This window comes from Rutidosis leptorrhynchoides, chromosome 6 (assembly GCF_046630445.1).
Source record: "Rutidosis leptorrhynchoides isolate AG116_Rl617_1_P2 chromosome 6, CSIRO_AGI_Rlap_v1, whole genome shotgun sequence".
In the NCBI taxonomy this organism is placed as follows: domain Eukaryota; kingdom Viridiplantae; phylum Streptophyta; class Magnoliopsida; order Asterales; family Asteraceae; genus Rutidosis; species Rutidosis leptorrhynchoides.
In genome coordinates, this window is record NC_092338.1 from 234,194,732 (window position 1) to 234,266,820 (window position 72,089).

General features: G+C 33.4%; 1 protein-coding gene across 1 annotated transcript; it reads right to left on the reverse strand.

Moving 5' to 3' along the window:
* Positions 1-38,678: 38,678 nt before the first annotated feature.
* On the reverse strand, positions 38,679-39,203 carry LOC139854431 (uncharacterized). Its single transcript, XM_071843736.1, has one exon. It carries the CDS (start codon positions 39,201-39,203, stop codon positions 38,679-38,681), a length of 525 nt encoding a protein of 174 aa, XP_071699837.1.
* Positions 39,204-72,089: the final 32,886 nt, after the last annotated feature.

A 72,089-nucleotide genomic window follows, 5' to 3' on the forward strand; every position in this document is an offset into this window, starting at 1 on the left:
TGTCATCTTCTCTTATTGGCAGGAAGTGTGCTGATTTGGTGAGACGATCAACTATTACCCAAATAGTATCAAAACCACTTGCAGTCCTTGGCAATTTAGTAATGAAATCCATGGTAATGTTTTCCCATTTCCATTCCGGGATTTCAGGTTGTTGTAGTAGACCTGATGGTTTCTGATGTTCAGCTTTGACCTTAGAACACGTCAAACATTCTCCTACATATTTAGCAAAATCGGCTTTCATACCTGGCCACCAAAAATATTTCTTAAGATCCTTGTACATCTTCCCCGTTCCAGGATGTATTGAGTATCTGGTTTTTTGAGCTTCTCTAAGTACCATTTCTCTCATATCTCCAAATTTTGGTACCAAATTCTTTCAACCCTATACCGGGTTCCGTCTTTCCGAATATTAAGATGCTTCTCCGATCCTTTGGGTATTTCATCCTTTAAATTTCCCTCTTTTAAAACTCCTTGTTGCGCCTCCTTTATTTGAGTAGTAAGGTTAGTGTGAATCATTATATTCATAGATTTTACTCGAATGGGTTCTCTGTCCTTCCTGCTCAAGGCGTCGGCTGTAGTGACCCGAAATTTTCCATATTTATATATATTAATTGAGATTGATATTTACATGATTAAATGTTTCCAACATGTTAAGCAATCAAACTTGTTAAGACTTGATTAATTGAAATAGGTTTCATATAGACAATTGACCACCCAAGTTGACCGGTGATTCACGAACGTTAAAACTTGTAAAAACTATACGATGACATATATATGGTTATATATATAGTTAACATGTTTTTATTATAAGTATGTATCTCATTAGGTATTTTAACAATGAGTTATATATATAAAAATGAGACTATTAATTTAAGAAACTCGAAAACGATATATATAACGATTATCGTTATAACAACGTCTTACTAGGTACATATGAATCATATTAAGATATTGATACACTTGGTTAATTATGTTAAATGATAAGTAAATATATTATTAAGTGTATTAACAATGAAATACATATGTAAAAATAAGACTACTAACTTAATGATTTCAAAACGAGACATATATGTAACGATTATCGTTGTAACGACATTTAACTGTATATACATCATACTAAGATATATTATATATCATAATATCATGATAATATAATAATTTAACATCTCATTTGTTATAATAAACAATGGGTTAACAACATTCAACAAGATCGTTAACCTAAAGGTTTCAAAACAACATTTACATGTAATGACTAACGATGACTTAACGACTCAGTTAAAATGTATATACATGTAGTGTTTTAATATGTATTCATACACTTTTGAAAGACTTCAAGACACTTATCAAAATACTTCTACTTAACAAAAATGCTTACAATTACATCCTCGTTCAGTTTAATCAACAATTCTACTCGTATGCACCCGTATTCGTACTCGTACAATACACAGCTTTTAGATGTATGTACTATTGGTACATACACTCCAATTATCAGCTCTTAGCAGCCCATGTGAGTCACCTAACACATGTGGGAACCATCATTTGGCAACTAGCATGAAATATCTCATAAAATTACAAAAATATGAGTAAATCATTCATGACTTATTTACATGAAAACAAAATAACATATCCTTTATATCTAATCCATACACCAACGACCAAAAACACCTATAAACACTTTAATTCTTCAATTTTCTTCATATAATTGATCTCTCTCAAGTTCTATCTTCAAGTTCTAAGTGTTCTTCATAAATTCCAAAAGTTCTAGTTTCATAAAATCAAGAATACTTTCAAGTTTGCTAGCTCACTTCCAATCTTGTAAGGTGATCATCCAACCTCAAGAAATCTTTGTTTCTTACATTAGGTTATCATTCTAATACAAGGTAATAATCATATTCAAACTTTGGTTCAATTTCTATAACTATAACAATCTTATTTCAAGTGATGATCTTACTTGAACTTGTTTTCGTGTCATGATTCTGCTTCAAGAACTTCGAGCCATCCAAGGATCCATTGAAGCTAGATCCATTTTTCTCTTTTCCAGTAGGTTTATCCAAGGAACTTAAGGTAGTAATGATGTTCATAACATCATTCGATTCATACATATAAAGCTATCTTATTCGAAGGTTTAAACTTGTAATCACTAGAACATAGTTTAGTTAATTCTAAACTTGTTCGCAAACAAAAGTTAATCCTTCTAACTTGACTTTTAAAATAAACTAAACACATGTTCTATATCTATATGATATGCTAACTTAATGATTTAAAACCTGGAAACACGAAAAACACCGTAAAACCGGATTTACGCCGTCGTAGTAACACCGCGGGCTGTTTTGGGTTAGTTAATTAAAAACTATGATAAACTTTGATTTAAAAGTTGTTATTCTGATAAAATGATTTTTATTATGAACATGAAACTATATCCAAAAATTATGGTTAAACTCAAAGTGGAAGTATGTTTTCTAAAATGGTCATCTAGACGTCGTTCTTTCGACTGAAATGACTACCTTTACAAAAATGACTTGTAACTTATTTTTCTGACTATAAACCTATACTTTTTCTATTTAGATTCATAAAATAGGGTTCAATATGAAACCATAGCAATTTGATTCACTCAAAACAGATTTAAAATGAAGAAGTTATGGGTAAAACAAGATTGGATAATTTTTCTCATTTTAGCTACGTGAAAATTGGTAACAAATCTATTCCAACCATAACTTAATCAACTTGTATTGTATATTATGTAATCTTGAGATACCATAGACACGTATACAATGTTTCGACCTATCATGTCGACACATCTATATATATTTCGGAACAACCATCGACACTCTATATGTGAATGTTGGAGTTAGCTATACAGGGTTGAGGTTGATTCCAAAATATATATAGTTTGAGTTGTGATCAATACTGAGATACGTATACACTGGGTCGTGGATTGATTCAAGATAATATTTATCGATTTATTTCTGTACATCTAACTGTGGACAACTAGTTGTAGGTTACTAACGAGGACAGCTGACTTAATAAACTTAAAACATCAAAATATATTAAAAGTGTTGTAAATATATTTTGAACATACTTTGATATATATGTATAAATTGTTATAGGTTCGTGAATCAACCAGTGGCCAAATCTTACTTCCCGACGAAGTAAAAATCTGTGAAAGTGAGTTATAGTCCCACTTTTAAAATCTAATATTTTTGGGATGAGAATACATGCAGGTTTTATAAATGATTTACAAAATAGACACAAGTACGTGAAACTACATTCTATGGTTAAATTATCGAAATCGAATATGCCCTTTTTTATTAAGTCTGGTAATCTAAGAATTAGGGAACAGACACCCTAATTGACGCGAATCCTAAAGATAGATCTATCGGGCCCAACAAGCCCCATCCAAAGTACCGGATGCTTTAGTACTTCGAAATTTATATCATATCCGAAGGGTGTCCCGGAATGATGGGGATATTCTTATATATGCATCTTGTTAATGTCGGTTACCAGGTGTTCACCATATGAATGATTTTTATCTCTATGTATGGGATGTGTATTGAAATATGAAATCTTGTGGTCTATTATTATGATTTGATATATATAGGTTAAACCTATAACTCACCAACATTTTTGTTGACGTTTTAAGCATGTTTATTCTCAGGTGATTATTAAGAGCTTCCGCTGTCGCATACTTAAATAAGGACGAGAATTGGAGTCCATGCTTGTATGATATTGTGTAAAAACTGCATTCAAGAAACTTATTTTGTTGTAACATATTTGTATTGTAAACCATTATGTAATGGTCGTGTGTAAACAGGATATTTTAGATTATCATTATTTGATAATCTACGTAAAGTTTTTTAAACCTTTATTGATGAAATAAAGGTTATGGTTTGTTTTAAAATGAATGCAGTCTTTGGAAAACGTCTCATATAGAGGTCAAAACCTCGCAACGAAATCAATTAATATGGAACGTTTTTAATCAATAAGAACGGGACATTTCAGTTGGTATCCGAGCGTTGGTCTTAGAGAACTAGAATTTTGCATTAGTGTGTCTTATCGAGTTTGTTAGGATGCATTAGTGAGTCTGGACTTCGACCGTGTTTACTTGAAAAATGATTGCTTAACAAATTTTGTTGGAAACTATATATTTTTAACATGTGAATATTATGTGATATATTAATCTCTTAATGCGTTTGATATTATGTGATAGATGTCTACCTCTAGAACAAGTCCCATTGACTCACCTATAATAATGAAGAGTCAAATGTAAATTGGAATGATTCGTGGACTGATTCACAAGTTCCCGAAGAGGAACCGGAAGAAGAGTCGGAACCGGAAGAAGAGTCGGAACCGGAAGAAGAATCGGAACCGGATGAAGAAATAGAACCGGTGGGGGAAATAATAAAACGGTTAAGTAAAAGAAAATCCTCAACCTACCGACCAAGGTTAATTATGGTCAATGGTGTTTCCGCCAACGAAGCAAAATATTGGGAGGATTACCAATTCTCCGATGAATCGGATTCCGACGAGAATTCTGATGATGTTATAGAAATTACCCCAACTGAATTTAAAAAGGCAAAAGAAAATAATAAAGGAAAGGGCATAAAAATAGAGAAATCTAATTCCAACCCCGATGAACTTTATATGTATCGTCAACCCCCGAAGTCCTTAAGTTGTAACAATGACCCGGGAACCTCTAAACCACCAGGTTTTTCTAAACCAATGTGGATTATGACGGCTCGTATTAGGGGAACATCATATATCCCTAGAAACTTGGCAAAACGAACCAAAACCGAAGAAGAAGAAACAAGCGAGTCGGAATAAGATAGTTGTATTCGTGTGGTGTAATATATGTAATATAGTGTGCTTATGCTTTATGATATATGTAAAAATTGCTTGTATTAATAAGTATTTTTTTATGAATCTAACTCTTGTCTATTTTACAGTATAAAAACACAAAATGGATAGACAACCCAATATTTTAAGAGACCTACCCGGAGACATGATTGATGAAATCTTGTCTAGAGTCGGTCAGAATTCTTCGGCACAACTATTTAAGGCGAGATCAGTTTGTAAGACATTCGAAGAACGTTCCAAGAATGCCTTGGTTTATAAAAGGCTTTCGTTCAAAAGATGGGGGATATCACATTGGGAAATCCATAAGTTACGATGTGTTTACTTTGACGCATATATTGCGGGGATCCCAAATGCTATTTTACGCAACGGGTTAAGAAATTATTTTGACTCAGTATATCCGAATATAGGACTTCGTGATTTAGAAAAAGCGGCTAACATGCAACATAAAGAAGCATGTTATGCTTACGGGTTAGTAATGTTCGCTTCTCACCAAAGTGAGAACAAGAACATCGGGCTACAACTATTAAACAAAACGTTCCCACAAGTAACGAAGTCGGTAATTGGGATAAGAAATGAGGTTTTTAGGTTATTACGAGACTGTTGGTCATTACGTAACCCTCGTCCCTTTGACGACGTTACAACACGCTGTCTTATCAACGGCCATAACGGTTATGTTCCACAAGACCAAGGATGGGAAGTAGTCCTAGTAAAACCAGAATGCATGACTTGTTTCTGGACGTATGAATTACGTGTCTTTATTGCCTTTGCTGAACGACTTGTGTACTAGCTAGAATTATCTTCACAACTATCTTGTATCAAAGTTATTGTGTGTTATATTTCATGCTTTATGTAAAATAAGCGGTATTGTAAGTTTGTAAAATATTGTATAAAAGTTTGAACGTGAAATATTATTACAATCAGTTTTTCATATAGAATTGTAGTAGTTGAATTGTATATTACCTACTAAGTATAAACTTAACGGGTAGGTACTACCCGAATTTAAACTTATAAAACGCTAATATGAAGAAAAAGCTTTTATAAATGAGTTCATATTTTGCTACGAAATACTATTAACTACTCTTAATATTCTGTATGATTAACTTGTTCCATTTGACTATTTTGAAGGAAATGGCACCGACTACTCGACACACCGTGAATATGAATGAAGAGGAATTCCGTACTTTTCTAGCTTCAAACATAGCCGCAGTACAGGCTGCGCTACATACCAACAATAACCTTGGATCTAGCAGTACAGGAAATCGTGTAGGATGCACCTACAAAGAATTTACTGCCTGCAAACCTTTGGAATTTGATGGAACCGAAGGACCGATCGGATTGAAACAGTGGACCGAGAAGGTCGAATCGGTGTTTGCCATAAGTAAGTGTACTGAAGAGGAAAAAGTGAAGTACGCTACGCATACCTTCACAGGTTCTGCGTTAACATGGTGGAATACCTATCTAGAGCAAGTGGGACAAGATGATGCGTACGCACTACCGTGGTCAGCATTCAAGCACTTGATGAACGAGAAGTACCGTCCCAGAACCGAGGTCAATAAGCTCAAGACAGAACTTAGAGGGTTACGAACCCAAGGATTTGATATTACCACGTACGAAAGACGATTCAAAGAATTGTGCCTATTGTGTCCGGGAGCATTCGAAGATGAGGAAGAGAAGATCGACGCGTTTGTGAAAGGATTACCGGAAAGAATCCAAGAAGATATAAGTTCACACGAGCCCGCCTCCATACAACAGGCATGTAGAATGGCTCACAAACTAGTGAACCAGATTGAAGAAAGAATTAAAGAACAGACTGCTGAAGAGGCCAATGTGAAGCAAGTCAAAAGAAAGTGGGAGGAAAACGGTGATAAGAATCACCAATACAACAACAACAGCAATTACAACAATAATCGCAACAATTATCCCAACAATCGCAACATCAATCGCAGCTACAACAAACGGCCCAACAACAACAACAACAACAACAACAGCAACTACAACAATCATCCCAATAACAATAATAACCGCAACAACAACAACAACAACAATCAGAAGCAGCTATGCCAAAGGTGTGAAAAGTATCACTCGGGGTTTTGCACCAAATTTTGCAACAAGTGTAAAAGAAATGGTCATAGCGCGGCGAAGTGTGAGGTCTACGGACCAGGGGTTAATAGAACGAAAGGAACAAATGGTGTCGGAACGAGTAATGGCGGAGCAAGTAGTGTCGGAGCAAGTTATGCCAATGTAGTTTGTTATAAATGTGGAAAACCGAGCCACATTATTAGAAATTGCCCGAACCAGGAGAACACGAATGGACAAGGCCGCGGAAGAGTTTTCAATATTAATGCGGCAGAGGCACAGGAAGACCCGGAGCTTGTTACGGGTACGTTTTTTATTGACAATAAATCTGCTTACGTTTTATTTGATTCGGGTGCGGATAGAAGTTATATGAGTAGAGATTTTTGTGCTAAATTAAGTTGTCCATTGACGCCTTTGGATAGTAAATTTTTACTCGAATTAGCAAATGGTAAATTAATTTCAGCAGATAATATATGTCGGAATCGAGAAATTAAACTGGTTAGCGAAACATTTAAGATTGATTTGATACCAGTAGAGTTAGGGAGTTTTGATGTGATAATCGGTATGGACTGGTTGAAAGAAGTGAAAGCAGAGATCGTTTGTTACAAAAATGCAATTCGCATTATACGAGAAAAAGGAAAACCCTTAATGGTGTACGGAGAAAAGGGCAACACGAAGCTACATCTTATTAGTAATTTGAAGGCACAAAAACTAATAAGAAAAAGTTGCTATGCTGTTCTAGCACACGTCGAGAAAGTACAAACTGAAGAAAAGAGCATCAATGATGTTCCCATTGCAAAAGAATTTCCCGATGTATTTCCGAAAGAATTACCGGGATTACCCCCACATCGATCCGTTGAATTTCAAATAGATCTTGTACCAGGAGCTGCACCAATAGCTCGTGCTCCTTACAGACTCGCACCCAGCGAGATGAAAGAACTGCAAAGCCAATTACAAGAACTTTTAGAGCGTGGTTTCATTCGACCAAGAACATCACCGTGGGGAGCTCCTGTTTTGTTTGTCAAGAAGAAAGATGGTACATTCAGGTTGTGTATCGACTACCGAGAGTTGAACAAACTTACCATCAAGAACCGCTACCCACTACCGAGAATCGACGACTTATTTGATCAACTACAAGGCTCGTCTGTTTATTCAAAGATTGACTTACATTCCGGGTATCATCAAATGCGGGTGAAAGAAGATGATATTCCAAAGACTGCTTTCAGAACACGTTACGGTCATTACGAGTTTATGGTCATGCCATTTGGTTTAACTAATGCACCAGCTGTGTTCATGGACCTTATGAACCGAGTGTGTGGACCATACCTTGACAAGTTTGTCATTGTTTTCATTGATGACATACTTATTTACTTAAAGAATGACCAAGAACACGGTGAACATTTGAGAAAGGGGTTAGAAGTATTGAGGAAGGAAGAATTGTACGCTAAGTTTTCAAAGTGTGCATTTTGGTTGGAAGAAGTTCAATTTCTCGGTCACATAGTGAACAAAGAAGGTATTAAGGTGGATCCGGCAAAGATAGAAACTGTTGAAAAGTGGGAAACCCCGAAAACTCTGAAACACATACGCCAGTTTTTAGGACTAGCTGGTTACTACAGAAGGTTCATCCAAGACTTTTCCAGAATAGCAAAACCCTTGACTGCATTAACGCATAAAGGGAAGAAATTTGAATGGAATGATGAACAAGAGAAAGCGTTTCAGTTATTGAAGAAAAAGCTAACTACGGCACCTATATTGTCATTGCCTGAAGGGAATGATGATTTTGTGATTTATTGTGACGCATCAAAGCAAGGTCTCGGTTGTGTATTAATGCAACGAACGAAGGTGATTGCTTATGCGTCTAGACAATTGAAGATTCACGAACAAAATTATACGACGCATGATTTGGAATTAGGCGCAGTTGTTTTTGCATTAAAGACTTGGAGGCACTACTTATATGGTGTTAAAAGTATTATATATACCGACCACAAAAGTCTTCAACACATATTTAATCAGAAACAACTGAATATGAGGCAGCGTAGGTGGATTGAATTATTGAATGATTACGACTTTGAGATTCGTTACCACCCGAGGAAGGCAAATGTGGTAGCCGATGCCTTGAGCAGGAAGGACAGAGAACCCATTCGAGTAAAATCTATGAATATAATGATTCATAATAACCTTACTACTCAAATAAAGGAGGCGCAACAAGGAGTTTTAAAAGAGGGAAATTTAAAGGATGAAATACCCAAAGGATCGGAGAAGCATCTTAATATTCGGGAAGACGGAACCCGGTATAGGGCTGAAAGGATTTGGGTACCAAAACTTGGAGATATGAGAGAAATGGTACTTAGAGAAGCTCATAAAACCAGATACTCAATACATCCTGGAACGGGAAAGATGTACAAGGATCTCAAGAAACATTTTTGGTGGCCGGGTATGAAAGCCGATGTTGCTAAATACGTAGGAGAATGTTTGACGTGTTCTAAGGTCAAAGCTGAGCATCAGAAACCATCAGGTCTACTTCAACAACCCGAAATCCCGGAATGGAAATGGGAAAACATTACCATGGATTTCATCACTAAATTGCCAAGGACTGCAAGTGGTTTTGATACTATTTGGGTAATAGTTGATCGTCTCACCAAATCAGCACACTTCCTGCCAATAAGAGAAGATGACAAGATGGAGAAGTTAGCACGACTGTATTTGAAGGAAGTCATCTCCTGACATGGAATACCAATCTCTATTATCTCTGATAGGGATGGCAGATTTATTTCAAGATTCTGGCAGACATTACAGCAAGCATTAGGAACTCGTCTAGACATGAGTACTGCCTATCATCCACAAACTGATGGGCAGAGCGAAAGGACGATACAAACGCTTGAAGACATGCTACGAGCATGTGTTATTGATTTCGAAAACAGTTAGGATCGACATCTACCGTTAGTAGAATTTTCCTACAACAACAGCTACCATTCAAGCATTGAGATGGCGCCGTTTGAAGCACTTTATGGTAGAAAGTGCAGGTCTCCGATTTGTTGGAGTGAAGTGAGGGATAGACAGATTACGGGTCCGGAGATTATACAAGAAACTACTGAGAAGATCATCCAAATTCAACAACGGTTGAAAACCGCCCAAAGTCGACAAAAGAGCTACGCTGACATTAAAAGAAAAGATATAGAATTTGAAATTGGAGAGATGGTCATGCTTAAAGTTGCACCTTGGAAAGGCGTTGTTCGATTTGGTAAACGAGGGAAATTAAATCTAAGGTATATTGGACCATTCAAGATTATTGATCGTGTCGGACCAGTAGCTTACCGACTTGAGTTACCTCAACAACTCGCGGCTGTACATAACACTTTCCACGTCTCGAATTTGAAGAAATGTTTTGCTAAAGAAGATCTCACTATTCTGTTAGATGAAATCCAAATCAACGAAAAACTTCAATTCATCGAAGAACCCGTCGAAATAATGGATCGTGAGGTTAAAAGACTTAAGCAAAACACAATACCAATTGTTAAGGTTCGATGGAATGCTCGTAGAGGACCCGAGTACACCTGGGAGCGTGAAGATCAGATGAAGAAGAAATACCCGCATCTATTTCCAGAAGATTCGTCAACACCTTCAACAGCTTAAAATTTCGGGACGAAATTTATTTAACGGGTAGGTACTGTAGTGACCCGAACTTTTCCATGTTTATATATATTAATTGAGATTGATATTTACATGATTAAATGTTTCCAACATGTTAAGCAATCAAACTTGTTAAGACTTGATTAATTGAAATAGGTTTCATATAGACAATTGACCACCCAAGTTGACCGGTGATTCACGAACGTTAAAACTTGTAAAAACTATACGATGACATATATATGGTTATATATAGTTAACATGTTTTTATTATAAGTATGTATCTCATTATGTATTTTAACAATGAGTTATATACATAAAAATGAGACTATTAATTTAAGAAACTCGAAAACGATATATATAACGATTATCGTTATAACAACGTCTTACTAGGTACATATGAATCATATTAAGATATTGATACACTTGGTTAATTATGTTAAATGATAAGTAAATATATTATTAAGTGTATTAACAATGAAATACATATGTAAAAATAAGACTACTAACTTAATGATTTCGAAACGAGACATATATGTAACGATTATCGTTGTAACGACATTTAACTGTATATACATCATACTAAGATATATTATATATCATAATATCATGATAATATAATAATTTAACATCTCATTTGTTATAATAAACAATGGGTTAACAACATTCAACAAGATCGTTAACCTAAAGGTTTCAAAACAACATTTACATGTAATGACTAACGACGACTTAACGACTCAGTTAAAATGTATATACATGTAGTGTTTTAATATGTATTCATACACTTTTGAAAGACTTCAAGACACTTATCAAAATACTTCTACTTAACAAAAATGCTTACAATTACATCCTCGTTCAGTTTCATCAACAATTCTACTCGTATGCACCCGTATTCGTACTCGTACAATACACAGCTTTTAGATGTATGTACTATTGGTACATACACTCCAATGATCAGCTCTTAGTAGCCCATGTGAGTCACCTAACACATGTGGGAACCATCATTTGGAAACTAGCATGAAATATCTCATAAAATTACAAAAATATGAGTAATCATTCATGACTTATTTACATGAAAACAAAATAACATATCCTTTATATCTAATCCATACACCAACGACCAAAAACACCTACAAACACTTTCATTCTTCAATTTTATTCATCTAATTGATCTCTCTCAAGTTCTATCTTCAAGTTCTAAGTGTTCTTCATAAATTCCAAAAGTTCTAGTTTCATAAAATCAAGAATACTTTCAAGTTTGCTAGCTCACTTCCAATCTTGTAAGGTGATCATCCAACCTCAAGAAATATTTGTTTCTTACAGTAGGTTATCATTCTAATACAAGGTAATAATCATATTCAAACTTTGGTTCAATTTCTATAACTATAACAATCTTATTTCAAGTGATGATCTTACTTGAACTTGTTTTCGTGTCATGATTCTGCTTCAAGAACTTCGAGCCATCCAAGGATCCATTGAAGCTAGATCCATTTTTATTTTTTCCAGTAGGTTTATCCAAGGAACTTAAGGTAGTAATGATGTTCATAACATCATTCGATTCATACATATAAAGCTATCTTATTCGAAGGTTTAAACTTGTAATCACTAGAACATAGTTTAGTTAATTCTAAACTTGTTCGCAAACAAAAGTTAATCCTTCTAACTTGACTTTTAAAATAAAATAAACACATGTTCTATATCTATATGATATGCTAACTTAATGATTTAAAACCTGGAAACACGAAAAACACCGTAAAACCGGATTTACGCCGTCGTAGTAACACCGCGGGCTGTTTTGGGTTAGTTAATTAAAAACTATGATAAACTTTGATTTAAAAGTTGTTATTCTGAGAAAATGATTTTTATTATGAACATGAAACTATATCCAAAAATTATGGTTAAACTCAAAGTGGAAGTATGTTTTCTAAAATGGTCATCTAGACGTCGTTCTTTCGACTGAAATGACTACCTTTACAAAAACGACTTGTAACTTATTTTTCTGACTATAAACCTATACTTTTTCTGTTTAGATTCATAAAATAGGGTTCAATATGAAACCATAGCAATTTGATTCACTCAAAACGGATTTAAAATGAAGAAGTTATGGGTAAAACAAGATTGGATAATTTTTCTCATTTTAGCTACGTGAAAATTGGTAACAAATCTATTCCAACCATAACTTAATCAACTTGTATTGTATATTATGTAATCTTGAGATACCATAGACACGTATAAAATGTTTCGACCTATCATGTCGACACATCTATATATATTTCGGAACAACCATAGACACTCTATATGTGAATGTTGGAGTTAGCTATACAGGGTTGAGGTTGATTCCAAAATATATATAGTTTGAGTTGTGATCAATACTGAGATACGTATACACTGGGTCGTGGATTGATTCAAGATAATATTTATCGATTTATTTCTGTACATCTAACTGTGGACAACTAGTTGTAGGTTACTAACGAGGACAGCTGACTTAATAAACTTAAAACATCAAAATATATTAAAAGTGTTGTAAATATATTTTGAACATACTTTGATATATATGTATATATTGTTATAGGTTCGTGAATCAACCAGTGGCCAAGTCTTACTTCCCGATGAAGTAAAAATCTGTGAAAGTGAGTTATAGTCCCACTTTTAAAATCTAATATTTTTGGGATGAGAATACATGCAGGTTTTATAAATGATTTACAAAATAGACACAAGTACGTGAAACTACATTCTATGGTTGAATTATCGAAATCGAATATGCCCTTTTTTATTAAGTCTGGTAATCTAAGAATTAGGGAACAGACACCCTAATTGACGCGAATCCTAAAGATAGATCTATCGGGCCCAACAAGCCCCATCCAAAGTACCGGATGCTTTAGTACTTCGAAATTTATATCATATCCGAAGGGTGTCCCGGAATGATGGGGATATTCTTATATATGCATCTTGTTAATGTCGGTTACCAGGTGTTCACCATATGAATGATTTTTATCTCTATGTATGGGATGTGTATTGAAATATGAAATCTTGTGGTCTATTATTATGATTTGATATATATAGGTTAAACCTATAACTCACCAACATTTTTGTTGACGTTTTAAGCATGTTTATTCTCAGGTGATTATTAAGAGCTTCCGCTGTCGCATACTTAAATAAGGACGAGAATTGGAGTCCATGCTTGTATGATATTGTGTAAAAACTGCATTCAAGAAACTTATTTTGTTGTAACATATTTGTATTGTAAACCATTATGTAATGGTCGTGTGTAAACAGGATATTTTAGATTATCATTATTTGATAATCTACGTAAAGCTTTTTAAACCTTTATTGATGAAATAAAGGTTATGGTTTGTTTTAAAATGAATGCAGTCTTTGAAAAACGTCTCATATAGAGGTCAAAACCTCGCAACGAAATCAATTAATATGGAACGTTTTTAATCAATAAGAACGGGACATTTCATCGGCTACCACATTTGCCTTCCCTAGGTGGTAACGAATCTCAAAGTCGTAATCATTCAACAATTCAATCCACCTACGCTGCTTCATATTCAGTTTTTACTGATTAAATATGTGTTGAAGACTTTTGTGGTCGGTATATATAATACTTTTGACCCTATATAAGTAGTGCCTCCAAGTATTTAATGCAAAAACAACCGCGCCTAATTCTAAATCATGCGTCGTATAATTTTGTTCGTGAATCTTCAATTGTCTAGACGCATAAGCAATCACCTTCGTTCGTTGCATTAATACACAACCGAGACCTTGCTTTGATGCGTCACAATAAATCACAAAATCATCATTCCCTTCAGGCAATGACAATATAGGTGCCGTAGTTAGCTTTTTCTTCAATAAATGAAACGCTTTCTCTTGTTCATCCTTCCATTCAAATTTCTTCCCTTTATGCGTTAATGTAGTCAAGGGTTTTGCTATTTTGGAGAAATCTTGGATGAATCTTCTGTTGTAACCAGCCAATCCTAAAAATTGACGTATATGCTTCGGAGTTTTTGGGGTTTCCCACTTTTCAACAGTTTCTATCTTTGCCAGATCCACCTTGATACCTTCTTTGTTCACTATGTGACCGAGGAATTGAACTTCTTCCAACCAAAATGCACACTTTGAAAACTTAGCGTACAATTCTTCCTTCCTCAATACTTCTAACACCTTTCTCAAATGTTCACCGTGTTCTTGGTCATTCTTTGAGTAAATAAGTATGTCATCAATGAAAACAATGACAAACTTGTCAAGGTATGGTCCACACACGCGGTTCATAAGGTCCATGAACACAGCTGGTGTGTTAGTCAATTCAAACGTCATAACCATAAACTCGTAACGACCATAACGCGTCCTAAAAGCAGTTTTTGGAATATCATCCTCCTTTACTCGCATTTGATGATAACCAGAACGTAAATTGATCTTCGAATAAACCGACGAGCCTTGTAGTTGATCAAATAAGTCGTCAATTCTCGGCAGTGGATAACGGTTTTTGATGGTAAGTTTGTTCAACTCTCTGTAGTCAATACACAACCTAAATGTACCATCCTTCTTCTTGACAAACAAAATAGGAGCTCCCCATGGTGACGTGCTTGGTCGAATGAAACCACGTTCTAATAGTTCTTGCAGTTGGCTTTGCAGTTCTTTCATCTCGCTGGGTGCGAGTCTATAAGGAGCACGAGCTATTGGTGCAGCTCCTGGTACAAGATCTATTTGAAATTCAACAGATCGATGTGGAGGTAGTCCCGGTAATTCTTTCAGAAATACATCGGGAAATTCTTTTGCGACGGGAACATCATTGATGCTCTTTTCTTCAGTTTGTACTTTCTCGACGTGTGCTAGAATAGCATAGCAACCTTTTCTTATTAGTTTTTGTGCCTTCAAATTACTAATAAGATGTAGCTTCATGTTGCCCTTTTCTCCGTACACCATTAAGGGTTCTCCTTCTTCTCGTACAATGCGAATTGCATTTTTATAACATACGATCTCTGCTTTCACCTTCTTCTGCCAGTCCATGCCAACTATTACATCAAAACTCCCTAACTCTACTGGTATCAAATCAATCTTAAATATTTCGCTACCCAGTTAAATTTCTCGATTCCGGCATATGTTATCTGCTGAAATTAATTTACCGTTTGCTAATTCGAGTAAAAAATTACTATCCAAAGGCGTCAATGGACAACTTAATTTAGCACAAAAATCTCTACTCATATAGCTTCTATCCGCACCCGAATCAAATAAAACGTAAGCATATTTATTGTCAATAAGAAACGTACCCGTAACAAGCTCCGGGTCTTCCTGTGCCTCTGCCGCATTAATATTGAAAACTCTTCCGCGGCCTTGTCCATTCGTGTTCTCCTGGTTCGGGCAATTTCTAATAATGTGGCCCGGTTTTCCACATTTATAACAAACTACATTGGCATAACTTGCTCCGACACTACTTGCTCCGTCATTACTCGTTCCGACACCATTTATTCCTTTCGTTCTATTAACCCCTGGTCCGTAGACCTCACACTTCGCCGCGCTATGACCATTTCTTTTACACTTGTTGCAAAATTTGGTGTAGAACCCCGAGTGATACTTTTCACACCTTTGGCATAGCTGCTTCTGATTGTTGTTGTTGTTGCGGTTATTATTGTTGTTGGGATGATTGTTGTAGTTGTTGTTGTTGTTGTTGTTGTTGTTGTTGTTGTTGTTGTTGTTGTTGTTGTTGTTGTTGGGCCGTTTGTTGTAGTTGCGATTGATGTTGCGATTGTTGGGATAAGTGTTGCGATTATTGTTGTAATTGCTGTTGTTGTTGTATTGGTGATTCTTATCACCGTTTTCCTCCCACTTTCTTTTGACTTGCTTCACATTGGCCTCTTCAGCAGTCTGTTCTTTAGTTCTTTCTTCAATCTGGTTCACGAGTTTGTGAGCCATTCTACATGCCTGTTGTATGGAGGCGGGCTCGTGTGAACTTATATCTTCTTGGATTCTTTCTGGTAATCCTTAAATGCGTCGATCTTCTCTTCCTCATCTTCGAATGCTCCCGGACACAATAGGCACAATTCTGTGAATCGTCTTTCGTACGTGGTAATATCAAATCCTTGGGTTCGTAACCCTCTAAGTTCTGTCTTGAGCTTATTGACCTCAGTTCTGGGACGGTACTTCTCGTTCATCAAGTGCTTGAATGCTGACCACGGTAGTGCGTACACATCGTCTTGTCCCACTTGCTCTAGATAGGTATTCCACCATGTTAACGCAGAACCTGTGAAGGTATGCGTAGCGTACTTCACTTTGTCCTCTTCAGTACACTTACTTATGGCAAACACCGATTCGACCTTCTCGGTCCACCGTTTCAATCCGATCGGTCCTTCAGTTCCATCAAATTCCAAAGGTTTGAAGGCAGTGAATTCTTTGTAGGTGCATCCTACACGATTTCCTGTACTGCTAGATCCAAGGTTATTGTTGGTATGTAGCGCAGCCTGTACTGCGGCTATGTTTGAAGCTAGAAAAGTACGGAATTCCTCTTCATTCATATTCACGGTGTGTCGAGTAGTCGGTGCCATTTGCTTCAAAATAGTCAAATGGAACAAGTTAATCATACAGAATATTAAGAGTAGTTAATAGTATTTTGTAGCATAATATAAACTCATTTATAAAAGCTTTTTCTTCATATTAGCGTTTTATAAGTTTAAATTCGGGTAGTACCTACCCGTTAAGTTCATACTTAGTAGCTAATATACAATTCAACTACTACAATTCTATATGAAAAACTGATTATAATAATATTTCGCGTTCAAACTTTTACACAATATTTTACAAATTACAATACCGCTTATTTTACATATAGCATGAAATATAGCACACAATAAATTTGATACAAGATGGTTGTGAAGATAATTCTAGCTAGTACACAAGTCGTTCAGCAAAGGCAATAAAGACACGTAATTCATACGTCCAGAAACAAGTCATGCATTCTGGTTTTACTAGGATTACTTCCCATCCTTGGTCTTGTGGAACATAACCGTTATGTCCGTTGATAAGACAGAGTGTTGTAATGTCGTCAAAGGGACGAGGGTACGTAATGTCCAACAGTCCCGTAACAATCTAAAAACCTTTTTTCTTACCCCAATTACCAACTCCGTCACTTGTGGGAACGTTTTGTTTAATAGTTGTAGCCCGATGTTCTTGTTCTCACTTTGGTGAGAAGCGAACATTACTAATCCGTAAGCATAACATGCTTCTTTATGTTGCATGTTAGCCGCTTTTTTCTAAATCACGAAGTCCAATATTCGAATATATTGAGTCAAAATAATTTCTTAACCCATTGCGTAAAATAGCATTTGGGTTCCCCACAATATATGCGTCAAAGTAAACACATCGTAACTTATGGATTTCCCAATGTGATTTCCCCCATCTTTCGAACGAAAGCCTTTTATAAACCAAGGCATTCTTGGAACGTTCTTCGAATGTCTTACAAACTGATCTCGCCTTAAATAGTTGTGCCGAAGAATTCTGACCGACTCTAGACAAGATTTCATCAATCATGTCTCCGGGTAGGTCTCTTAAAATATTGGGTTGTCTATCCATTTTGTGTTTTTATACTGTAAAATAGACAAGAGTTAGATTCATAAAAAAAATACTTATTAATACAAGCAATTTTTACATATATCATAAAGCATAAGCACTCTATATTACATATATTACACCACACGAATACAATTATCTTATTCCGACTCGCTTGTTTCTTCTTCTTCGGTTTTGGTTCGTTTTGCCAAGTTTCTAGGGATATATGATGTTCCCCTAATACGAGCCGTCGTTTTCCACATTGGTTTAGAAAAACCTGGTGGTTTAGATGAAATGTCCCGTTCTTATTGATTAAAAACGTTCCATACTAATTGATTTCGTTGCGAGGTTTTGACCTCTATATGAGACGTTTTTCAAAGACTGCATTCATTTTAAAACAAACCATAACCTTTATTTCATCAATAAAGGTTTAAAAAGCTTTACGTAGATTATCAAATAATGATAATCTAAAATATCCTGTTTACACACGACCATTACATAATGGTTTACAATACAAATATGTTACAACAAAATAAGTTTCTTGAATGCAGTTTTTACACAATATCATACAAGCAAGGACTCCAAATCTCGTCCTTATTTAAGTATGCGACAGCGGAAGCTCTTAATAATCACCTGAAAATAAACATGCTTAAAACGTCAACAAAAATGTTGGTGAGTTATAGGTTTAACCTATATATATCAAATCGTAACAATAGACCACAAGATTTCATATTTCAATACACATCCCATACATAGAGATAAAAATTATTCATATGGTGAACACCTGGTAACCGACATTAACAAGATGCATATATATAAGAATATCCCCATCATTCCGGGACACCCTTCGGATATGATATAAATTTCGAAGTACTAAAGCATCTGGTAATTTGGATGGGGTTTGTTAGGCCCAATAGATCTATCTTTAGGATTCGCGTCAATTAGGGTGTCTGTTCCCTAATTCTTAGATTACCAGAATTAATAAAAAGGGCATATTCGATTTCGATAATTCAACCATAGAATGTAGTTTCACGTACTTGTGTCTATTTTGTAAATCATTTATAAAACCTGCATGTATTTTCATCCCAAAAATATTAGATTTTAAAAGTGGGACTATAACTCACTTTCACATATTTTTACTTCGTCGGGAAATAAGACTTGGCCACTGGTTAATTCACGAACCTATAACAATATATACATATATATCAAAGTATGTTAAAAATATATTTACAACACTTTTAATATATTTTGATGTTTTAAGTTTATTAAGTCAGTTGTCCTCGTTAGTAACCTACAACTAGTTGTCCACAGTTAGATGTACAGAAATAAATCGATAAATATTATCTTGAATCAATCCACAACCCAGTGTATACGTATCTCAATATTGATCACAACTCAAACTATATATATTTTGGAATCAACCTTAACCCTGTATAGCTAACTCCAACATTCACATATAGAGTGTCTATGGTTGTTCCGAAATATATATAGATGTGTCGACATGATAGGTCGAAACATTGTATACGTGTCTATGGTATCTCAAGATTACATAATATACAATACAAGTTAATTAAGTTATGGTTGGAATAGATTTGTTACCAATTTTCACGTACCTAAAATGAGAAAAATTATCCAATCTTGTTTTACCCATAACTTCTTCATTTTAAATCCGTTTTGAGTGAATCAAATTGCTATGGTTTCATATTGAACTCTATTTTATGAATCTAAACAGAAAAAGTATAGGTTTATAGTCGGAAAAATAAGTTACAAGTCATTTTTGTAAAGGTAGTCATTTCAGTCGAAAGAACGACGTCTAGATGACCATTTTAGAAAACATACTTCCACTTTGGGTTTAACCATAATTTTTGGATATAGTTTCATGTTCATAATAAAAATCATTTTCTCAGAATAACAACTTTTAAATCAAAGTTTATCATAGTTTTTAATTAACTAACCCAAAACAGCCCGCGGTGTTACTACGACGGCGTAAATCCGGTTTTACGGTGTTTTTCGTGTTTCCAGGTTTTAAATCATTAAGTTAGCATATCATATAGATATAGAACATGTGTGTAGTTAATTTTAAAAGTCAAGTTAGAAGGATTAACTTTTGTTTGCGAACAAGTTTAGAATTAACTAAACTATGTTCTAGTGATTACTAGTTTAAACCTTCGAATAAGATAGTTTTATATATATGAATCGAATGATGTTATGAACATCATTACTACCTAAATTTTAGTAGGTAAACCTACTGGAAGTGACAAGAAATGATCTAGCTTCAAAGGATCTTGGATGGCTTGAAAGTTCTTGAAGTAGGATCATGACACAAAAACAAGTTCAAGTAAGATTTTTACTCGAATTAAGATAGTTTATAGTTATAGAAATTGAATCAAAGTTTGAATATGAATATTACCTTGAATAAGAAAGATAACCTACTGTATATAACAAAGATTTCTTGATCTTAGATGATTACTTGGAATGGATTAGAAAGCTTGGAAGTAAATTAGTAAACTTGAAGGGATTTTTGAAGTGTTCTTGAAGTGTTCTTCCTATGATGATTATAGCTTGATTCTTGAAGTGATTTTTGATGAAGATGATGATTAACTACTGGAAAAATACGTTCATAATAGTGTATGTGTGTTGAGAGAGAATTAGAAAGAGAATTGGAAGTGAAATGGAGTGAATGATGAGTGGTAATTGGTGAGTGGTGAGTGGGGTTAAAAGGAGTTCTAGTTAGTTGACTAGCTCATGGTAGAAGTTAAAATTGATTAGTCATACATGACATAATCAAGAGTGGAATCCCATGCTAGTTCCTATTGGTATATACTCATAGTAAGTACGTTTTGAAGCTGTGTATAATACGGGTAAGAATACGACTAGAATTCTTGATGAAAGAAAAGAATGGAAAAGTAACTGTAACCATTTTCGTTAAGTATGAGTGTTTTGATATATGTCTTGAAGTCTTCCAAAAGTATTTTAATACATCTAAATACACTACATGTATATACATTTTAACTGAGTCGTTAAGTCATCGTTAGTCGTTACATGTAAGTGTTGTTTTGAAACCTTTAAGTTAACGATCTCAATTAATGTTGTTAACCCATTGTTTATTATATCTAATGAGATGTTAAATTATTATATTATCATGATATTATGATATATTAATATATCTTAATATGATATATATACATTTAAATGTCGTTACAACGATAATCGTTACATATATGTCTCGTTTCGAAATCCTTAAGTTAGTAGTCTTGTTTATATGTATATAACTAATTGTTAATATACTTATGGAGATACTTACTTATCATAATCTCATGTTAACCATATGTATATCCATATATATATCGTCATGTCATTTTTACAAGTTTTAACGTTCGTGAATCGCCGGTCAACTTGGGTGGTCAATTGTCTATATGAAACATATTTCAATTAATCAAGTCTTAACAAGTTTGATTGCTTAACATGTTGGAAACATTAAATCATGAAAATATCAATCTCAATTAATATATATAAACATGGAAAAGTTCGGGTCACTACAGTACGTACCCGTTAAATAAATTTCGTCCCGAAATTTTAAGCTGTTGAAGGTGTTGACGAATCTTCTGGAAATAGATGCGGGTATTTCTTCTTCATCTGATCTTCACGCTCCCAGGTGAACTCGGGTCCTCTACGAGCATTCCATCGAACATTAACAATTGGTATCTTGTTTCTTGTATAATCTCTGGACCCGTAATCTGTCTATCCCCCACTTCACTCCAACAAATCGGAGACCTGCTCTTTCTACCATAAAGTGCTTCAAATGGAGCCATCTCAATGCTTGAATGGTAGCTGTTGTTGTAGGAAAATTCTGCTAATGGTAGATGTCGATCCCAACTGTTTCCGAAATCAATAACACATGCTCGTAGCATGTCTTCAAGCATTTGTATCATCCTTTCGCTCTGCCCATCAGTTTGTGGATGATAGGCAGTACTCATGTCTAGACGAGTTCCTAATGCTTGCTGTAATGTCTTCCAGAATCTTGAAATAAATCTGCCATCCCTATCAGAGATAATAGAGATTGGTATTCCATGTCTGGAGATGACTTCCTTCAAATACAGTCGTGCTAACTTCTCCATCTTGTCATCTTCTCTTATTGGCAGGAAATGTGCTGATTTGGTGAGACGATCAACTATTACCCAAATAGTATCAAAACCACTTGCAGTCCTTGGCAATTTAGTGATGAAATCCATGGTAATGTTTTCCCATTTCCATTCTGGGATTTCGGGTTGTTGAAGTAGACCTGATGGTTTCTGATGCTCAACTTTGACCTTAGAACACGTCAAACATTCTCCTACGTATTTAGCAACATCGGCTTTCATACCCGGCCACCAAAAATATTTCCTGAGATCCTTGTACATCTTCCCCGTTCCAGGATGTATTGAGTATTTGGTTTTATGAGCTTCTCTAAGTACCATTTCTCTCATATCTCCAAATTTTGGTACCCAAATCCTTTCAGCCCTCTACCGGGTTCCGTCTTCCCGAATATTAAGATGTTTCTCCGATCCTTTGGGTATTTCATCATTTAAATTTCCCTCTTTTAAAACTCCTTGTTGCGCCTCCTTTATTTGAGTAGTAAGGTTATTATGAATCATTATATTCATAGATTTTACTCGAATGGGTTCTCTGTCCTTCCTGCTCAAGGCATCGGCTACCACATTTGCCTTCCCCGGGTGGTAACGAATCTCAAAGTCGTAATCATTCAATAATTCAATCCACCTACGCTGCCTCATATTCAGTTGTTTCTGATTAAATATGTGTTGAAGACTTTTGTGGTCGGTATATATAATACTTTTGACCCCATATAAGTAGTGCCTCCAAGTCTTTAATGCAAAAACAACCGCGCCTAATTCTAAATCATGCGTCGTATAATTTTGTTCGTGAATCTTCAATTGTCTAGACGCATAAGCAATCACCTTCGTTCGTTGCATTAATACACAACCGACACCTTGCTTTGATGCGTCACAATAAATCACAAAATCATCATTCCCTTCAGGCAATGACAATATAGGTGCCGTAGTTAGCTTTTTCTTCAATAACTGAAACGCTTTCTCTTGTTCATCATTCCATTCAAATTTCTTCCCTTTATGCGTTAATGCAGTCAAGGGTTTTGCTATTCTGGAAAAGTCTTGGATGAACCTTCTGTAGTAACCAGCTAGTCCTAAAAACTGGCGTATGTGTTTCGGAGTTTTCGGGGTTTCCCACTTTTCAACAGTTTCTGTCTTTGCCGGATCCACCTTAATACCTTCTTTGTTCACTATGTGACCGAGGAATTGAACTTCTTCCAACCAAAATGCACACTTTGAAAACTTAGCGTACAATTCTTCCTTCCTCAATACTTCTAACACCTTTCTCAAATGTTCACCGTGTTCTTGGTCATTCTTTGAGTAAATAAGTATGTCATCAATGAAAACAATGACAAACTTGTCAAGGTATGGTCCACACACTCGGTTCATAAGGTCCATGAACACAGCTGGTGCATTAGTTAAACCAAACGGCATGACCATAAACTCGTAATGACCGTAACGTGTTCTGAAAGCAGTCTTTGGAATATCATCTTCTTTCACCCGCATTTGATGATACCCGGAACGTAAGTCAATCTTTGAATAAACAGACGAGCCTTGTAGTTGATCAAATAAGTCGTCGATTCTCGGTAGTGGGTAGCGGTTCTTGATGGTAAGTTTGTTCAACTCTCGGTAGTCGATACACAACCTGAAGGTACCATCTTTCTTCTTGACAAACAAAACAGGCGCTCCCCACGGTGATGTGCTTGGTCGAATGAAACCACGCTCTAAAAGTTCTTGTAATTGGCTTTGCAGTTCTTTCATTTCACTGGGTGCGAGTCTGTAAGGAGCACGAGCTATTGGTGCAGCTCCTGGTACAAGATCTATTTGAAATTCAACGGATCGCTGTGGGGGTAATCCCGGTAATTCTTTCGAAAATACATCGGGAAATTCTTTTGCAATGGGAACATCATTGATGCTCTTTTCTTCAGTTTGTACTTTCTCGACGTGTGCTAGAACAGCATAACAACCTTTTCTTATTAGTTTTTGTGCCTTCAAATTACTAATAATATGTAGCTTCGTGTTGCCCTTTTCTCCGTACAGCATTAAGGGTTTTTCTTTTTCTCGTATAATGCGAATTGCATTTTTGTAACAAACGATCTCTGCTTTCACTTCTTTCAACCAGTCCATACCGATTATCACGTCAAAACTCCCTAACTCTACTGGTATCAAATCAATCTTAAATGTTTCGCTAACCAGTTTAATTTCTCGATTTCGACATATATTATCTGCTGAAATTAATTTACCATTTGCTAATTCGAGTAAAAATTTACTATCCAAAGGCGTCAATGGACAACTTAATTTAGCACAAAAATCTCTACTCATATAGCTTCTATTCGCACCCGAATCAAATAAAACATAAGCAGATTTATTGTCAATAAGAAACGTACCCGTAACAAGCTCCGGGTCTTCCTGTGCCTCTGCCGCATTAATATTGAAAACTCTTCCGCAGCCTTGTCCATTCGTGTTCTCCTGGTTCGGGCAATTTCTAATAATGTGGCCCGGTTTTCCACATTTATAACAAACTACATTGGCATAACTTGCTCCGACACTACTTGCTCCGCCATTACTCGTTCCGACACCATTTGTTCCTTTCGTTCTATTAACCCATGGTCCGTAGACCTCACACTTCGCCGTGCTATGACCATTTCTTTTACACTTGTTGCAAAATTTGGTGCAGAACCCCGAGTGATACTTTTCACACCTTTGGCATAGCTGCTTCTGATTGTTGTTGTTGTTGCGGTTATTATTGTTGTTGGGATGATTGTTGTAGTTGCTGTTATTGTTGTTGTTGTTGTTGTTGGGCCGTTTGTTGTAGTTGCGATTGATGTTGCGATTGTTGGGATAATTGTTGCGATTATTGTTGTAATTGCTGTTGTTGTTGTATTGGTGATTCTTATCACCGTTTTCCTCCCACTTTCTTTTGTCTTGCTTCACATTGGCCTCTTCAGCAGTCTGTTCTTTAATTCTTTCTTCAATCTGGTTCACTAGTTTGTGAGCCATTCTACATGCCTGTTGTATGGAGGCGGGCTCGTGTGAACTTATATCTTCTTAGATTCTTTCCGGTAATCCTTTCACAAACGCTTCGATCTTCTCTTCCTCATCTTCGAATGCTCCCGGACACAATAGGCACAATTCTGTGAATCGTCTTTCGTACGTGGTAATATCAAATCCTTGGGTTCGTAACCCTCTAAGTTCTGTCTTGAGCTTATTGACCTCGGTTCTGGGACGGTACTTCTCGTTCATCAAGTGCTTGAATGCTGACCACGGTAGTGCGTACGCATCATCTTGTCCCACTTGCTCTAGATAGGTATTCCACCATGTTAACGCAGAACCTGTGAAGGTATGTGTAGCGTACTTCACTTTGTCCTCTTCAGTACACTTACTTATGGCAAACACCGATTCGACCTTCTCGGTCCACCGTTTCTATCCGATCGGTCCTTCGGTTCTATCAAATTCCAAAGGTTTGCAGGCAGTGAATTCTTTGTAGGTGCATCCTACACGATTTCCTGTACTGCCAGATCCAAGGTTATTGTTGGTATGTAGCGCAGCCTGTACTGTGGCTATGTTTGAAGCTAGAAAAGTACGAAATTCCTCTTCATTCATATTCACGGTGTGTCGAGTAGTCGGTGCCATTTCCTTCAAAATAGTCAAATGGAACAAGTTAATCATACAGAATATTAAGAGTAGTTAATAGTATTTCGTAGCATAATATGAACTCATTTATAAAAGCTTTTTCTTCATATTAGCGTTTTATAAGTTTAAATTCGGGTAGTACCTACCCGTTAAGTTCATACTTAGTAGCTAATATACAATTCAACTACTACAATTCTATATGAAAAACTGATTGTAATAATATTTCGCGTTCAAACTTTTATACAATATTTTATAAACTTACAATACTGCTTATTTTACATAAAGCATGAAATATAGCACACAATAACTTTGATACAAGATAGTTGTGAAGATAATTCTAGCTAGTACACAAGTCGTTCAGCAAAGGCAATAAAGACACGTAATTCATACGTCCAGAAACAAGTCATGCATTCTGGTTTTACTATGACTACTTCCCATCCTTGGTCTTGTGGAACATAACCGTTATGGCCGTTGATAAGACAGCATGTTGTAACGCCGTCAAAGGGACGAGGGTTACGTAATGACCAACAGTCTCGTAATAACCTAAAAACCTCATTTCTTACCCCAATTACCGACTCCGTCACTTGTGGGAACGTTTTGTTTAATAGTTGTAGCCCGATGTTCTTGTTCTCACTTTGGTGAGAAGCTAACATTACTAACCCGTAAGCATAACATGCTTCTTTATGTAGCATGTTAGCCGCTTTTTCTAAATCACGAAGTCCTATATTCGGATATACTGAGTCAAAATAATTTCTTAACCCGTTGCGTAAAATAGCATTTGGGTTCCCCGCAATATATGCGTCAAAGTAAACACATCGTAACTTATGGATTTCCCAATGTGATATCCCCCATCTTTCGAACGAAAGCCTTTTATAAACCAAGGCATTCTTGGAACGTTCTTCGAATGTCTTACAAACTGATCTCGCCTTAAATAGTTGTGCCGAGGAATTCCGACCGACTCTAGACAAGATTTCATCAATCATGTCTCCGGGTAGGTCTCTTAAAATATTGGGTTGTCTATCCATTTTGTGTTTTTATACTCTAAAATAGACAAGAGTTAGATTCATAAAAAAAATACTTATTAATACAAGCAATTTTTACATATATCATAAAGCATAAGCAAACTATCTTATTCCGACTCGCTCGTTTCTTCTTGTTCGGTTTTGGTTCGTTTTGCCAAGTTTCTAGGGATATATGATGTTCCCCTAATACGAGCCGTCGTTGTCCACATTGGTTTAGAAAAACCTGGTGGTTTAGAGGTTCCCGGGTCATTATTACAACTTAAGGACTTCGGGGGTTGACGATACATATAAAGTTCATCGGGGTTGGAATTAGATTTCTCTATTTTTATGCCCTTTCCCTTATTATTTTCTTTTGCCTTTTTAAATTCAGTTGGGGTAATTTCTATAACATCATTGGAATTCTCGTCGGAATTCGATTCATCGGAGAATTGGTAATCCTCCCAGTATTTTGCTTCCTTGGCGGAAACACCATTGCCCATAATTAACTTTGGTCGGTTGGTTGAGGATTCTCTTTTACTTAACCATTTTATTATTTCCACCACCGGTTCTATTTCTTCTTCCGGTTCCGATTCTTCTTCCGGTTCCGATTCTTCTTCCGGTTCCGACTCTTCTTCCGGTTCCTCTTCGGGAACTTGTGAATCAGTCCACGAATCATTCCAATTTACATTTGACTCATTATTATTAGGTGAGTCAATGGGACTTGTTCTAGAGGTAGACATCTATCACATAATATCAAACACTATAAGAGATTAATATATCACATAATATTCATATGTTAATAATATATAGTTTCCAACAAAAATGTTAAGCAATCATTTTTAAAGAAAACACGGTCGAAGTCCAGACTCACTAATGCATCCTAACAAACTCGATAAAACACACTAATGCAAATTTTCTGGTTCTCTAAGACCAACGCTCTGATACCAACTGAAATGTCCCGTTCTTATTGATTAAAAACGTTCCATACTAATTGATTTCGTTGCGAGGTTTTGACCTCTATATGAGACGTTTTTCAAAGACTGCATTCATTTTAAAACAAACCATAACCTTTATTTCATCAATAAAGGTTTAAAAAGCTTTACGTAGATTATCAAATAATGATAATCTAAAATATCCTGTTTACACACGACCATTACATAATGGTTTACAATACAAATATGTTACAACAAAATAAGTTTCTTGAATCCAGTTTTTACACAATATCATACAAGCATGGACTTCAAATCTCGTCCTTATTTAAGTATGCGACAGCAGAAGCTCTTAATAATCACCTGAGAATAAACATGCTTAAAACGTCAACAAAAATGTTGGTGAGTTATAGGTTTAACCTATATATATCAAATCGTAACAATAGACCACAAGATTTCATATTTCAATACACATCCCATACATAGAGATAAAAATCATTCATATGGTGAACACCTGGTAACCGACATTAACAAGATGCATATATATAAGAATATCCCCATCATTCCGGGACACCCTTCGGATATGATATAAATTTTGAAGTACTAAAGCATCCGGTACTTTGGATGGGGTTTGTTAGGCCCAATAGATCTATCTTTAGGATTCGCGTCAATTAGGGTGTCTGTTCCCTAATTCTTAGATTACCAGACTTAATAAAAAGGGCATATTCGATTTCGATAATTCAACCATAGAATGTAGTTTCACGTACTTGTGTCTATTTTGTAAATCATTTATAAAACCTGCATGTATTCTCATCCCAAAAATATTAGATTTTAAAAGTGGGACTATAACTCACTTTCACAGATTTTTACTTCGTCGGGAAGTAAGACTTGGCCACTGGTTGATTCACGAACCTATAACAATATATACATATATATCAAAGTATGTTTAAAATATATTTACAACACTTTTAATATATTTTGATGTTTTAAGTTTATTAAGTCAGCTGTCCCCGTTAGTAACCTACAACTAGTTGTCCACAGTTAGATGTACAGAAATAAATCGATAAATATTATCTTGAATCAATCCACGACCCAGTGTATACGTATCTCAGTATTGATCACAACTCAAACTATATATATTTTGGAATCAACCTCAACCCTGTATAGCTAACTCCAACATTCACATATAGAGTGTCTATGGTTGTTCCGAAATATATATAGATGTGTCGACAAGATAGGTCGAAACATTGTATACGTGTCTATGGTATCTCAAGATTTCATAATATACAATACAAGTTGATTAAGTTATGGTTGGAATAGATTTGTTACCAATTTTCACGTAGCTAAAATGAGAAAAATTATCCAATCTTGTTTTACCCATAACTTCTTCATTTTAAATCCGTTTTGAGTGAATAAAATTGCTATGGTTTCATATTGAACCCTATTTTATGAATCTAAATAGAAAAAGTATAGGTTTATAGTCAGAAAAATAAGTTACAAGTCGTTTTTGTAAAGGTAGTCATTTCAGTCGAAAGAACGACGTCTAGATGACCATTTTAGAAAACATACTTCCACTTTGGGTTTAACCATAATTTTTGGATATAGTTTCATGTTCATAATAAAAATTATTTTCTCAGAATAACAACTTTTAAATCAAAGTTTATCATAGTTTTTAATTAACTAACCCAAAACAGCCCGCGGTGTTACTACGACGGCGTAAATCCTGTTTTACGGTGTTATTCGTGTTTCCAGGTTTTAAATCATTAAGTTAGCATATCATATAGATATAGAACATGTGTGTAGTTAATTTTAAAAGTCAAGTTAGAAGGATTAACTTTTGTTTGCGAACAAGTTTAGAATTAACTAAACTATGTTCTAGTGATTACGAGTTTAAACCTTCGAATAAGATAGTTTTATATATATGAATCGAATGATGTTATGAACATCATTACTACCTCAAGTTTAGTAGGTAAACCTACTGGAAGTGACAAGAAATGATCTAGCTTCAAAGGATCTTGGATGGCTTGAAAGTTCTTGAAATAGGATCATGACACAAAAACAAGTTCAAGTAAGATTTTTACTCGAATTAAGATAGTTTATAGTTATAGAAATTGAATCAAAGTTTGAATATGAATATTACCTTGAATAAGAAAGATAACCTACTGTATATAACAAAGGTTTCTTGATCTTAGATGATTACTTGGAATGGATTAGAAAGCTTGGAAGTAAATTAGTAAACTTGAAGGGATTTTTGAAGTGTTCTTGAAGTGTTCTTCCTATGTTGATTATAGCTTGATTCTTGAAGTGATTTTTGATGAAGATGATGATTAACTACTGGAAAAATACGTTCATAATAGTGTGTGTGTGTGTTGAGAGAGAATTAGAAAGAGAATTGGAAGTGAAATGGAGTGAATGATGAGTGGTAATTGGTGAGTGGTGAGTGGGGTTAAAAGGAGTTCTAGTTAGGTGACTAGCTCATGGTAGAAATTAAAATTGATTAGTCATACATGACATAATCAAGAGTGGAATCCCATGCTAGTTCCTATTGGTATATACTCATAGTAAGTACATTTTGAAGCTGTGTATAATACGGGTAAGAATACGACTAGAATTCTTGATGAAAGAAAAGAATGGAAAAGTAACTGTAACCATTTTTGTTAAGTATGAGTGTTTTGATATATGTCTTGAAGTCTTCCAAAAGTATTTTAATACATCTAAATACACTACATGTATATACATTTTAACTGAGTCATTAAGTCATCGTTAGTCGTTACATGTAAGTGTTGTTTTGAAACCTTTAAGTTAACGATCTCAATTAATGTTGTTAACCCATTGTTTATTATATCTAATGAGATGTTAAATTATTATATTATCATGATATTATGATATATTAATATATCTTAATATGATATATATACATTTAAATGTCGTTACAACGATAATCGTTACATATATGTCTCGTTTCGAAATCCTTAAGTTAGTAGTCTTGTTTATATGTATATAACTCATTGTTAATATACTTATGGAGATACTTAATTATCATAATCTCATGTTAACCATATGTATATCCATATATATATCGTCATGTCGTTTTTACAAGTTTTAACGTTCGTGAATCGCCAGTCAACTTGGGTGGTCAATTGTCTATATGAAACATATTTCAATTAATCAAGTCTTAACAAGTTTGATTGCTTAACATGTTGGAAACATTTAATCATGTAAATATCAATCTCAATTAATATATATAAACATGAAAAAGTTCGGGTCACTACATTAGAGGTTCCCGGGTCATTGTTACAACTTAAGGACTTCAGGGGTTGACGATACATATAAAGTTCATCGGGGTTGGAATTAGATTTCTCTATTTTTATGCCCTTTCCCTTATTATTTTCTTTTACCTTTTTAAATTTAGTTGGGGTAATTTCTATAACATCATCGGAATTCTCGTCGGAATCCGATTCATCGGAGAATTGGTAATCCTTCCAACATTTTGCTTCCTTGGCGGAAACACCATTGACCATAATAAACCTTGGTCGATTAGTTGAGGATTTTCTTTTACTTAACCGTTTTATTATTTCCCCCACTGGTTCTATTTCTTCATCCGGTTCCGATTCTTCTTCCGGTTCCGATTCTTCTTCCGGTTCCGACTCTTCTTCTGGTTCCTTTTCGGGAACTTGTGAATCAGTCCACGAATCATTCTAATTTACATTTAACTCTTCATTATTATTAGGTGAGTCAATGGGACTTGTTCTAGAGGTAGACATCTATCACATAATATCAAACGCGTTAAGAGATTAATATATCACATAATATTCACATGTTAAAAATATATAGTTTCCAACAAAATTTGTTAAGCAATCATTTTTCAAGTAAACACGGTCGAAGTCCAGACTCACTACTGCATCCTAACAAACTCGATAAGACACACTAATGCAAAATTCTGGTTCTCTAAGACCAACGCTCGGATACCAACTAAAATGTCCCGTTCTTATTGATTAAAAACGTTTCATATTAATTGATTTCGTTGCGAGGTTTTGACCTCTATATGAGACGTTTTTCAAAGACTGCATTCATTTTAAAACAAACCATAACCTTTATTTCATCAATAAAGGTTTAAAAAGCTTTACGTAGATTATCAAATAATGATAATCTAAAATATCCTGTTTACACACGACCATTACATAATGGTTTACAATACAAATATGTTACAACAAAATAAGTTTCTTGAATGCAGTTTTAACACAATATCGTACAAGCATGGACTCCAAATCTCGTCCTTATTTAAGTATGCGACAGCGGAAGCTCTTAATAATCACCTGAGAATAAACATGCTTAAAACGTCAACAAAAATGTTGGTGAGTTATAGGTTTAACCTATATATATCAAATCATAATAATAGACCACAAGATTTCATATTTCAATACACATCCCATACATAGAGATAAAAATCATTCATATGGTGAACACCTGGTAACCGACATTAACAAGATGCATATATAAGAATATCCCCATCATTCCGGGACACCCTTCGGATATGATATAAATTTCGAAGTACTAAAGCATTCGGTACTTTGGATGGGGTTTGTTAGGCCCAATAGATCTATCTTTAGAGTTCGCGTCAATTAGGGTGTCTGTTCCCTAATTCTTAGATTACCAGACTTAATAAAAAGGGGCATATTCGATTTCGATAATTCAACCATAGAATGTAGTTTCACGTACTTGTGTCTATTTTGTAAATCATTTATAAAACCTGCATTTATTCTCATCCCAAAAATATAAGATTTTAAAAGCGGGACTATAACTCACTTTCACAGATTTTTACTTTGTCGGAAAGTAAGACTTGGCCACTGGTTGATTCACGAACCTATAACAATATATACATATATATCAAAGTATGTTCAAAATATATTTACAACACTTTTAATATATTTTGATGTTTTAAGTTTATTAAGTCAGCTGTCCTCGTTAGTAACCTACAACTAGTTGTCCACAGTTAGATGTACAGAAATAAATAGATAAATATTATCTTGAATCAATCAACGACCCAGTGTATACGTATTTCAGTATTGATCACAACTCAAATTATATATATTTTGGAATCAACCTCAACCCTGTATAGCTAACTCCAACATTCACATATAGAGTGTCTATGATTGTTCCGAAATATATATAGATGTGTCGACATGATAGGTCGAAACATTGTATACGTGTCTATGGTATCTCAAGATTACATAATATACAATACAAGTTGATTAAGTTATGGTTGGAATAGATTTGTTACCAATTTTCACGTAGCTAAAATGAGAAAAATTATCCAATCTTGTTTTACCCATAACTTCTTCATTTTAAATCCGTTTTGAGTGAATCAAATTGCTATGGTTTCATATTGAACTCTATTTTATGAATATAAACAGAAAAAGTATAGGTTTATAGTCGGAAAAATAAGTTACAAGTTGTTTTTGTAAAGGTAGTCATTTCAGTCGAAAGAACGACGTCTAGATTACCATTTTAGAAAACATACTTCCACTTTGAGTTTAACCATAATTTTTGGATATAGTTTCATGTTCATAATAAAAATCATTTTCTCAGAATAACAACTTTTAAATCAAAGTTTATCATAGTTTTTAATTAACTAACCCAAAACAGCCCGCGGTGTTACTACGACAGCGTAAATCCGGTTTTATGGTGTTTTTCGTGTTTCCTGGTTTTAAATCATTAAGTTAGCATATCATATAGATATAGAACATGTGTTTAGTTGATTTTAAAAGTCAAGTTAGAAGGATTAACTTTTGTTTGCGAACAAGTTTAGAATTAACTAAACTATGTTCTAGTGATTACAAGTTTAAACCTTCGAATAAGATAGCTTTATATGTATGAATCGAATGATGTTATGAACATCATTACTACCTTAAGTTCCTTGGATAAACCTACTGGAAAAGAGAAAAATGGATCTAGCTTCAACGGATCCTTGGCTGGCTCGAAGTTCTTGAAGCAGAATCATGACACGAAAACAAGTTCAAGTAAGATCATCACTTGAAATAAGATTGTTATAGTTATAGAAATTGATCCAAAGTTTGAATATGATTATTACCTTGTATTAGAATGATAACCTACTGTAAGAAACAAAGATTTCTTGAGGTTGGATGACCACCTTACAAGATTGGAAGTGAGCTAGCAAGCTTGAAAGTATTCTTGATTTTATGTAACTAGAACTTGTAGAATATATGAAGAACACTTAGAACTTGAAGATAGAACTTGAGAGAGATCAATTAGATGAAGAAAATTGAAGAATGAAAGTGTTTGTAGGTGTTTTTGGTCGTTGGTGTATGGATTAGATATAAAGGATATGTAAATTTATTTTCATGTAAATAAGTCATGAATGATTACTCATATTTTTGTAATTTTATGAGATATTTCATGCTAGTTGCCAAATGATGATTCCCACATGTGTTAGGTGACTCACATGGGCTGCTAAGAGCTGATCATTAGAGTGTATATACTAATAGTACATACATCTAAAAGATGTGTATTGTACGAGTACGAATACGGGTGCATACGAGTAGAATTGTTGATGAAACTGAACGAGGATGTAATTGTAAGCATTTTTGTTAAGTAGAAGTATTTTGATAAGTGTATTGAAGTCTTTAAAAAGTGTATAAATACATATTAAAACACTACATGTATATACATTTTAACTGAGTCGTTAAGTCATCGTTAGTCGTTACATGTAAGTGTTGTTTTGAAACCTTTAGGTTAACGATCTTGTTAAATATTGTTAACCAAATGTTTATAAGATCAAATGAGATTTTAAATTATTATATTATCATGATATTATCATGTATTAATATCTCTTAATATGATATATATACATTAAATGTCTTTACAACGATAATCGTTACATATATGTCTAGTTTAAAAATCATTAAGTTAGTAGTCTTGTTTTTACATATGTAGTTCATTGTTAATATACTTAATGATATGTTTACTTATCATAGTATCATGTTAACTATATATATATCCATATATATGTCATCATATAGTTTTTACAAGTTTTAACGTTCGTGAATCACCGGTCAACTTGGGTGGTCAATTGTCTATATGAAACATATTTCAATTAATCAAGTCTTAACAAGTTTGATTTCTTAACATGTTGGAAACATTTAATCATGTAAATATCAATCTCAATTAATATATATAAACATGGAAAAGTTCGGGTCACTAAAAGTATAACACTAATCAACGTTGGTATAAAGTTTATGTCTCATTTTCACTTAAGTAATTGAGTCTGTATAATACTAACTCAATTAATAAATTAGTTAAAATATGATATATGCTCATTCAAACTAATAAATCCATTGCAATTGGTACTTTGATAATCACCATCTGCCATGTTTTTTATCAAGTGAACCCCTCCATTCTGAATATATTCGACACACTCACGCTAAACCACCTACCCAATCATATTCGACACAATCATGCTCTAGAGGAAACCAATTCATCCCACCAGAATTGTTGAAAACCCCAAGGAAATTTGAACCCGGGAAATAATATCCATAAAGTTCACCTCCCCCTTAAGCTTCGAACCCGGAACATCTAATCTCTTCTACTTAATAGTATACATTTATGTTTATGTTTAGACAAAATTTCTCCGTTGGTCATTCAACTTTGTATCGAACGTCTTAGATGACCTTAAACTATTTTTTGACTTCGTTGACCTTGATCAATCAAGATATCTCACGGATGACCTTGGTGCTAACGAAAGTTAACTTTTAACGGTTATTTTGAATCATGTGATCAACATGTGAGGGTATTTTAGTTCGGATAGATTAATTGTTCTTGATCAATTTGATTAGATCTAGGTGGACTAAATCTGTTCCAACGTTGATTGATAACTCAAGTTTTACAATTATGTATTAATATCTCAAGATCTTCTCTAACCAAATTCTGGTCAACCTTCAATTTTAATTGACATTTTTATACATTAACTCTTCTGTATATATATGTTCGTCTCCATTCAATTAAACACTTCTAACTTGTTAACTTCTTTTTAACACTTTTGTTTCTTTTTTATTCTTCAAGAAATCCACACTTTTACTGAATTCGTAATTCCCAAAATAAAATAAAAAAATCACTTCAAATCTAAAAAAAATCACCTCCTACGGTCACCACCACCACCGCCTCTGATCAATCCATAATTAATGAGTTACTTAATTAAGGATTTAGTGCAACGAGATTAAGATGGAGGATGGATGTTTGATGATTATTTTGGGCCCTCATGATCGTCTTTCACTTTGACAATCAAGTAATCAACCACCCCAACCCGGTCTTGATTGTTAATTAGCATGATTCACTTAACACAATGTAAAAGTTCCTTGAGCAAGATCACAAGAGAAAATTACAATGGTCCGGACAAATGGCAGAGAATCAACAACCCATAAATGAGAGGCCAAGCTCTATATTTATAGTATCCGAAATATTCGCGGTCTGCGGATTGTCTAATCATCCAAGCAATCTTAGCGAAATAAACCGCAATCTTTTATTAATGCGGCAACTGATCCGCTATCTTTATTTTTAGCGAACACTTCAAACCTCTTGAATACACTTTGCGTAACTTCCGGTTCTAACCTTTAATAAATAAAATATATATATACAATGCTATGTATATGATCAAGTACCCCCAGTTTATTATGATACATTTTACAAAGTAAATGTATCATGATAAACTCTAAAAAGTTTGCAGTTATTCATGACCGCTATCCGCATTATAACATTTTGGCTATGCCTTTGTTACAGTTACAGCAAACAAAGCTACTGTTTTTATCCGTTGGCGAAAATATTACCGTTTAATCATCATGACGAATACTTAAACGGAATTGATTAGCACTCTTACTTTTGCTATATATATACCGGTGTCCACAATCACAAATTTCCTACTCGCTATTCAGAACATCTTACAATTAATCGAATATTCAATCAACCTTTGCAACCACTTTCTTACTCACAACTTCTTTTCAATTAATAATGAGGATCGACGAAGTTGACAGCACGGTTAACCCAAAAACCTTAATTACCAAGTTATTAACAAGCCCCGAATCCAAATCGACAGCGTCATCTGGAAAAGAAAAACAATCAATTCCAGTTGTTGATTTAACTTCCAAATCTCCTCCTACCAAGCCAAGCCCCGCCAAATGACCATACCAGACGCCGCCATCGTCGCAGAGCAAAAAGCTGAAACAACGCGACTCTACCCTTTATGATAACCCGATCATATCTGATTATGAGGGTGATCAACAAATGGGTAAGTCGTGAATATTATTTCATAATTACAACATTTGCGATGCTTATATTTCTCCGCTAATTTATAAGTTGCGTATTTTTGCAGGCGAATCAACCGGTGATCAAATTTTTCCCAGCCCGAACACTGTTGACCAAATAACTGAGTTTTTCCGCACTCCACCCGACTCTTATGGGGTGAGAGTTGACGGTTTATCGGGATATACTTGTGCTACTTCTTCTGCGGCACTAGATCAACGCCACCAGATGAAGCTGGCAATCCCAAATGAACTTCGCCTCGAGTTCTCGAAGCTTTTTGCACTTGATGCACATTACAGCTTCGTGCAGAATTTTTATATGGCATTTAATTCTGCATACGACATGATTTGCCGCCAAGAATAATTCTTCAATGTTCTTGAAGCTGAAAAAGCCAAATATTTGACTGAGAAAGCCAAGGCTGCAGACAGCGAAAAGCGTTGTGTTGATCTATCTTATGAGCTCACCGCAGCAAAAACCGCCGTTGATGATTTAAAACAACAAGTTTGTACTGTGGCTGATAAAGAAAACAACCTTCAAGCAACTGTTAAGTCACTAACAGAGGAGGTTACAAAGCTGACTACAGAGCGAGACAACGCTCTAACTGATAAAGCTGCTGCAGAGCTTGAGTTTACAAAGCTTTGCCAACATTTACCAGAGTTGGCTAGAAAAATTCTCAACTCGCAACCTGTTTCCGCACTATTTTCCACGTATGCAGCTGCACTACAACTGCGCGAAAGAGTGGAATTCATGGATCAGATCGCCACCCACTTCCCTCTACCAAAGCCACTACCATCTGCAATAGATGACCGTTTATGTTCTTTAACAGACGCTCAAAATGCGTTTGCTACTCCAAAAGAGAACATAGCGAATATTCCTATTCCAAAAATTACAGTGATAAGCGAGCAGGATGATGCTATTGCAGATGATATCATCAAGCTTGATTTATCTAGGTTATAAATGTACTGTGTAAAATTAGCACGCATCTATCTCTGCGATGTCATTAATAAAATTTTTGCATATTCGCATATTTTGCAAGTACTTTTATTTATATAGCGCTTTTATCAGTAATATTGATAACACGGACTTGTCCTTTGCAATTTTCAACTTTTATTATTGTGCACATAATAAGTATGTACTTTTTAGAAACAATCTGTATGCACGGATATTTATACGTTATGAATCTTCTAAGTCCGCCAAAACGATCCCTAAGCAATCAATTAGCACCGCGAAGCATCTAAGTATGGCAAAATCAAATACTGAGAAAATTAAATTCCTTTCGCGATAATTAGTTTCTGCATAAGTGGGCAATTTCATCACTACACGACGTAGCCTTTGTGAATCACACCAGTATTATAAAACACAAATATTATAGAATATTTCATAAAGTCTAAGCATTCCACAAAGTATGATTATGCTTGTCAATACAAACAAACTTTTTCGCATATTTTTACAAGTGTTTGCTTTTCATATTCTTACAAGTTTGATCAAGACATGCCAAAATAAAAATGAAAACACATAGAAAAATACCAAACATAGGCTTCTCATCTCATTTTACACTTTGAATACGCATGCGCATTGGCCAACACTTTATTTTTACTGAGTTATGCATAATATCGCTTTAATAAAGCAGCATGCCACACATTAGGGAGAGTTCGCCCTTCTATGTCTGCAAGTTTATATGATCCTGCCGCATTAATTGCCACAACTTGATAAGGACCTTTCCAGTTAGGTCCTAATTTTCCAAGTTTTTCTGCTCTACTCGCGCCATTGTTTCGCAACACCCATTCACCTACACCAAAAGACAAAGCGCGTACTCTTTTGTTGTAATTTTTGGCGATTTGCTGTTTATTATTTGCCTCTCTGATAGCAGCCATTAACCTTCGCTCTTCTATAAAATTCAAATTTTCGCCCAATGCGCCTTCATTTGCTTCCTCATCAAAGTTAGCAACTCTATGCGTTGGCACAAGAATTTCAGCGGGTATTACTACTTCAGAGCCATATACTAAACTAAAGGGTGTTTCCCCTGTGCTCTTCTTGAAAGTGGTACGATGTGACCATAATACATTGGGAAGCTCATCCACCCAACCAGTTCGCTTTTCATATAACCTCTTTTTAATACCACTCATAATGTCGCGATTGGTTACTTCACACAAGCCATTAGCCTGTGGATGCGCCACTGATGTAAACTTTTGGATTATATTTAAATCAGTGCACCATGTTTTAAAAGGATCTTTCGCTATTTGAGCACCATTATCGCTGATCAACTCGCGCGGAATACCAAATATGCAAACAATATACTCTCATACAAAATTATGCACTTGCACTCCAGTGATAGTGCGAACCGCCTTAGCTTCAACCCATTTTGTAAAATAGTCAATTGCCACAATTAAGAATTTGACATTGCCAGGACCTGCGGGAAATGGTCCTACAATGTCCATAGCCCACTTATGAAATGGTCGTGGCGAATTAACGGGGATCATATCATGCCTTGGCATCTGATTCTGCGGAGCATGCCTTTGGCAACTTTTGCAACACTTAACAATCCTTGCAACATCGCGGTATAAGGATGGCCAAAAGTAACCCATTCGCATAATTTTTTCCGCGATAGTTTTATAACCTGAATGCAATGCGCATGAACCATTATGCACTTCATCAATTATCATTTCTGCTTCAGTTGGGCCAACACACCGCATTATTGGACCACAATATGACTTACGATACAAAATGTCATTTTGTATGATGTACATTGGTGCTCGCTCTCTAACTAAACGAGCTTCGCGGTTATCATTTGGCAAAACACTATTGCGGATATATTGCAAGATTGGTTCCATCCAATTTGGCTGTTCTTCGACAACGGACGCTACCATTAAATTGTTATCTATTAATTTATTTGGCAATTCCTCAACCCAAACTTGCTTTTGAAAGTGCGAAAACGTTAAAGCGGCCAGGTTACTTAACGCATCCGCCTTCTTATTTTGACTCCTTGGTACTTATGCGAGCTCAAAATGCTCAAACCGCACAGCTAATTCTTGCAACAATTTCAAATATTTTTGCATTGAGGAGTCGTGTGCTTCAAAAGAGCCATTAAACTGATTTGCCACTAACCACGAATCTGTAAATGCTCGCATCTTGGTGATATCCATTTATGCGTGATATTTAAACCTGCAAGCAACGCTTCATATTCCGCTTCATTGTTTGTTAAATCAAAATTGAAACGTAACGCGTACGTATGCTCCTCACCGCTTGGTCTTGCCAATGTTAAATGTGACGACCCAAAAATTTCCAACCAAATTTAAACTTGATCTTTATATGTTTCCGACCCGATAAGCAAGGTCTGTAATGTTGAGTCTCAAAAATTTTGGAATTATATTCATGTAATCAATTACCCTTTGACCGTGCCCAACGATTCACGAACGTTTATGTGTATATAGATATGTATATATAATATATAGTTATATTAATTGAAAACGTTAACAAAGTATTTGATGAATAATACTTTACATGATCGTATTTGTTTCAATATATGTTTAATTTTTTTATCGACAAAAATTACAAGATGATATCAAATGATTGAGTTATCGAGATTCATTATGATTACAAGTCTCTGTTGTGAGGTCCACTTTGATTTAGGAAACCTTTCCTTTTTATCGGTATTCGGAATAATTGGTAAAGTGATCTACAAGTAGGCACAAGGTGTCAAATAACGAGAATTAGACAAAAGTTAGTGGAAGACTAAATTTCATAATAATCAATTGATTTAGTTCAAATGTACGAAAACATATTTCGATATAATAGAACTTGATTTCTTAAAAATGTCTTTGTTTAAATAACGTAAGTTGAAATGTTGGGTGTTAGATATATAAATAACTTGCAACATATATTTAAAAACATGTTTAGGTATATTAAATATATATGATCTCAAAAGTAAGTTGAGTAAACGATAATAACACTCGCTTAGTGATTCGATTGATATTTAGATATGTCAATTAGAACGTTATGAAATTAAAATAAACGTTAGCACCTAAATAAACTATACTTAGTAGAGTGTTAAAATGTAAACGCTATATGATATAATAATTTCTATTGTGTAAACGATCTAAAATGTTACTTTGAAATATAATTATTATTTGAAAAAAAAGTAAATATTATTAAATAGATATTTCAAAAATATATAAATATTCTAAATAAAGATGTATGTAAATAGATATATATTTTTTACGAAATGATAAAATATAATATTAACCTTGTTACATAAACGTTTCGATTTAAAAATACTATTTTATATATATGTATATATATCGAAACGACGATTTACATAAGCAAATGACCAAAAAACTCAAAAGATTAAGTTACACTTTGAGTGGGTTAGTTTTTCATTAATTGAAGTCTAATTATGAATAAAGGTACACGTCGTGTAACGTAAAGTGCGAGTTTTCTAAGAGTACGAAAATGAGTTCGGGAAATTGGAAACGGGACATTAGTAGAACTACAACGTACGAGTCATCTGAACAAAAATTACAAGTTAACTATACACGTAAATATAATATAATATATAATAACTATAAGAATTATATATATATATATATATATATATATATATATATATATATATATATATATATATATATATATATATATATATATATATATATAAATTAATAAAACTGTCGGCAAGAAAAACAAAACGATAACTGAGCTGTCCACTTGATCCATGCGATCGCATGGATACTACCCATAAACCCCATGTGATTGCATGAGGGGGGGGGGGGGTTAGTTGGGTGAGATGTCTATAAAACGTACTCGATCTGCTTCTGGTTCATTTCTTATTCTTACTCCGTAGAGTATTACTCTCAATTACTATTATTATTATTTTATTTTATTTAGATTATTAAGATTATTAAGGTTATTATTAGTAATCTTATATAATTATTAGTACATAAAATACTACGACGGAGTTGAGTGAGTTATTTTCAAACGGGTTTTACGAGCAGGATAGAACTAAGGAAATTATGGGTTATAGCTATGGAGGTTATGGGCAGTATTGCTCGTGAGTCAAACTAGTGTTTATCATCTCCGTTGCATCTACGTACTTTCCTGCAATATTGAATCATAATATTGATACGTGAGCACTCATAACTTAACTTTCATATATTAATAGTGTATCCCTGACTAGTGCTCGAGTATATATGATTATGCATGCTTGTATGTTTAATTTCATCATTAAATAGTTTATGATAGATCATGAATTTAATACATATGCTACTGAGATAAGGCATATGATATGCATGTTGTTGGGAAGCTGGCGATAAATTAATAACTTTTCATTTAGAAAGCGTATGATTTCGATGAATGGATTAAAGGATATCGTCAATTGAATTATCTATAATTTTAAGTATTATTGTTAAAATGATTATTATTATTATTATTATCGTTACGTTATCGTTATCGTTATCATCGTTATTATCGTCATTATTATTATCTAATAATCAATATTATTATTATTGATCATATACATAGCATTGTATATGTATATTTTATTTGCTAAAAGCCTAAAGCAGAATTACGCGAACTATAATGCAAAGTTATGAAGTGTTCACTGAAAATAAGTATAGCAGCTATATTTCCGCACAAATAAAGGACTGCGGTTTAATTCGCTGAGTTTCCGCGAATAGTTAAGTAATTCGTAGACCGCAGATACCTAGAATACTATAAATAGGGAGCATGGCCTCTCATTTATAGGTGGTTGATTCTCTGCTATTTTCCCAAGCCTTTGTGATTTTTATTTGTGACTTTGCCCAAGGAATTTCCACATTGAGTGAAGGTGAATCATGCTAATTAACAATCAAGACTGGGTCGGGGTGGTTGATCACTTGATAGTTAAAGTGAAAGACGATCATCGGGCCCAAAATAATCATCAAACATTCCATCCTCCATCTTTATTATTGCACTCAATTGGATTGATCAATTGGCGCCATCCGTGGAACTCGTTTGACGAATTAAACTGAAATTTTTTTGTTTCGTGCTATCAAACAATCAATTGCTTGGTTTAATTTCAAATCGTGTTTTTGTTGTGGTGATTTGCAGGTGCTTTTTGAAGGCATAATTAGTTGATTTACTTGATTGTCATGATGACAAACGCAAAGCAAACAGGTGTTTCTGCGAACGCTGATGCATTGCCTGGCGACTCGTAGAATGTCACAATATTTCCATTGCAAGCAAATACCAATATAACTGCGGGAAAATTGGTTCAAGAGTTGACTGCTAAAACATCTGCAGCAAATAATGCTAGTGATTCGCAGCCAGAAGTTGCTGCTAAAAAAAATGGTTGCACGCAGAACATTGCTGCAAAACCGCGAAGAAACAATTACTGAAGGAAAGTGAATAAAGGCTTTGGCTGGCAAATCTAGCTTGCGAACTGACAAAATTGGTCGCACTGCCATTGAACAAGCTAAGAAAGATGCCAAATATAGGCGCGAGTCCCGCATACCGCGAACTTACCTATGGCCGTTAAATGATTCGGGATCACAGGTTGATAGCCTAGTTATTGAGCGAAATGATAGTGATAGTGATAATGCGGAAGATCGCGTTATTTTGAATTCTGCATATAACTCAAAAACGGCTAAGCGCCAAGAGAAGAAAGCGAATTTTCTGATGATTCGGATATCGTTGAAGAGTTTGTTAAAGTTCCACATGTTAAACGAAAATGCCCACCAACACCTTTCCCTCATTATGGGGAAGAAGGTGAAGCATCTGATGCTGCCAGCAGAGAAAATGCTCAAAATTTTTTGGCGAATGCGTTCAGAAGCATTGCGCCAAAGTCAATGCAACATAAGTTTGAACAACCAAATTTCTTACAAGATATGATTGCTAAATTTTGTGCGGAGAATGTAGATACTCGCACAAAAAAGGTAACTAATATTACCACTGCTGTGGACAAGTTTGTTCAGCATATTTCTGATTATCCAATTGTTTCTCCGCCAATTGTGCCGGCAACATTGGGAGTTTACTCAGGTTTAACTGATCCTTTAGATTTTCTGCAGCGCTTTGAAGGAGTGGTTAGCACCTATAACTGGGATGAGCCAGTTGCGTGTAGAATTTTCCCTATGGCCTTGCAAGGGTCAGCAAGAGAGTGGTTTCATAGTCTGCAAGCTCGTAGTATTATTGGCTTTGTTGATCTTCGCGAAAAATTCTTATTACAGTTCCAGAATCTACTGTCGCAGAAAAAGACGCATATAGAATGTCACGATATTAAGCAAGGCAACAAGGAAACCTTGAGTGCATTACTTACGCGCTACATTTATGAATGCCAAAAGATTGCAAGCTTGCATGAAGACCAAAAAATCTCTGGTTTTTTGCATGCTATTAATCCACAGCGACATCCAACCCTTGTGCGAAGGCTGCGAAGAGATGTCCCGCAGACTTTTGCTAAAGTTCAACAGGAAACATATGATTATCTTCGCGGTGGAGAGGATAACACTATAACCCCTGCATGTGGGTGGGGTAGAGACAAAAGTTGGCGAGATGACAATGACTCTTTTCGTGATGGTAACAGTGATAATTATCGCGGACCAGGTTTTCCGCGGAGAAATGGCGGCGGTGGATACCCCCGAAATGACAGGTTTCAAGGTCAAAATGATAACCATGGATATGGCCGTCGCGATCGCTATTCTACGCGAAAGTGGAGCAATGTATAGTGACCCGGAAATTTCCGACTAAATTTTAAATTAATCTTTATATGATTTCGATATGTTAAGCAAAGTATGTAGAATTGAGTCTAGAAAAAAAATTTGGAACAATGTTCATATATTCAATTGACCTTCGACCATTCCCGACGATTCACGAACAACCATTTGTAAATAAATACATATATAATTAAATGTATATAAATAATAATTGGGAATATTATTTGAAATATTATAGGATTTAATGGTAGGAAATAAATATGTAAAATAATATGCGATGTAATAAAAACTATTATGTTGTTAAATATATATATATATATATATATATATATATATATATATATATATATATATATATATATATATATATATATATATATATATATATATATATATATATATATGTATATATATATATAGGTATTTACATTTATACATAATAATACTTGTAAATATATAATATTATATTTATTTCTTTAAAAAGATATAATTAATATAATTATTTACTTAAATTTTTTTTAATTAAGATTGGTTATATATATATATAGAAAGAGCATATATTAAAGATAAATGATTTTGAGCTTAATTAGTAAACGTCAGTAACACTCGGTTGACGTTTCGTTAGTTTTAATATAGATATATTACATGTTCATGAAGGACTAAAATAAAAGTTGAACTGTAAATCGATTACGAAGATGTTAGATTTGTTAAAAATATTTTTACCTTTTTAAGTTTAAATATTAGTATTCCGTACATATAAAATGGAACAGAAAATAAATAATTATCGAACCTTTTTGATCAGGTTTCAAACAGTTAATGAGTGAAATAATTAAATATATTTAATTTAAAAATTTGGGATTTTTAGGAACACTTTTATATGTTAACTGTTTAGCAATGAACACGATATACTCATCGTGTTAAAAGTGTCGGCGGTGTATAGTGAATTACATCCGTGAGTTATTGAATTATTAAAGCTGATGTTTCTATCAACTTGTCAAATGAGATTGTTATGTTATAACTAACTTTATAAATATGTGTATTGTATTTTGTCTGCATCTTTCATGTACCATATCCATTCACAAACCAACACCTCACTTATTTTAATTGCATTTCATCTGTAAACTTAATTTAGATTACTAATTGAAAAAAATTAATGGATCAGGAAAAGTGAAGTTTATATATAGTTATTTTAATATTATATATATAAAATTGATATATATATATATATTTAATTTGTTATATCATTATTATTTATTTGTACTAGTAATATAATAATTAATATTATTAATATAATAATTAATTATTAACTAATTAGATAAATTATATAAAGTTTATATCGTACAAATTCGTTTAGGATCTCCACCAACTGTGATCGATTTTTGATTCTTCCTTTAATCTTGTTACATGTCACAATCCAAATTCAAGGGCTGCTGAATCATTTGCTTTACTGTTTCACTATTTGTTTTACTGTGTTCTTTTTTATTTCCATCCACTAACCATATCTTATTTATATTTATATATACAAAAAGGTAATATAGACATAGGAATATAGGATAGATATATACATATACCCGATTACATTGCAAGACCACAATCACCTCCTTCTTTATCACCACCAATACAAACCCCCACCCATTTCATCTCCTTTCTTCTTCTTAACTTTCGACCGCCACCTCCATCCTTAAAAACAGCCACCTACGCCATTAATAACCACCGTAACACCATCGTATCATCACCACTACCTTAGTTAATTATTTTCTTTTGTTGTTTTTAACCGTAAACCATCATCAACTAAACCCATCACTGTTTGCAACCAAGTCGAAATCTATTTTGTTTCCTTCTGTTCCTACTTATGCCGATTCTTAAAATGGGGACAACGATGTTACGATTTGGATAAGAATGAGATGTTGTTATGTTAAAAAGTGATGATGACACGATATCTATGAACCGAAGAAAACAGGAACCACTGGAACAACCACCATTACATATATATTTATTTCATCCCTCTTTCGTTTATTGTTTTTTGCCTATCCAAAAATGAGTTCCACAAACTAACACCTATTGTCGTTTGCTACTGCTATTATACCTGTTTATGTTCGAGTTCAAACCCCAGGAATCAAAACCATCGAATCCTATTTAACTGCAAATGATGCTGTGATAATTCTGTGAAGATGATAACAGCGACGGTGATAACAATTAAATGATGATTGGTGATAGCTAAATGAAAATGAAGAAGAAAGATATATGATGATGGCGAAAAGATGATGAGGATTAAGATAGATGAACGAGATAGATAACATATGATGATGATAGGTTCAATGATTGTAATTAACGATGATGACGATGGAAGATGTGATGTACGATGATGATGATGATAGAAGTCGTTAGTGATCATGATGAACATGAGATGAAGCAAAGGTAACGGGGAAGTGATGAATCGAAACTGTATATTTGTTGCTGGATCGATTTTAATGGTGATAAGGAAGAAGAAATAAAAGGGAAGAAATAGAATACGGGTTAAATAAAATTAGGCTGGATCGATCCCGGCGGATGGCATTTTTTTTGTAATTCGATTTTTGAGGTAGTTTAGTTATTACTCTTTATTATTATTATTATTATTATTATTATTATTATTATTATTATTATTATTATTATTATTATTATTATTATTATTATTATTATTATTATTATTATCATTTTTAATGTATGTAGTATTATTATTATTGAAACTAAATTTTTATAAAAATTATCATATTTATTATTAGAACAATCATTATTATTATTAGAATTATCATTATTATTTTTATTATCATTTTCATTACTTCTAACACTAATATTATTATTTTTATCATTATTATTATTAGTATTATTAAATTATTAATATATTAAATAAAGATTTTCTATATAAAAATATATAAAAACATAACCATATTAATATAATTGTAATAAATATTAATTATCTATTTAAGGTATATAAAAATAAATATAGTTAAGTTAGTTATTAATGAAACGTACAAGTTATTAACATAACGATTGATAATAATACCTAAATCTGGTCGATTACCATTATACGTGTTAATATACATATAAATGACATAGGTTCATGAATTCGAGGCCAACCCTGCATTGTTCAGTTATTCAGTGTCGTCATATGTATTTTTACTACAAAATACATTAGGTGAGTTTCATTTACCTTTTTACCCTTTATATTTTTGGGCTGAGAATTCATGCGCAATTTTTATAACTGTTTTACGAAATAGACACAAGTAATCAAAATTACGTTCTATGGTTGAATGATCGAAACTGAATATGCCCCCTTTTTAGTCTGGTAATCTAAGAATTAGGGAACAGACACCCTAATTGACGCGAACTCTAAAGATAGATCTATCGGGCCCAACAAGCCCCATCCAAAGTACCGGATGCTTTAGTACTTCGAAATTTATATCATGTCCAAAGGAGGATCCCGGAATGATGGGGATATTCTTATATGCATTTTGTGAATGTCGGTTACCAGGTGTTCAATCCATATGAATGATATTTTTGTCTCTATGCATGGGACGTATGTTTATGAGAAATGGAAATATGAAATCTTGTGGTCTATTAAAATTATGAAATGATTATTTATGTTAAACTAATGAACTCACCAACCTTTTGGTTGACACTTGAAAGCATGTTTATTCTCAGGTACGAAAGAAATCTTCCGCTGTGCATTTGCTCATTTTAAAGATATTACTTGGAATATTTTATGACATAATTCAAAAGACGTTGCATTCGAGTCGTTGCATTCATCATGATTACTAATAAGTCAATTATAGTTAGATATATTATGAAATGGTATGCCTGTCGTCAATTTTTGATGTAATGAAAGATTGTCTTTTCAAAAACGAACGCAATATTTGTAAAATGTATTATATAGAGGTCAAGTACCTCGTGATGTAATCAACTGTTGTGAATCGTTTATAAGTGATATGGACTTCGTCCGGATGGATTAGGATGGGTCTTTACAGTTGGTATCAGAGCGGTGGTCTTAGCGAACTAGGTATGCATTAGTGTGTCTGACTGAAAAGTCATTAGGATGCATTAGTGAGTCTGGACTTCGACCGTGTCTGCATGTCAAAAGTTTTGCTTATCATTTCGTGTCGAAAGTTACCTGCTTATCATTCTTAGAGAATCACTTGCTTATCATCCTTAGTCTAGACACATCTTATTGCATTGATTGCATGATTAGTGTATAGACAAAAATTCATATCTTAGCATATCTGCTAATTCATATCTTAGCGTATCTGTTATTGTAAACTTTGCCTGTCATTTTCCGTAGATTCCTCCATAACTTATGGGATTTTAGTATTATATATGCATATGTAAATTATGTATTGCAGGGTACTAATCTCTATCATATAATCTATTTTTTTTCGAAAATACTTCATCTGATCGTACGAGATGAATCCCTCACCCAGTTCGAGTCCCTCAAATTTCGATAGCTATTCCGATAGTTATTCCGACAACTATTCCGATATGGATTTCCACTCGAGCTCCGAAAGCGGTGTCATCAGAATGAATCCATCAATCAGTCGCCCTCAATTCATCTGATGGGTTTGTAGCTGACTTAATCAATGGAGACACGAAGAAGGCGATCCTTTTCACCAACCGAATTTACCTCTTGATGAAGAACCCGAAGCACTTACCAGTGAACTAGTCCGAAACACCATTTTCACTCTCATTTCCTGAATATCTCGCCATGAGTATATTCTATCTAAAACTCTAAACCTCATTCATCCGCTCGTCCGAACCGACAATCATCCAGGCATAATAGAAGAAGTCAATGAGCTTTGCGCTCGAGTAGTGGCTTTGGAAAATATGGTGCAAAACGTACTAGCTTCAGCAACATCACCGGCTCCAACAGTATCACCAATATCAACACCAGTACCCCCGACAACCCAAGTTTCAATAACACATGCCTCAACATCGCAATCTATACCCCAAGCATGATCTTCGTTCTACATATCGTTTTACATCGATTATCTTCGTTCTACGTATCGTTACACATCATTTATTTTCGTTCTACATAGCAATTATGTAATCTTTAATATTTTAGAGATTATGTATTCTAGTTCTAACGGTAAACCATATGAGTTTAATATCACATTGACTCATTAAATCCATGATTACATTTAAAGAAAATGTATATGTAAGTATATTTTCATAAAGGTTGTAATTAAAAATTCTTTCGTACAAACTGTTAATGGTAAAAATATTTTAACGGGTAGGTAATACCTGAGGAATATTTAGATTTCATATTAATAAGTTACATTGTACATTCTTCGAATCTGATTTAACAGTCATTGACTATTCTATTTACAACCACCGATATACGTATCCGTTCATCGCAGAATAACCATTTTCATTCAATTTCATATTTGGATTTTGATCTATCAGAATCTAACAAGTGGCATAATGAAGAAAAACATTGGACAAAATAAAATTTGTTAGAAATAAACAATCTAACTATGAGAAGAATTTTGTTAAGAATCCACGCTAACTGTTCCTAGCTAACTGGTTACATTTTATTTATCCCAATTTAATTATCGCAATTTACATTATCGCAATTTACATTCTCGCAATTTTTATCGTCATTTAATTTCTGTTATTTACTTTACGCACTTTATTTATCATCATTTAATTTCTGTTATTTATTTTTACGCACTTTAAATATCGGGGCACGTAAACAAGGTTTTGACATATCATATCGACGCATCTATATATATTATTTGGAATCACCATAGACACTCTATATGCAGTAATGATCTCTATACAGGGTTGAGGTTAATTCTACAATAATATATATAGTTTGAGTTGTGATCGAGTCTGAGACATGTACACGGGTCACAATATGTATTAATTAATTCGAATATTATATATTAAACTATGTATGAATTATTGTACTGTCAACTGTAGACTATCGACTGATGACTAATAACATTGGACAATTAAAAATGAAATAAAATATTGATTATAACATATGAAACTAAACATTTCTTCAAGTTTGCCACTTGATTTCACCTTAAACCTCATTTGTATCTTGATTATTACAATCTGCGTTCAAACCTTTCGTGATTCTTGAAAACACCTCAATCGATAGGATGAACTAACCACACTTCATCTACGGAAGAAAAGATTGATGCATATAGTTATGCACTTGAAAAATTCTCGGAAACTGAGTAAACGTTTAACACATAGCTGTGCTAATTTCTTTAGTGTTATTATTACCCAAAATAACTTTGCAGTTCTTCTTCAAAATAGCCAATTTTGTCACAGCTCCAGCAAGACAACTTCGACTTTTCGTACGAAACAACCTTATTATAACGTTGATATATACGCGTACTCTTTTATTGTTACCAGGGAACCTTTCATATTCCACCATATTACCATCAGCGTTTAATCATCTAAAAACACAATTCTCCTGAAACCACCTCAGATTAATAACCGATGATTCAGATATCATAGCATTAAATGCAGAGGAAATAGAAAAATGGTAGATGGTCTAAATGACCAAAAGTTTGATGATAAAGAAAGGAGTGTTAGGAACGCTCGATAGAAAATTGGGTATTGAAAAACAGATTGAGCTACCCATGAAGGAGACAAAGGACAAATACAAGGACCAAACCCTATATTCAAAGGATTCAGGTCATTCTCGATCCGTTGAAATCTTTAGAGAATATCTTGCTCCGAAGTCATCTTAAAATCTTGCAGAAAATATTTCTCCATCAACCATTGAACTTAAAAATTCCAAAATATCATCATCAATATATTCGATATTTCTGAGGATATTTTCATAAATATTCTCGTCCGAAATTATATACCTCTTCGTGTTTCCTGTGTATCATTATATTAGAAACATTCAATAGAAAATTTAGTACCGAAAAGCAGATTATGTGAAACTATGAAGAAAGCCGTGGACAAATCACAAAGAATAAGTTTGACTTCAAAGAATCCAAATGATTCAATGTCTGCTAAAGTCTTTAATGAATATCTTGCTCCGTACTCTAAACCCTTGCAGACAATAGTTTCTATCATCCTCTGATCTTAGATATTCCGAGATATTATCGTATCTTTCATTATAAATATCCTCCATATTTCTGGAGATATTTTTAAAACTATTCTTATCTGAAATCATTAATCTCTTCGTGCTATCAGTATTACATCATATAGAAACTGTTAGTTTCTATATTCTGTAAACTTTCGAGCTTAAAATATGAATGTTATTGAGGTAACGTTGGGAACTGATGCATGAGTTAGTATAATATAATGACACTTGATCAACGTGATTATATTACAGTAAGTCATGCTAAGTTTCTAATGGAATGTGATTCACAGTACCATCATTATGTGCCATGTTACATGATTCTTCATTCTACTTAACCTCTAAACATATCAAGAAAATATTTTCTTGATGGTTCTGTCTTTTCCGTAACTTCTGTAATTTAACAAATTAAATCGTGCTATTACCTTTCCTCTCCGCTTAGAACATTAAGTTATGTTCATTCGAAATTTTATACGTACGAATTCGAGACGTCTTAATCGCTTTACTTCAGGTCGGGGAGAAAACAAAAACATGGAGCCTCAAAATACAAATTGGAGTATAAATCGCAGCAAACAAGAAAGATCATAAATCGTGTATGTCTATGCGAATAGCAAGATAAAGACACGGGAGGATCAGGAATACAATAATCCCTAGAGTGTAATAGAAGTAAACAGATTCTTCTGGTGGCAAATGAAAAAGAAGAATTATTGTTACAATGACCAGAATAATATTCAGAATTAGAACTGGATTGAGCATTTTCACAATCCTTAAGAGAATAGATTGAGGAAGAAAGTATATGAGTGATGAAAATAAAAGGAACGAAAGAGGTTGATCTATAGCGCAGCGATCGAGGCAGATGACCACATTAAATTAAAGAGAATCCTAATTTTATTAATCACCGAAGAATCAAATCTTATAGATTACAAAGATTGTCTTTAAATCTCTTGAATTTCGGAATTCAACCCTGACTACGTCACCAGTTAAGACAAACCTGCATTTACTCATTTCAATCTTTTATGATAGCTTCACTCGTACTCTTCGAGTAATCGAATTGTTTTATCTATATTAATCAATAATGATAAAACTCTATTCATCAGCTTATATTCGTCATGAAAACATTTTTTTATTGTTAGCCATGACGACCTTACTCAAATTTCGGGACGAAATTTCTTTAACGGGTAGGTACTGTAGTGACCCGGAAATTTCTGACTAAATTTTAACTTAATCTTTATATGATTTCGATATGTTAAGCAAAGTTTGTAGAATTGAGTCTAGAAAAAAATTTGGAACAATGTTCATATATTCAATTGACCTTCGACCATTCCCGATGATTCACGAACAACCATTTGTAAATAAATACATATATAATTAAATGTATATAAATAATAACTGGGAATATTATTTGAAATATTATAGGATTTAATGGTAGGAAATAAATATGTAAAATAATATGCGATGTAATAAAAACTATTATGTTGTTAAATATATATATGTATATATATATATATATATATATATATATATATATATATATACATAATAATACTTGTAAATATATAATATTATATTTATTTGTTTAAAAAGATATAATTAATATAATTATTTACTTAAATTTTTTTAATTAAGATTGGTTATATATATATATATAGAAAGAGCATATATTAAATATAAATGATTTTGAGCTTAATTAGTAAACGTCAGTAACACTCGGTTGACGTTTCGTTAGTTTTAATATAGATATATTACATGTTCATGAAGGACTAAAATAAAAGTTGAACTGTAAATCGATTACGAAGATGTTAGATTTGTTAAAAATATTTTTACCTTTTTAAGTTTAAATATTAGTATTCCGAACATATAAAATGGAACAGAAAATAAATAATTATCGAACCTTTTTGATCAGGTTTCAAACAGTTAATGAGTGAAATAATTAAATATATTTAATTTAAAAATTTGGAATTTTTAGGAACACTTTTATATGTTAACTGTTTAGCAATGAACACGATATACTCATCGTGTTAAAAGTGTCGGCGGTGTATAGTGAATTACATCCATGAGTTATTGAATTATTAAAGCTGATGTTTCTATCAACTTGTCAAATGAGATTGTTATGTTATAACTAACTTTATAAATATGTGTATTGTATTTTGTCTGCATCTTTCATGTACCATATCCATTCACAAACCAACAACTCACTTATTTTAATTGTATTTCATCCGTAAACTTAATTTAGATTACTAATTGAAAAAAATTAATGGATTAGGAAAAGTGAAGTTTATATATAGTTATTTTAATATTATATATATAAAATTGATATATATATTTAATTTGTTATATCATTATTATTTATTTGTACTAGTAATATAATAATTAATATTATTAATATAATAATTAATTATTAACTAATTAGATAAATTATATAAAGTTTATATCGTACAAATTCGTTTAGGATCTCCACCAACTGTGATCAATTTTTGATTCTTCCTTTAATCTTGTTACATGTCACAATCCAAATTCAAGGGCTGCTGAATCATTTGCTTTACTGTTTCACTATTTGTTTTACTGTGTTCTTTTTGATTTCCATCCACTAACCATATCTTATTTATATTTATATATACAAAAAGGTAATATAAACATAGGAATATAGGATAGATATATACATACACCCAATTACATTGCAAGACCACAATCACCTCCTTCTTTATCACCACCAATACAAACCACCACCCATTTCATCTCCTTTCTTCTTCTTAACTTTCGACCGCCACCTCCATACTTAAAAACAGCCACCTACGCCATTAATAACCACCGTAACATGTTCGTATCATCACCACTACCTTAGTTAATTATTTTCTTTTGTTGTTGTTAACCGTAAACCATCATCAACTAAACCCATCACTGTTTGCAACCAAGTCGAAATCTATTTTGTTTCCTTTTGTTCCTACTCATGTCGATTGTTACAATGGGGACAATGATGTTACGGTTTGGATAAGAATGAGATGATGTTATGTTAAAAAGTGATGATGACATGATATCGATGAACCGAAGAAAACAGGAACCACTGGAACAACCACCATTACATATATATTTATTTCATCCCTCTTTCGTTTATTATTTTCTGCCTGTCCAAAAATGAGTTCCACAAACCAACACCTATTGTCGTTTGCTACTGCAATTATACCTGTTTATGTTTGAGTTCAAACCCCAGGAATCAAAACCATCTAATCCCATTTAACTACAAATGTTGCTGTGATAATTCTGTGAAGATGATAACAGTGATAGTGATAACAATTAAATGATGATTGGTGATAGCTAAATGAAAACGAAGAAGAAAGATATATGATGATGGCGAAAAGATGATGAGGATTAAGATAGATGAACGAGATAGATAACATATGATGATGATAGGTTCGATGATTGTAATTAACGATGATGACAATGGAAGATGTGATGTACGATGATGATGATAGAAGTCGTTAGTGATCATGATGAACATGAGATGAAGCAAAGGTAACGGGGAAGTGATGAATTGAAACTGTATATTTGTTGCTGGATCGATTTTAATGGTGATAAGGAAGAAGAAATAAAAGGGAAGAAATAGAATACGGGTTAAATAAAATTGGGCTGTGAGATTTATCAGAAAAGCAGGATTTGGTGGAGTGGTCGAGGGTGCTGGGTCGGTTACCGATAGGTCTCGGGTTCGAGCCCGGCGGATGGCATTTTTTTTTGTAATTCGATTTTTGAGGTAGTTTACTTATTACTCTTTATTATTATTATTATTATTATTATTATTATTATTATTATTATTATTATTATTATTATTATTATTATTATTATCATTATCATTTTTAATGTATGTAGTATTATTATTATTGAAACTAAATTTTTATAAAAATTATCATATTTATTATTAGAACAATCATTATTATTATTATTAGAATTATCATTATTATTTTTATTATCATTTTCATTACTTCTAACACTAATATTATTATTTTTATCATTATTATTATTAGTATTATTAAATTATTAATATATCAAATAATGATTTTCTATATAAAAATATATAAAACATAACCATATTAATATAATTGTAATAAATATTAATTATCTATTTAAGGTATATAAAAATAAATATAGTTAAGTTAGTTATTAATGAAACGTACAAGTTATTAACATAACGATTGATAATAATACCTAAATCTGGTCGAATACCAATATATGTGTTAATATACATATAAATGACATATGTTCGTGAATCCGAGGCCAACCCTGCATTGTTCAGTTATTCAGTGTCGTCATATGTATTTTTACTACAAAATACATTAGGTGAGTTTCATTTACCTTTTTACCCTTTATATTTTTGGGCTGAGAATACATGCGCAATTTTTATAACTTTTTTACGAAATAGACACAAGTAATCAAAATTACGTTCTATGGTTGAATGATCGAAACTGAATATGCCCCCTTTTTAGTCTGGTAATCTAAGAATTAGGGAACAGACACCCTAATTGACGCGAACTCTAAAGATAGATCTATCGGGCCCAACAAGCCCCATCCAAAGTACCGGATGCTTTAGTACTTCGAAATTTATATCATGTCCGAAGGAGGATCCTGGAATGATGGGGATATTCTTATATGCATTTTGTGAATGTCGGTTACTAGGTGTTCAATCCATATGAATGATATTTTTGTCTCTATGCATGGGACGTATATTTATGAGAAATGGAAATATGAAATCTTGTGGTCTATTAAAATTATGAAATGATTATTTATGTTAAACTAATGAACTCACCAACCTTTTGGTTGACACTTGAAAGCATGTTTATTCTCAGGTACGAAAGAAATCTTCCGCTGTGCATTTGCTCATTTTAAAGATATTACTTGGAATATTTTATGACATAATTCAAAAGACGTTGCATTCGAGTCGTTGCGTTCATCAAGATTACTAATAAGTCAATTATAGTTAGATATATTATGAAATGGTATGCCTGTCGTCAATTTTCGATGTAATGAAAGATTGTCTTTTCAAAAACGAACGCAATGTTTGTAAAATGTATCATATAGAGGTCAAGTACCTCACGATGTAATAAACTGTTGTGAATCGTTTATAAGCGATATGGACTTCGTCCGGATGGATTAGGACGGGTCTTTACAGTTGGTATCAGAGCGGTGGTCTTAGAGAACTAGGTCTGCATTAGTGTGTCTGACTGAGAAGTCGTTAGGATGCATTAGTGAGTCTGAACTTCGACCGTGTCTGCATGTCAAAAGTTTTGCTTATCATTTCGTGTCGAAAATTACCTGCTTATCATTCTTAGAGAATCACTTGCTTATCATCCTTAGTCTAGACACATCTTATTGCATTGATTGCATGATTAGTGTATAGACAAAAATTCATATCTTAGCATATCTGCTAATTCATATCTTAGTGTATCTGTTATTGTAAACTTTGCCTGTCATTTTCCGTAGATTCCTCCATAACTTATGGGATTTTAGTTTTATATATGCATATGTAAATTATGTATTACAGGGTACTAATCTATATCCTATAACCTATTTTTTTCGAAAATACTTCATCTGATCGTACGAGATGAATCCCTTACCCAGTTCGAGTCCCTCAAATTTCGATAGCTATTTCGATAGTTATTCTGACAACTTTTCCGATATGGATTTCCACTCGAGCTCCGAAAGCGGTGTCATCAGAATGAATCCATCAATCAGTCACCCCCAATTAATCTGATGGGTTCATAGCTGACTTAATCAATGGAGACGCGAAGAAGGCGATCCTTTTCACCAACCGAATTTACCTCTTGATGAAGAACCCGAAGCACTTACCAGTGAACTAGTCCGAAACACCATTTTCACAATCATTTCCCGAATATATCGCCATGAGTATATTCTATCTAAAACTCTAAACCTCATTCATCCGCTCGTCCGAACCGACAATCATCCTGGCATAATAGAAGAAGTCAATGAGCTTTGCGCTCGAGTAGTGGCTTTGGAAAATATGGTGCAAAACGTACCAGCTTCAGCAACATCACCGACACCAACTGAAAGGACCCGTCCTAAACCATCTGGACGAAGTCGCCAACAACTGGTTCCATTGTGATGATCGACTCCAAATACTGTCTTTAAAATGAGCAAATGCACAGCGGAACGTTTCTTTCATACCTGAGAATAAACATGCTTTCAAGTGTCAACCAAAAGGTTGGTGAGTTCATTAGTTTAACATAAATAATCATTTCATAATTTTAATTGACCACAAGATTTCATATTTCCATTTCTCATAAACTTACGTCCCATGCATAGAGACAAAAATATCATTCATATGGATTGAACACCTGGTAACCTACCTTAACAATATGCATATTAGAATATCCCCTATCATTCCGGAATCCTCCTTCGGACATGATATAAATTTCGAAGTACTAAAGCATCCGGTACTTTGGATGGGGCTTGTTGGGCCCGATAGATCTATCTTTAGGATTCGCGTCAATTAGGGTTTCTGTTCCCTAATTCTTAGATTACCAGACTAAAAAGGGTGATATTCGATTCGATAATCCAACCATAGAATGTAGTTTCGATTACTTGTGTCTATTTCGTAAAACAATTATAAAAGCAGCGCATGTATTCTCAGTCCCAAAAATATATATTGCAAAAGCATTTAAAAAGGGAGCAAATGAAACTCACACATATAAATATTGTAAAATAGTTAATAAAGCATTTGCATGTATTCGCAGTTCAAAATATATTTCCAAAAGCATTTAATAAAGCAGTTGTAAAAACAGCGCATGTATTCTCAGTCCCAAAAATGTAAGGAGTAAAAGGGATCAAATGAAACTCACCATACTGTATTTTGTAGTAAAAATACATATAACATCATTAAACAATGCAAGGTTGGCCTCGGATTCATGAACCTATAACATTTGTATATTTATTAATACACATACTCGTAATCGAACAAATTTATTTATTATAACCTTGATTTATATCTTATGTATATTTAATTTGTGTATGTATTCAAAATGGTTAATATTTATTTAGTTATATTAATATTTATGTATTAATATACATACTTGTTTAATATTATATTTAAAAAAATTGATAATTTGTTATTTGTAAATTTTTATATAAATAGTATTAGTAGATTTGATGTATATAGTTATGTGAGATTTTAATATAATTATCGTATATGTATTAAATGTATTGTCTTTATGTACAAAATATACATCTGTATAAAAAGTAGTTTTGATATTAATTATGATAATAATAATAGTTATTAACGATAATTTTAATAATACTAATAATAATAATAACAATAGCAATAACAATAATAATAATGATAATGATAATTTTAATAATAATGATAATAATAATAATAATAATAATAATAATAATAAAAATAATAATAATAATAATAATAATAATAAATAAATAAATAAATAAATAAAAGAAAATACGGAGTACTTAATAAGTAAAAGAAGCACTCGTTTTATTTTCTCCCAAATTAGATCGAACCCAAATTAGGGTTTCCTCGTTTCATCACCAATCAATCGGCTTAACAACAATCGTTGGTGTTCAATAGTTTATGGATTCATCATCTTCATCGTTCCACCGTCATCATCTGTGTCTATCATCATCGTTAATCAAATCAATCAAGCAGCACCCTCGATTGGACAGTAATCCTCAAGGTTTGGTGAGTGTTTCGATTCATCAGTTAATTCGGGTATTAATCGATTCGTTGATTGGTGATATATGTAATTGGTTCTTTAATACTCTCTTAATTTCTTCATCCATTTATACATATCCTGTATTTTAAATGAATTGAACCTGAACTGTTAATAATTGATATTCTTGAAGGGTTTGGTGATAGTCTGTTATAATTATTAGCTTGTGTGTGATTTTGATTATTAATTTCAGCAATATGAGGTGTGGTTCGATGGTGGTTTTGGTGGTGGTTCGAGATAAACAGGAAAGCAAAAGAGCAACTGCAGCAGGAGCAGGAAGAAAGGAAAAAAATAAAACGTGCAGCATGTATGATTTGTTTTCTATTCTAAACTGATTATTCATAAGATATTATTATTGTTTGTTTCCTAGATTGATAGATAATAGTGCAGTAGCTTACTTGTGTTATAGATCGAACAGCAAGCTAAAGGAATAAAAGTATTTGGTGGTGGTGATGTTGATAACAACCCAGCAATAGCAGTGTTTAGGTGATGTTCTTGGTTTCTTTTTCTGTTTAAATCAATTTCTATAAACTATTAAATGTAATTGGAAACGAATTTTTGGAGTGTGTGTGGTTTACGTCTGAATAATCAGCATGTATAGCAGGTGCCGTTTTTATAAGGTGATTAAATGGATAGATATTGATTGAAACAAAATTCATATACCTCAGGGGTGTAACTAATTTGATGGATGGTGGTTCTTGAGTGATCTTCGAAGGAAAAACAGAATTTAGAGTTGTGCAGCAGTTTTATGGTAATCGAAGTGATGAGTTTCAAGAGGGTTTCGTTGGTGACAGTTCAAATAGGTTAGTGGTGTTTTCACGGCTTCAACAACGCAGCAGCAGTATGCACTTAATCATGTGGGTTTCGATTGGGTTTTTGATCGTATGACATAAACAAAATATTAACGTAGCAGTTTAATAAAGTGGAGGTTTAATGGTTGAAGTTCATGGTGATGTAGTTGGGTTGATGGTGTTCTTGACAAGGGAAGAGGAGAAAGAGATTGAGAAGGTGGTGGTTTGTGTTTCGATATGATGAAGGTGTTTTTGGTTAATGATTGATTTCTCTAACTCTCTGCATGTATATTAGAGTGATATGTGTTGTTATTGTTATTGTTCTTGTAATATATGTAAATATGTTGTCTTATATGTTAGGATAATATCTGTATATGCTCATATAGATTTATTCATTGATTAGTCAAAGAGATGAATAATTGCAGTGTGGATAGTTGTATAAACAATATTTGATGTAGTACTATAAAGTGTTCAATTTTTTTTTGTATGTAGTGAAGATATTGATATGAAGAATCAACTTGCAAATATACAAACAATTAAATAAAATATCGATTGAGACTCGTAACAGAATAGTACAGTTTTTATAATTTATAATTTTATTATTTCTATTTAATTAATATTATTAACTAATAATTATAATGTGTACACATATACATATATAATCACATTTGTTTATTTACTAGTTCATGAATCGTCGGAACTTGGTCGAGGTTAAATGAATGCATGAACATAGTTTAATAACTTTGAAATTTAACTTAACAAACTTTGCTTATCGTGTCGGAATAACATAAAGATTAAAGTTTAAATTCGGTTGGAAATTCCCGGGTCATCACAGTACCTACCCGTTAAAAGAAATTTCGTCCCGAAATTTGATCGAGGTCGTCATGGCTAACTATAAGAATGTTTTCATGATGAATATGAGTTGATAAATAGAGTTTTATCATCATTGGGTAATATAGATAAAATGATTTGATTTTTTTTGCGAAGAGTATAAATGAAGCTATCGCAAGAGAGTGAAATGAATAACGTATATTCGTTTTAACCGTTGACGTGGTTACGATTGATTTCCGAAATTTAAGGGATTTAAAGAAAATCTTCATAATAAGATTTGATTCTTCGGCGATTAATAAAGTCAGGATCTCCTTCGATTTAATGCGGAAATCTATTTCGATTGTTATGTCAGATAATTCACTATAAATCCACCCCTTCGTTTCTTTATTTTCCACAACTCACACCTTCTATTATTTCTCCTTAATTCCTACATTGAGACGTTCGTCAATATGCTCAATCCCGTTCTGATCCTTGATATACTCTTAACTTCTATATCTGTCATTCTTCTCTTTCATCTACCGCCGGAAGAATCTATTTACTTCTACTATACTCTTGGGTTTATAGTGTTTCTAGTTCTCCCGTATCTTTATATTGCTATATGCATCGACATATACGGTTTATAATTTATGGGTGGTTGTTAGGTTTTATATCTTCCCTTATACTTCGATGTCCCTACTTCTGTCATCTATAATCATTGTCATCCACAGTTAATGCTCTCTTCTGTTTGCTGCGATTTATGCTCCAATTTCTATTTCGGAGTTTCATTCTTTCGTTTCCTCTTCTTGCAATTAAGCATCGCATGTAATGGTCCAGAATTCATAGGTATGGATTTTGAAATGAACATAGTTAATGTTCTAAGAAGAAAATCGTAATGGCACGATCTTGATTTGTCAAATTACCAGAATATCCGAAAAGATAGGACTATCAAGAAGATATGTTCTTAATATGTTTGGAGATTGGGTAGAATGTAAGAGTCGTGTAAATGGCACATAATGATGGTACTGTGAATCATCACGTTTCATTAGAAACTCAGCATGACTTACTGTAATATAATCACGTTGATCAAGTGTCATTATATTATACTAACTCATGCATCAGTTCCCAACATTACTTCAATAACATTCATATTTTAAGCTCGAAAGTTTACAGAATATAGAAACTAACAGTTTCTATATGATGTAACACTGATAACACGAAGAGATTGATGATTTCAGATAAGAATAATTATAAAAATATCTTCAGAAATATGGAGGATATTTATAATGGAAGATACGATGATATCTCGGAATATCTAAGATCAGAGTATGATAGAAACTATTGTCTGCAATAGTTTAGAGTAAGGAGCAAGATATTCACTAAGGACTTTAACAGACATTGAATCATTTGGATTCTTTGAAGTCAAACTTATTCTTTGTGATTTGTCCATGGCTTTCTTCATAATTCCGCATGATCTGCTTTTCGGTACTAAATTTTCTATTGAATGTTTCCAATATAATGATACACAGGAAGCACGAAGAGGTATATAATTTCGGACGAGAATATTTATGAAAATATCCTCGGAAATATCGAAGATATTGATGATGATATTTTGGAATTTCTAAGTTCGATGGTTGATGGAGAAAGATTTTCCGCAAGATTTTAACATGACTTCGGAGCAGAATATTCTCTAAAGATTTCATCGGATCCAGAATTACCTAGATTCTTTGAATATAGGGTTTGGTCCTTGTATTTGTCCTTGGTCTCCTTCATGGTTAGCTCAATCTGTTTTCCAGCTCCAACTTTTCTGAGCTTTTCCAACAAACTATTCTTTATTATCAAACTTCTGGCTGTTAAGATCGTTTACGGTTGTCTACGGTTTCTGTTGCTTCATTCAGATTTTTCAATATTCAGAGTATTGATTTGTAGACTGGGTGCTTTTCAAAATTTCAGAATGAAAGGTCATTATTCTAGAAGATAAATGTTATACATATAACTGTTGATGTAGATATGCTGTGAGTTTCCAAAGTACTGATTGCCGATTCCTCTACATTTACTGCTACCATATCCAAATCATTGGTTATCAATCCGAGTTGATTTCAAGAGAATTGTGTTTTTAGATGATTAAACGCAGACGGTAATATTGTGGAATATAAAAGGTTCCCCAGTAACAATAAAAGAGCATACATATAAACAAGGTGATAATAAGGTTGTTTCGAACGAAAAGTCGAAGTTGATTTGCTGGAGCGGTGACAAAATTTGCTACTTTGAAAGGAACTAACAAGTAATTTTGGGTAATAATAACACTAAAGGAATTAGCACAACTACGTGTTAAACGTTTACTCAGTTTTCGAGAATTTTTCAGATGCATAACTAAATGCATCAATCTTTTCTTCCGTAGATGAAGTGCGGTTGATTCATCCTCTTGATTGAGGTGTTTTCAAGAATCCTAAAAGGTTTGAACGCAGAATGTAGTCGTGAAGATACAAATGATGTTTAAGACGAAATCAAGTGGCAAACTTGAAGAATTGTTTAGTTTCATATGTTATATTCAATATTTTAATTCATTTTAATTGTCCAATGTTATTAGTCCACAGTCGATAGTCCACAGTAACAGTCCAATAATTCATATAGTTTAATATACAATATTCGAATTAATTAATATATGTCGTGACCCGTATACGTCTCAGACTCGATCACAACTCAAAGTATATATATTATTATAGAATCAACCTCAATCCTGTATAGAGAACTCGATCATTACTGCATATAGAGTGTCTATGGTGATTCCAAATAATATATATAGATGTGTCGATATGATATGTCAAAACTTTGTATACGTGTCCCGATATTTAAAGTGCATAAAATAAATAACAGAAATTAAATGACGATAAATAAAGTGCGTAAAGTAAATAACAGAAATTAAATGACGATAAATAAAATTGCGAGAATTAAAATTGCGATAAAATAAATTGCGATAAATAAAATGTAATATGGAATTAACAGTTAGCTAGGAACAGTTAGCTAGGATTTTGTTAGCGTGGTTTCTTAACAAAATTTCATATTGTCAATTAGTCTGTTTCTAATCAATTTTTATTGTGTCCATTATTTCTTCATTATGCCACTTGTTGGATTCTGATAGATCAAAATCCAAATATGAAATTGAATTTGAATGAAAATAGTTATTCTTTGGTGAACGGATACGTAAATCGGTGGTTGTAAATAGGATAGTAAATGATCGTTGAATCAATTCCGAAGAATGTACAGTGTAACTTATTAATGTGATATCTAAATACTCCTCGGGTATTACCTACCCGTTAAAATATTTTCACCATTAATAGTTTGTACAAAAGAATTTTTAATTACAATCTTTATGAAAACATATATACGTATATATTTTCTTTAGATGTAATCATGAATTTAATGAGTTAATGTGATATTGATCTCATTTGATTTATCATTAGAGCAAGAATATATAATTTCTAAAACATTAAAGATTACATAATCGCCATGTCGAACGAAAATAAAATAGATAGAACGATACGTAGAACGATGATTATACTTGAGGTATAGAATGAGATGTCGAAGCTGGTGATGCGGATGTTGTTGTTGGTGGTACTAGTGTTGTTGGTGCTAAGGTTGGTGATGTGACTGGTGTTGGTGATACTGCTGGTGTTTGCAGACTGTGTACCGTGCTCTCTAAAGTTAACACTCGAGCTCGGAGTTCTTTAACTTCTTCTACTAACCCTGGTTGGTTATCAATGTGAGGTAGAGATTGGATATCTTTTCTAGTTCCATTAATGGTAGTCTCAAGACGAAAAATTCTGGCAAAAAGGGTATAAACGGTGTTGCGAACAGGTTCGCCAGTGAGCGGGTCGAGTACTCCAAGGTTAGGTGGTAGGTTCGATTCATGATATGGAGTACCTTCTTCCCTTCTCCATAGAGTGAGTATGTCACGAACCCACCCCCATTTTCTCCAGTAATTACGATAGTTGATTGATTGATGTGCTCCTGTCATGCTGTCTTCGGAGTCAGAGGAATTTGATCGATTCGTAGAGGCCATCTTACGCGATCTCAGGAAAGATTTTTGATATGAAGAGTTTAGTGATAGTAATTGATAGTTGGATGGTATTCTCAATGCATAATTTACATAGATATATATATAGTACCAGGATCCCTTAAATTGAGTAGAAATTTACGAGAGATATCAGACAAGGTCTACAGTAACAGATACGCCAAGATATGAATTGTCAGATACGCTAAGATATGAATTGTCAGATACGCTAAGATATGAATTGTCAGATACGCTAAGATATGAATTGTCAGATACGCTAAAATCTGAATTTTGTCTATACACTATTCATGCAGTCAATGCAGTAAAACGTGTCTAGACTAAGAATAATAAGTAGGTAATTTCCTAAGGATGATAAGCAGATGATTTTCGACACAAAATGATAAGCAAAACTTTGGACATGCAGACACGGTCGAAGTCCAGACTCACTAAAGCATCCTAACGACTTATCAGTTAGACACACTAATGCAGACCTGGTTCGCTACGACCACCGCTCTGATACCAACTGAAAGGACCCGTCCTAAACCATCTGGATGAAGTCGCCAACAACTGGTTCCATTGCGATGATCGACTCCAAATACTGTCTTTAAAATGAGCAAATGCACAGCGGAACGTTTCTTTCATACCTGAGAATAAACATGCTTTCAAGTGTCAACCAAAAGGTTGGTGAGTTCATTAGTTTAACATAAATAATCATTTCATAATTTTAATTGACCACAAGATTTCATATTTCCATTTCTCATAAACTTACGTCCCATGCATAGAGACAAAAATATCATTCATATGGATTGAACACCTGGTAACCTACCTTAACAATATGCATATTAGAATATCCCCTATCATTCCGGAATCCTCCTTCGGACATGATATAAATTTCGAAGTACTAAAGCATCCGGTACTTTGGATGGGGCTTGTTGGGCCCGATAGATCTATCTTTAGGATTCGCGTCAATTAGGGTTTCTGTTCCCTAATTCTTAGATTACCAGACTAAAAAGGGTGATATTCGATTCGATAATCCAACCATAGAATGTAGTTTCGATTACTTGTGTCTATTTCGTAAAACAATTATAAAAGCAGCGCATGTATTCTCAGTCCCAAAAATATATATTGCAAAAGCATTTAAAAAGGGAGCAAATGAAACTCACACATATAAATATTGTAAAATAGTTAATAAAGCATTTGCATGTATTCGCAGTTCAAAATATATTTCCAAAAGCATTTAATAAAGCAGTTGTAAAAACAGCGCATGTATTCTCAGTCCCAAAAATGTAAGGAGTAAAAGGGATCAAATGAAACTCACCATACTGTATTTTGTAGTAAAAATACATATAACATCATTAAACAATGCAAGGTTGGCCTCGGATTCATGAACCTATAACATTTGTATATTTATTAATACACATACTCGTAATCGAACAAATTTATTTATTATAACCTTGATTTATATCTTATGTATATTTAATTTGTGTATGTATTCAAAATGGTTAATATTTATTTAGTTATATTAATATTTATGTATTAATATACATACTTGTTTAATATTATATTTAAAAAAATTGATAATTTGTTATTTGTAAATTTTTATATAAATAGTATTAGTAGATTTGATGTATATAGTTATGTGAGATTTTAATATAATTATCGTATATGTATTAAATGTATTGTCTTTATGTACAAAATATACATCTGTATAAAAAGTAGTTTTGATATTAATTATGATAATAATAATAGTTATTAACGATAATTTTAATAATACTAATAATAATAATAACAATAGCAATAACAATAATAATAATGATAATGATAATTTTAATAATAATGATAATAATAATAATAATAATAATAATAATAATAATAATAATAATAATAATAATAATAATAATAATAATAATAATAATAATAATAATAATAATAATAATAATAAATAAATAAATAAATAAATAAAAGAAAATACGGAGTACTTAATAAGTAAAAGAAGCACTCGTTTTATTTTCTCCCAAATTAGATCGAACCCAAATTAGGGTTTCCTCGTTTCATCACCAATCAATCGGCTTAACAACAATCGTTGGTGTTCAATAGTTTATGGATTCATCATCTTCATCATTGCACCGTCATCATCTGTCTCTATCATCATCGTTAATCAAATCAATCAAGCAGCACCCTCGATTGGACAGTAATCCTCAAGGTTTGGTGAGTGTTTCGATTCATCAGTTAATTCGGGTATTAATCGATTCGTTGATTGGTGATATATGTAATTGGTTCTTTAATACTCTCTTAATTTCTTCATCCATTTATACATATCCTGTATTTTAAATGAATTGAACCTGAACTGTTAATAATTGATATTCTTGAAGGGTTTGGTGATAGTCTGTTATAATTATTAGCTTGTGTGTGATTTTGATTATTAATTTCAGCAATATGAGGTGTGGTTCGATGGTGGTTTTGGTGGTGGTTCGAGATAAACAGGAAAGCAAAAGAGCAACTGCAGCAGGAGCAGGAAGAAAGGAAAAAAAATAAAACGTGCAGCAGGTATGATTTGTTTTCTATTCTAAACTGATTATTCATAAGATATTATTATTGTTTGTTTCCTAGATTGATAGATAATAGTGCAGTAGCTTACTTGTGTTATAGATCGAACCGCAAGCCAAAGGAATAAAAGTATTTGGTGGTGGTGATGTTGATAACAACCCAGCTATAGCAGTGTTTAGGTGATGTTCTTGGTTTCTTTTTCTGTTTAAATCAATTTCTATAAACTATTAAATGTAATTGGAAACGAATTTTTGGAGTGTGTGTGGTTTACGTCTGAATAATCAGCATGTATAGCAGGTGCCGTTTTTATAAGGTGATTAAATGGATAGATATTGATTGAAACAAAATTCATATACCTCAGGGGTGTAACTAATTTGATGGATGGTGGTTCTTGAGTGATCTTCGAAGGAAAAACAGAATTTAGAGTTGTGCAGCAGTTTTATGGTAATCGAAGTGATGAGTTTCAAGAGGGTTTCGTTGGTGACAGTTCAAATAGGTTAGTGGTGTTTTCACGGCTTCAACAACGCAGCAGCAGTATGCACTTAATCATGTGGGTTTCGATTGGGTTTTTGATCGTATGACATAAACAAAATATTAACGTAGCAGTTTAATAAAGTGGAGGTTTAATGGTTGAAGTTCATGGTGATGTAGTTGGGTTGATGGTGTTCTTGACAAGGGAAGAGGAGAAAGAGATTGAGAAGGTGGTGGTTTGTGTTTCGATATGATGAAGGTGTTTTTGGTTAATGATTGATTTCTCTAACTCTCTGCATGTATATTAGAGTGATATGTGTTGTTATTGTTATTGTTCTTGTAATATATGTAAATATGTTGTCTTATATGTTAGGATAATATCTGTATATGCTCATATAGATTTATTCATTGATTAGTCAAAGAGATGAATAATTGCAGTGTGGATAGTTGTATAAACAATATTTGATGTAGTACTATAAAGTGTTCAATTTTTTTTTGTATGTAGTGAAGATATTGATATGAAGAATCAACTTGCAAATATACAAACAATTAAATAAAATATCGATTGAGACTCGTAACAGAATAGTACAGTTTTTATAATTTATAATTTTATTATTTCTATTTAATTAATATTATTAACTAATAATTATAATGTGTACACATATACATATATAATCACATTTGTTTATTTACTAGTTCATGAATCGTCGGAACTTGGTCGAGGTTAAATGAATGCATGAACATAGTTTAATAACTTTGAAATTTAACTTAACAAACTTTGCTTATCGTGTCGGAATAACATAAAGATTAAAGTTTAAATTCGGTTGGAAATTCCCGGGTCATCACACCAACAGTATCACCAATATCAACACCAGTACCACCAACAACCCAAGTTTCAACATCACATGCCTCTACATCGCAATCTATACCCAAAGCATGATCTTCGTTCTACATATCGTTTTACATCGATTATCTTCATTCTACGTATCGTTACACATCATTTATTTTCGTTTTACATAGCAATTATGTAAATTTTAATATTTTAGAGATTATGTATTCTAGTTCTAACGGTAAACCCTATGAGTTTAATATCACATTGACTCATTAAATCCATGATTGTTGGGATTTAACAAGTTCCATTATACTTAAAACCATTTAAGAATCAATTAAAAGCGGAAGCATGTAATTACCATTTTAGAACATGTTAAACTTTAACCAATTAAAGTTAAATCCCAATTAGGATCAAGTTGTGAAACATACTTACAAACTACAAGCAAGATAAGAGTATATACCTACTCCAAGCTTGTTGATAAGTGATGAAGATGATGATGATGAATGGAGCTCCAAAAGTATGAAACCTCAAGTAGTTAATACCCCAAGCTTTTAACCCCAACACCTTTGCTTTTGGTTAGGATTTGAATAACACTTGAATTTGGCTAGAAAAGATCAAAAATTGAACCTCCTTTGACCCCTCAAAGCCCACGGCTTTTAGCAACAGCAACAACCATTTTGTGCAGTTTTTTTTGATGCTTTTATGTGTATGTGCAAGTCCCTTTCTTGAATGAAAACAACCCTTGCATGTTATAGAAGAATGGCCCTTGTAATTGACCAAGAAAAAGAATCAAAGCATGTGTACTTCAACTCCAAGGCCACTATCTTCTTGTTTATAAAAAATTAGTTTTATAAAAGTATTAATTTTTATAAAACCATTTTTATAAACTTCCATATATAAATATGTACATTTTATATATAAAACCAATTTATAAAATAAAATCTAATATAACATTATTAATTATTTACCTATAAATAATTAAATCCATATTATATAAATTATTCCATAATTTATATAAATACACATCAAGTAATATTTAAGAAAACCATTTTTCTTAAAGTTCAAGTGTCATGTATTTAATCAACGATCCATTCGCTAAGATCAAATACGAATATGGTGTCGGTAAGCTTGTTATTGGGTATGACCCGACTTGGATCATAACACATCAGCCACATTAATTTAATATGTCTCTCGGGCATACGAAATACCTTCAATCTCCCACTTGCACGAGAAACATAAGAAATTAATGCAAGTGATGGATACAGCCTAACACACCGTCCATCACCCCTAATATGTTATGACTTTGTGCCATTCAATAACATCATCCCTTTCGAGTTCCCATCTCGAATATGATTAGGTGAATCTTTCATTATTTCCTTTCGTCCTAGATGTCATGTTAAATCCAAGAGATACAGAGTGATCACTCTCTTATAGATTTAACTTTTCAGGCCTTAGACATCTGACTCTCAACGAATAAGAGGGACAAATTCCATCTTGACTACATACGTCCTAGATATACACTTTGTAATATACCTGAGTTCTTCCTTATGTACTACCATGTTTCAGAATAGCGAAGGAAAGAATCAAGGCACAGTATTTGGTGAATATCCGAACCCAATATGTATCTCAGGTCAGAGGATACAATGATATTCGCCTTTACTCAAGATTACATGTGATCAACCACAAAGGCTCTATACAGTAATTCTTGAGAGCGGGTCTTCCAATATTTGTTTCCCACAAATATCTATGAACCTTGGTTGCAACCTTGCCCCACATTCAACCTATGAATGTATACCAATCCGAGTTCATAATAGTCTTAACCTCACACTTGTTCCCACAAATGTGATCGACTACGGAAATTTAGAATAATTACTTATTCATGGATGAAATATGCAAAATAGGAACATAACTCAAATAAATTAACACCATAGTTATATTAATGAGTTTGAATAATTTCGTTCCGGTACAATACATAAAATAGATCATATCCAATCACTAGAATATCGAAGCCCTAATGCACAAACATGTCCCTCATGTTTTGGCCCATATAAAAGCTTCGTGAGTGGATCCGCAACATTTTGATCTGTGTGAACTTTGTGAATACATATCTTTCCCTTTTCAACCTCATCCCTGATGTAGTTGAATCTCCGCTCAATGTGACGAGTCTTTTGATGAGCACGAGGTTCCTTGATTTGAGCAATCGCACCCTCGTTGTCACAAAAGATCTCAAGAGGGTCCTGAATGGAATGGACCACTCCTAAGTCGTCGATGAATTTCTTCATCCATGCAGCTTCCTGAGCTGCCAGTGAGGCGGCAATGTACTCCGACTCAGTAGTGGATAACGCAACAACCTCCTGTTTCGAACTCTTCCAAGAGACCGCACCACCATTTAACATGAAGACATAACCGGATTGTGATCGAGAGTCATCTCGATCAGTTTGGAAACTCGCGTCCACGTAACCTTTTACAGTGAGTTCCTCCTCACCAGACCCATATATTAGAAACATATCCTTAGTCCTCCTAAGGTATTTCAATATGCTTTTAACAGCAATCCAATGACAATTTCCTGGGTTGTTCTGGTATCTACTTGTCAAGCTTAGAGCGCATGACACATCCGGTCTAGTACATATCATTGCATACATGATAGACCCAATAGCAGATGCGTATGGGACTTTCTTCATTCTCTCTTGTTCATCTTTCGTGGTAGGACACTGAGATGAACTGAGAACGGTTCCCTTTTGAATAGGTACCAAACCTCTCTTAGAGTTTTCCATCTTGAACCTTTTCAAGACTTTATCAATGTATGTACTTTGACTTAAACCTATCAATCTCTTGGATCTATTCCTATAGATCCCTATCCAAAATATGTATTGTGCATCTCCAAGATCCTTAATGGAGAAGCAACTCTTTAGCCAAGTTTTGACTCCTTGCATTGTGGTAATATCATTCCCAAATAATAATATATCATCCACATATAGTACAAGGAACATGATAGTGCTCCCACTAGCTTTCTTATATAC

Coding starts and splice junctions, on each gene's coding strand:
- LOC139854431 (XM_071843736.1), bottom strand. CDS start 39,203: ATGAGTGGTATTAAAAAGAGGTTATATGAAAAGCGAACTGGTTGGGTG.